The sequence below is a fragment of the Rhinichthys klamathensis genome, unplaced genomic scaffold, assembly GCF_029890125.1.
Source record: "Rhinichthys klamathensis goyatoka isolate OS25496 unplaced genomic scaffold, OSU_Roscu_1.1 h1tg000060l_1, whole genome shotgun sequence".
Taxonomy (NCBI): Eukaryota; Metazoa; Chordata; class Actinopteri; order Cypriniformes; family Leuciscidae; genus Rhinichthys; species Rhinichthys klamathensis.
The window spans coordinates 2,270,001-2,328,311 of record NW_026606605.1 but is presented as its reverse complement, the minus strand read 5'-3'; the positions used below and the strand labels follow the sequence as shown (position 1 = coordinate 2,328,311).

The 58,311-nt window shown below is 37.8% G+C and overlaps 2 protein-coding genes across 11 annotated transcripts in view; one reads left to right on the top strand and one right to left on the bottom strand.

The window, feature by feature from the left end:
* The first annotated feature begins 15,465 nt into the window (after window positions 1-15,465).
* On the top strand, window positions 15,466-48,622 carry tinagl1 (tubulointerstitial nephritis antigen-like 1). The gene is made up of 12 exons (XM_056249650.1): window positions 15,466-15,602; window positions 20,070-20,386; window positions 27,155-27,221; window positions 34,947-35,039; window positions 35,134-35,248; window positions 39,648-39,771; window positions 39,901-40,051; window positions 40,620-40,806; window positions 42,370-42,415; window positions 43,380-43,503; window positions 47,499-47,544; window positions 47,628-48,622. Exons 2-12 carry the CDS (start codon window positions 20,077-20,079, stop codon window positions 47,790-47,792), a joined length of 1,428 nt encoding a protein of 475 aa, XP_056105625.1. The 5' UTR covers window positions 15,466-15,602; window positions 20,070-20,076; the 3' UTR covers window positions 47,793-48,622.
* A 6,311-nt stretch (window positions 48,623-54,933) lies between these two features.
* trioa (trio Rho guanine nucleotide exchange factor a) overlaps window positions 54,934-58,311 on the bottom strand; it is a 134,269-nt gene continuing 130,891 nt past the window's right edge. For all 10 annotated transcript variants that reach the window (XM_056249624.1, XM_056249626.1, XM_056249625.1 and 7 more), the window contains one exon: window positions 54,934-56,062. In XM_056249624.1, coding sequence (XP_056105599.1) covers window positions 55,517-56,062 — 546 coding nt within the window. In that variant the 3' untranslated portion in view covers window positions 54,934-55,516. The remainder of the gene's footprint in view (window positions 56,063-58,311) is intronic.

Here is a 58,311-nt window from a genome sequence, read left to right as displayed (position 1 = left end):
AGCGAGGGCGGGTCTGTGTTGAAACGCGCCTGTCAATCAACAATCGCGGGAGGGGCGTCCGACCATGTGACGTCAAACGGCTTGAAAACACTGGATGGATTTTTATCATTTTATGATGGTTGTGTACAGGCACTGCCAACACACATTTCAGTACAATCAACTTGAAAAAGTGCATGTACCATTATATGACCCCTTTAAATAATACATTCAATTTCGGTTTGTTTTCCACCAAACCCTTTCGTATACCCCTAGAACACACACAACTTTTGTTGTCCATAAAAAAACACCAGGATGAGTCAATTATAGGGTGAACTATCCCTTTAAAATAGTAGAAATAGAAGAAACTGAAATGTCCACAGCTTGCGGGGTTGTTACTATGCAGTTTAGGTGTTGAGAGTGGTTATTAACGCATTAGCCTACTATGTGGTTGCTAGGGTGATCTTAGAGTTTGCTAGGTTTTTACAAACTTGTCCAAGTCAAAAGAGTCTTTTTTCATATAATTTTCACTTTGATGATTTTAGAGTTATATTGAAGGAGGAACCTGAGAGACTATTGAGTGCTCTCAGGTTCCTCCTTCAATATAACTCTAATATTGTTTTAGTATGTTTTATTATCATCATCAAAGTGAAAATTATATGAAAAAAAGACTAAAAGTAAACCAATTTTGAGGTATTATTCATGTCTGCAGCACAAGTTTGATGGTCAGGGCAGGGTTTAAATAATCTAATAAGATGTTTTACATAATAATTACATGTTATTATTGTGCAATTAGACTGTGACATCAGCACTAATGTAAAGTGATCATGTTGTCTAGCTAATGACCCATCCTCCAAAACATAACCGACTCTGTAAAAGATTCTCACCAGACTCATCCACTCACTAAATTTGTATAATTTACCGTAATTTAATCAAATGTAGTCATTTAAATCAGTAATGTGACATGCATGACACATTAAATGACCTATGAAAATAGTTCACTATTTCTCAGTAGACAGAACAGCTTCAGCTGAGATAATAGTGAAAAGAGTGTCCGACGTCAGTCCAGGGGGTGGATAAGGTCTTCATTCGGCCTTATCCTCTGGCCTTGAGAGGGTTATGAGACATTAGTGAGCGCACAGGTGCCAGCTGTAGCACAAACCGGTCTCTTCACTGTCAGCATTCTCACTTCCAGCTCTTCTCCTGGTGTCAACATACATCTGGTGTGAGTCTTTTTCTCTTACAACCCTCACATTCCTCAAAGCGAGAGGCTGGGAATGAAGGGAATGATGTGTTATTAAACAAACAGCCCATCATCCTCAGTTACAGCTTCAATGCGGCTTGCTGTGAATGTCAAGGGAAACGCATGAAGGATTTGCCAAGGTGAACCATCACATGCTGTTGTCATTAGCTTAGAAACATTGCTGTTAATGAAAGAGAAAATATCTGTATTTAACACTATTACATTTTCTGAAGATTTGTCTCCGTGCAAAGGTCACTACAATGATGCTAGGTTGTTGTGGGTGGTTGCTATGTGGTTGCTAAATAGGTATAAGTGGTTTTTAGCACATTCCTGTGCAGTTGCTAGGCTGTTTAGGGTGTTGCCAAGGGGTTGCTATGCAGTTGCAAGGGGTTCCGGGTGGTTGCTAGAGGGTTGCTCACCGGCCCAAGTCAAAATAGCCCACTATTTTATTGATATAGACCACTCATAATCATGATTATGTTATTTTACCCACATCTATGTTTTGCAGATCTTAGGCCCTGTTTACACCTGGTATTAAGATGCGTTTTGGTCGATTGGATCACAAGTAGACGAGGGAGACACATACCCGTTTACACCTGGGACCAGTTGCATAAACATTATGGTAAGAGTACTTAAGAACTAGTGGGTTATAACTAGTAGTTAGTTAGGGGTAATCAGTCTTACTTTTCGGTATCAAATTAGACCAATCTACGTTTTTATGTAAAAGACATGACCAGTCTTAAAGAAAAAAATGTATGACTTAACTTGTAAGACTAGTCTTAGCAGTTTATGCAACCGGCCCCAGGTGTTTTAATCCGTCTCTTTTGTCCACTTTCAAACACTTCTGTCCTGATTTCTTCAAGGGGAGGGAATATGGGCAGGTAAATGTGTGTTTTTTCAGATCTTTCGATCTTTCTCACGCAATTAACATATGAACGCGCCTGAAGACGACGGAAAAACACACGGAGAGGATCAGCTTTCGTTTCTGCTCTGACAGCCGCAAGACCAGCCGAACACTGAGTGTTAGAAATCAGGAAAGGTGAGAGAACATTGTGCTTGGTACGTTATTCGTCTTCAAACCAAACTTGGGTCTCCAGCCGACAAAGTTTAAATCCCGTCTGGCTGGCGCGCTTCCCATAATAAGCATTAGGTCAGTAGGCGAAGAGTTGCCGGTCTGTTTGAACGCATTCAACTACATGAGCGTTTACACTACAAAAGCAATCCGGTCAAATGTGTTTTCAACTACCTCTGGAAGGGTGTGAAAAGTGGACAAGCTCAAAATGTTTTAGACCCCATTTACACCTGTATTTAGCGTCGTCCACTTGTGATTCGATCGACCAAAACACATACCAGGTGTGAAGAGGACCTTTTTCTCTCCCGATTCAGATGAAATCACTAAAGAATCACATTTAAGGCTGAGTGCTTTGTATCTGTGGGGTTCAGGTGGAGCTCGATGTGTAATGACAGTTTTGATTGTTGTCTGGGGGTTTGAGGGCCTGAGCATCTGCTCAGGAGACTTTAAAGAGCCTCTCTATTGATTTCCTATCACTCCAATTAACAGGACACTTTGTATAGTGCAATAGAGCTTGTACACAATGTCCATGTGCTGTCCATTTGTGTTCCCTTAGTAAGATCCTCTTCGAAGATGACCAAATCAAAACGTACATTCATCACACAGTTTTAGCATTACATTTTCATAAAGCAGACAGTTGATTCAATCAGGAGCTTTTCTTCATGGTGTATATTTCCCTAAAATGAAATTTAGTTCTTTGTTTAGAATCTACCGCCATTTAAATCAAAGGAGTTTCAAACTTCTGAAGGAAAAATATGCAAATATCTACTGTAATGTAGATCACTATAACTTTCCACTAGAACTGATCTGTCAGTCAGATGCTCTGAAACTCAACTACATTTCCAATGAAGATTTATTTAGTTGAGATTGGAGAATGTGAACTCTTAGCCTTGAGTCTTATCTCCACACGGGTATGAAGCTCTACGCTGATTGTTTTACACAGTCATAGCAAAAATTTAGTGAGACTTTTTTTTCCACCTCATAAGCAAACCGGTCATGCCAAAATGTCAGCCCGTAATTTTCAGTAACAGTTTCTTTTCTTCTTTTTATTTATATACCATGTCAATTCATCATCAGGTGACTCGTAGGCACAGTATTGCAGTAGTTAATGTTGCTTGCAGTTTGCCTAAACTTCATCAATGTTTCCCAACTGCATACAGCATCTGAGTAATTGAACTTTTCATCTCATAAATGAGACTATGTCATAATTTCAATTTTTCATCTCATAAATGACTTAGAATGTCATAATTATGATTTACAAAACACGTTTTTTTTCTAATTTGGAAATGAGCTTCCATGTAAACATCATTAAATGTTGTTAAACTTAAAACAGTACAACTATTTACTGTATAACTATTTACTAAGGAAAACACACTTCAAGATTTAAGATGTTTTAAGGATTGTTAGATGTGGTGTATTCAATTGATATTTCTATTTTATAGGCTGCATATCTGACCATGATTCTAAACTGAAATAAATGGATTTTTCATTACTTGTAAAGTCAAATTAAAATTGAATGTATCTGTCAGTGGGGTCAGAAAAATTAAACTTAACTCAAAGGAAAAACAAGATTATTTTTCTTAGCCCACTGACAGATTTTTTCTTTTCTTGTTTTAAGCACAAACTCACTTAATTTTGATGATTTTTTCTATCAGAAAACAATACTCTCATCTTGCTTCTCAAGGAAATGTATCTTGATTTAAGAATGTGAAATATTTTTGCATTGAACCATTAGGACATGTCCTGCTAAGTCGAGCTGTCTCAGGTCCAGGTATGCTGTGATGATGGTCCCTCAGAGAAATAACATGACCCATGACACCCCTTCTGAAGGGATGTGCCCACAGGACATCTCTGAACTCTCTCTCTGTCCATTCACTATCATAGACCATCAACTTTTTGTCGCCATTTTGATGAGAAGTCATCCTCAAAGCTGATTTATTATTAACACTGCATCTAAAAAATAGTTCATTTAAATTTATTATAATGTTCCTACCAACGTCTTATATTAAGAATTGGCTTTTTATGTCTGTTTAACATACGCTTTAATTTTTTCCTCTCTTGTGTGGTGAAGTTCTCAGGAGGGATCCAAAGTAAATTGTTGCCTCCCACCTCACAACTCTGACATTGTTGTGTCTTTGTCTTGGCTCCCTGCTTTCTATTGTTTTCCCCTGTTGCTTTATTTTTCATTAAGCGTGAAGATAACACATCTGAGGAATTCTGAATGTTTGAGCTGGGAAGGTCATGTGAAAACTTGTCCTGGTGGGTCTGTGGCTGTGGAAGGTGAGCGCTTGTAGTTGATGTTCTTAACATTTGTCATGCTGACGTAGACCTTAATTCTATTTCACTGTATTATATTCAGAATTAGGGTGTGTTCACACTTGGCAGGTTTGGTCAGATTAAAGTGAATGATGGTTAGTGCTATTCATTGGAATAAGTGTGAACGCTGCCATCTGAACCCTGGTGCCACCAAACAAGGGGTCTCGGTCCAAAGACAACACGGACCAATGACATCTAAAACAGGACATGATGTCACCCTAAAAAGGACAGAATGCTCCAGCGTATACCTGGTTCTTCTCGTCATAGTCACGATGTTGTCCGTTACTGTTCGATACTGGTGTCGGAGGAATTCCTGGTGATGTTTTGACTCCTTTACACATTTTATAAGCTCTTTGTGAGTTCTCAAATACCATCATATGTACGCACATACGACGAGCACATTTAGTCCAGCACACATCATTGTTGTGGATGCTCAGTAAGTTCCGTCGGACAATATACGTCATAAAAGCTGTTTTTGTTGTTTTGTATCTTTAGGTTCGGTGTTAAAAATGACAGTGTGAACGCTTAGCGAACCAGGGCTAAAAGAATCATTTTCTTTTTTGGTCTGGACCAAAATAACCAAGAGAACCGAACTACAAGTGTGAACTAAGTGTATAATATATTGAGGCTGCATTTCCCAAATGTATATGTATATAAAGTAGATGTTGCAATAAAGCAGCAAGAACATGTCTTGTTTGCAGTGAAAGTGCATGCAGTGGTACTGAAGTACATGGAAACGGTCAAAGGTCAGTAGTGATGATTTATGGGAGTTGTATACACTCTTAAAAAAAGGTTCAATAGGGTTCTATATAGAACTTTAGGGTTCTTAAATAGAATTTTAAAGAACACGGTCACAGATTAGTGTCCAATTCTCACTATTAACTAACTATTAAACTATAACTTTTGCCTCAATAAACTCCTTATTACTGCTTATTTATAGTTGTTAAGTTTAGATATTGGGTACGTTTAAGGGATGTAGAGTGTGGTCATGCAGAATAACACATTAATATGTGCTTTATAAGTACTATTAAACAGCAAATATCCTAGTAACCGTGAGAATTGGACTCTAAACGAATACGTTACCAAGAACCCTTAAGGAGAAATGTCCTAAATTATTGCATAATACTTTCATGTTTAACAAGTTGTTTACATTTTTTCTAGTGATAAGTATGTTTATGAGCTGTTTAATTCATAAAATGAAATAAAAATGTAATTAAAAATAAATTCATAAAATGATGGCATGAGTGAACCTTTTCTTCTAAGAGTGAGATTACACTGTTTCTGAATGTACTGCTTATGTGTCTTTATATAAGGGAAGAAATGGTCATTGAGATGGGTTTGACATCTGATGATGAAGAGCGGAAGTGCAGCTGTCAAACAGCAGGTCAGGATTAGACTGACCAGACGCCCCGGTGTTCCTGGGATAGTCTGCTATTTTAGACTCTTTTATGTGTTCCTACTTATTTCAGATGTGTCCTGTGCTTTATAACAGTACTAACTTTTTGTCTACTCATTAGTTATTTCAGGCATATTTTTAATCGTGTTTGCATTGATAGTGGGTATAAAACACACTGTCGTACTTTACTCTGAACAAGTTAACGTCAGGAGGGTAGAGTAATTACATAATCACACCAGAGTTTGTGCAAATTGTTCTCATTGGTATTTTATCCAGTTTGTCTTCTCTCATGTATGTCATAGAACTGCTTTACAACTGTAGGCCTTCTTTTTACAGTAAATAGTGTCAGTGATTTCATCATGACTAAAGACTTCTACTGTTTCTAAATTACTCATTATTAAAAACATATTTTTAAATGATTTATTAAAACCAATCCAAAATATTTTTAGAAGTATCTTATGCTCACCAAGACTACATTTATTTAATCAAAAATCAATAAAAAGCATGATATTTTGAAATATTATTACAATTTAAAAGAACTGAATTTGAATTTTTTTTTCAAAGCTGAATTTTCAGTGTCACATGATCCTTCAGAAATCATTCTAATATGCTGATTTGCTGCTCAAGAAACATGTCTTATCATCGCTATGCTGCACTGTGATACATTTTATCTAGGATTCTTTGATGAATAGAAAGTAAAAAAAGAAGATGTACTTAAAATATAAGTGGTTTGTGACATCAGAAATGTCTTTACTCTCATTTTTGATCAATTTATATCTTTGCTTAATGTAGATATTTCTGAGCCCAAACCTTGAATGGTACTGTATATTAGCTGAGCTATTAAAAAAAACTAAATCTATGATACCATTCACTCTAAAAAATGCTGGGTTGTTTTAACCCAATTTTCGGTCAAATATGGACAAACCCAGCCGTTGGGTTACATTTTTAAATTGCATTTTTAATCCAACGTTTGGGTTTGTCCATATTTGACCCAAAATTTAGTTAAACAACCCAGCATTTTTAGAGTGTTGTTATATTTTTAGCTGATTTAAACAAAAAGACAATAAAATGTAATACAAACAGTTTGGGGAGATTTTGGTCTTTCCCAGTGCAAGATAAGTGCTGTACTTCACAGAAAAGAGCTTCCTATGGGTGTTACCAAGATGGCCACTAATAACTAAATTTCCTTAAAGGAACTTTGACTTGGCTGGGGTTAACTTAGTTGAAATGACTCTGTAACTTCTTCCTACGAAGTAGGAATTATCTCTCTGGAACTTTTCATTCCATCTCCATGGTGACAATAAACAGGGAGCATTGATGCTGTTTATTCCACAGGAGAATGTAGTCCCAGATATAACAAGGCCTAACTGACAATTGCCTCTCTGTAACGGCTCTGGCTCTGAGACAAAACTGAATGAACCACCCACATTTTCGCATCACTTCCTGTCATCCACCAGTATCAAAAGATTCCCCTCTGTGTAGAAACACAAACACAACAGAAAAACCAAAAGAACACATGCATAAATGTGCTGATATGAGGCCAGAGACATCCGAGCTTTACAGAAGTGTGCTTGGGACGTTACATTTATTGCATCTTTCTTTATAATCTGCTGTTATTTCAGCAGTCCTGATATAAATAGAATGATTCCTTATAGATATTAACCCTTACAATGAGACTGGTTGACATCTGAGACTGTTCCATCCGCCCCCACAGGGTCAACTTGGCCTTGTAAAAGTTCTCTGTTTTTGTTCTTTTGATTCCTCTTGGTGATTCTCAGTACTTAAACAGGTCACTGAGTGTCCAAAAGCAGTTTTAAAAAATATGGAACTAATGGACTTTAAGGGATACTCTACTGGTTTTTTATATTAAACTATGTTATTCCCTTGATACATACCGTTGAATTGATACATGCTTTTCTAAGCGTGTAAAATGGATAACTATATTGTATGGCAGAATACCATAGCAAGTGCTTGGGAGCACTTCGACTCGGCGCAGTAATATCATCTCTCGTGAAAAGTCCGCTCCCGTTGAAATGAGAAGGAGGAGGAGAGGGAGCGGGGGGAGAGGATTTTTCACGAGAAATGATATTACTGCGCCAAGTCGAAGTGCTCCCAAGCACTTGCAATGGTATTCTGCCATACAATATAGTTATCCATTTTACACGCTTAGAAAAGCGCAACGTTTTATTTTGTGTCACCGTTCTTGGTCGAGTTACACTCCTCTAGTAACTGTATTTAAATAGGGAAAACGTGGAGGTGTTTGGTCGCTTCTCTTCTTGGCACGTATTGAATGAACAGGGCTGAGATAAGATCTAACAAAGTTTCGCCACAGCGATGTAGTGCACGCACTGAGACGAGAGAGGTATACCAACTCGTCTTAGTTTAGGGAATAACATAGTTTAATATGAAAAACCAGTAGAGTATCCCTTTAACTGGAAGTTTTGATAAAACGTAAACCATTATTTCAGCTTAAAAGAATATTAGCTATGCTTAAAATGGAAGTAAATGTTAAAACTCTCACTGTTTCAACCACAAGATGTAAACAAGACGGACTAACCTTTTCTGTGTAAAATGATATCCGATCCATGACAACGGAACGCCTAAAAGACCATAAAGATTACAAGAACAACTTTACAGCTCAGTTCTTATATGCAAGTTTTAATGTATGTGCTTTTATAAAATTGTAAGCTTTGCATTTCTGCTTTTAAATATGAAACTGAAACGTTGTATTACTTGGACTTCTCGTGTTCATTACCTTCTTAAGATGGATCACTTGTGTTCCTCAACTGGATAAAAACGTCTGCTAAATGAATAAATATAAATATAAAATGCAATGTAAATCCTTCAAAAAGGGCCACATTATAAGAAAACAGACTAGTTGCAGTTTTTTTCGTGGCAGTCAGCAGAATGTGACAGTTAAGCTAAACTTGAATTAAACCCAGTATATTCCTCTAATGATCACCTCTAGGCCAGCATACAGTACTTTCTCTGATCTTGTGTCTCATTTATCTAGTGTTTGCACTTGTGAGCACATGAATTAGTCATCAGTCAGAGCATCTGAACAGTGTGTCGGGCAGGGTGGGGGATGTTTGGACTGGGGTGACAGACATTGATCACACGCTGATGGACAACAGGAGTTGGGACAGTCCCCGAGGGCCCCTCTGACCACCTGAGACCCCAACTCTCCAAATCTAATACTAATATGATTGGACTGTAAAAGCAGCAGCATTGAGGGAGATGTGAAGTCATTCGGGGGCCTGCGCTTTGCTTGCTTTGGCTAAAAAGTGATTTGTTTTTGTGGTCAGCGAGATTCTGCTTTGGTCTCCTCAGGAGACATTTGGCCCTCAGAGGGAGATCTGCTTTCCGGATTTCATCTCTCATTTCAGTTGACTTAAAAGGAATTGTGTCCACCTATAGTGCTTTCGAACTTTGTGATTTTTTTGGGATCAGCCGCAGGGAGAATGTTCACAATTAGATTTCCTGTTATGAGGAAGTTTGCTGGTTTTCCACTAGCTCTTTTGAAAACAACCCTTTTAAACCAGCCAAAGTTACTTAAGATGCCAAGCTGGCGAAAACAGCCGAAACACCAGCCAATAGGCTATTCTGACCAGGCTATGCGACTAAGGCCCGGTTTCACAAACAGGGCTTAGATTAAGCCAGGATTAGGCCTTGGTTAAATTATGATATTTAAGTAGCTTTTATACACGTGCCACTGGTTTGCATCTTGAGACAAAACAATGGCACTGACATATTTTAAGATATGTCAGTGCAATTTGCTTTCAGTTAAAACATCTCAAACATGCATTTTAGTCTGGGACTAGACTTAAGCCTTGTCTGTGAAACTGGTCATAAGACCAGCAAAGCAGCTTAGAGTTTCATACATGTCATATGGGTGAGTAAACTACATTTTTTGCTGAACTATCCCTTTAAATGAGAAAGAGACGATGGTTAAGCTTACAGAAGTAATGAGATAAACCTAGAGTTTGCACACATTCAGCTGACGCTGGAAAGGGCAGCATGTCTCAGCATGTGTTAATTACAGTGCCATAATACTTTGATCATCAACCTTGTTGAACCAACGCATAAAAATGAAAACAACTTGTTGTTTTCTTGTTGTGCAATGCTTGAATGTTGAGTAACCATCAACAAAGATGACAACTGAGGGTACAAGAGTGCAGAGCCCGTGATGAACCAGCTTGATGAAGCCTTATCCGCTATAGAAATAAAAGAAAACAAGTGGGATGAGAGCAGGTACAGGCCTGTTGAAAGTGTGTAAAAATAATCATACTTTTATAAACAAAGGGAAAAACGAGGGGAAAGGGAAAAGCTTAACATTAACTAGTCAGACAATTATATAAAAAGAAAGTCTGCAGACTGACTTGCTGAATGATGGGCTAAGGAGAAAATTACTCTGAGTAGGTCATGGGACACTTTTTTTCTGCTGAAATAGAACAGATATTCCTGTAAATCTTTTGCACGTTGTCAGCTCTTTAATAAAAAGATTTCTCAATCAAGCCGGAATCATGAAATTCTCAATTGTGGAGTTCAAACTCAAATTCACATTGTCCACAAAGTATCCAAAAGGAACATGGAACCATTTAAGAATCAAACAATCACCAAAAAAGATTATAATCAATAGCATTTGTTCATTCACTTAATTTAAGTCTGATCTTATTTAATTCTAAAAGGACTCGTTTGTATGATCCATTAGGATTGGTTCCAAATTGTGATATAATTCCAGCAGCATCTCTAAAGTATTTTGTATGTTTGTTTTTTGGGCAAGGGGTCTTTTTTTTCCGGGGAGTTTTATAAAATCCTTGAATGTTAAAACCAGACTTTTAGTTTAATTTTGGAACAGAAAGTCTTTAGACTGGGTGTTCAGGAAGCAGCTGTAAATGTCAAAACCCAGAATAGTAGTAAGGTAAATAGAAACTGAGAGTCATACGTAATCTCTTATCTTAGTCGTGACTCTGAAGTAATAAAAGCCACACATCATGAGTAAGCCACAAATAGTATGTCTTTCCGAACAAAGGACGCTCTGAGATAGGTGTGCACTTTGTGCTGTTTAGCTTTTTTATTAAGTTGTTAGCATAGCTGTGATAGCAGAACCTCGGCTAATGCATATTCTGGTGATTTTGTCATAGTTAAAGGGGAAGTCTGTGCCATTAGGGATTGTAGTAATGACTGTTTTCAAACAGGTTTCCCTAAAAACTCCCATAAGTGGTCAGGCAAATGGATACTCTTGTCCCCAAACTCACATTATTGGTTGAGTCAATGTTGTTATGTTGGATTAATCGACTAACAAAGAGAGAAATGATTTGATAGCGACCCAGAGCCTTAGTCTTTCATAGGAAAACAACCAAAAAACTGTGTACATATAGGTCACAGTGATTTTGGCAAGTAAGACGGATTCCTGGATCAACATATTTTGTTGATCCTGGAACAACAGTCCTGTCCGAAAATTTAGTCCTACCCCTGTCCCTACCCCTAAACCTAACCCAACCATAACTTATCCCTAAAACCAGAGGGAAATCCTAGGTGAATAACACAGCTGTAGAAGCACCTAACCCTGGTTGTAAGCCTAAACTTGACATAAACTTGTCCCTTCAATTTGGGGTGCGTTTCCCGTACAACAACGTAACTCGCTACTTAACTACCATAGTATGATGCATCGTTGAAGAAATCAACTAGCTAGTCACGACTGTTTCCCGAAACCATATTGTCGGAATGTGGTCGTTCAACCACGTTGGTTTATGACGTCACGCATGTCACGTGGTGGAGTAATCATAGACATATACACTAGACGTCACCTTGGGGTTCTAAGCATGCGTCAAAACCGCCGCCATCTTTGAACAGGGGTCTTGTCATAGGAAGTAGCTAGGTAACGCTGCTATCTCTGCCTTTGCTTCTAATTAATTGATGGTGGCGGACTTTTGTGCTGTGTATGATGTTCACACGAATGAAATCTGAACTAGGAAGAATGTTTTTAAAAAAAAAATTTTTTTTTTTTTTTCTGGAATCAATGATAAATACATGTCTGACCGTGGGAACGAACCAAAAAAAATGAGAAAATCACATTCATGATGATTTATGGTGATTTTATTTCCGTTAGACCTTTGTCTACATTGACGGTGATGCATTAAAGTGGAGGGGCTCCCCTGTTCCAAGATGGCGGCTCTATTGACGCATTTGTTCTAATGAACTGCCGTAGCCAAGGCGACATCTAGTGTATATATTTTCTATGGTGGCGTAATCACTTATTTTAATGAAACTGTTTGAGATCGAATTAATGCTAGATGTTTTGATATAAATTACAGACATGGCATCTGAGGAATATTTCTCATTTTTCTCAGTTATTTCACTTTATTTCCAGATTCAATCATAGGCTCGTTCTTACAGCACGTTCGCACATGTGCACTCTTCAAAAACGCTGCTTTAAATCTCTTGACAAACCCAAAGACGTAAATGACATTTGTATGTATTCTAAACAAAAGACACCCTGAATGTCAGCTTGCTTATTTTGCTCAAGATAAGGATTTATTAAGTCCACATGTCATGTAATCTAGAAACTCTGCTTCTCACCACAGCTCTAGAGCTGTCGTTCCAAACACACAACTTTGCGATGCTGTTTGCGAATGTTCGTTGGAACGATGGTTTCGGGAAACATCGACTCATTGAACTGCTGATAACGACGGAACTTGCGACCATAGTTGGCTAACGATGCTTTCGGGAAACGCACCCCTGAGCGGTTGATTGGAATGTTGTTGATGTTGATCCTGGAACATGTCTCACGTTCACCCTACTTATAAGATGGCTTACATTGAGCTGGGATAGGAGAAAGTATTATTTTGAAGATCAGGCACCGATAACAAACAGCATATTGTGTTATTTTCTTTTCTATTTAAATCTAGAACATTATGGGTACAGTATTTATAGGGACACATGAAATAAAGCCAAATTCCTTTGGATATTTCCATGAGAAAGTTTCAGGACAATTTGCCCATTTGATAAGCATCCGAGTTCGAGTTAGTTGAAACCGTGTCATGAGCTTCTGTCATTTCTGACTCATCTACGGCTCATAGGCTACCGAACACTTGCACATGCCAACAAACACACACACACACACACACACACACACACACGAGCAGTTGTTAAAGGGGAGTATTGAGAGCCTGTTGTCATGCTGACACATCGCATCTGTTCTGAGGGTCTAATGTGGGTTTCTTCTTCTGAAGGAGACATATTGTCCCAGAATGACTTTACGATGGGCCACATGTCAGACACTTCACCAACTTTCTTTGACACGTGCACTATCAGCACAGTTTTTGGGAACTGATTTTTCAGTCTTGATGGAAAACCGACACACAGGTCTTGCATACCCACACACACTTGTCATGTGTATTATGTGAATCATCATGCATGATCTCTGAATCACACATCCATGTCACTCATAGCAAAGGCTAATGAAAGGGTGCCAGTAGTGACCCTCAGGGTTATCTCGCCACAGGCGGACACATGCTTCTTTGCTCACATCTGTGGCTAAACGTAAATATGTGGTGGGCTCCCAAACTGACTCATTCACTCAATCAGCTTTACAGAAATATGTAGGAGGTTACTGTATATGACTCACATGAACAAGTCAAACAATACCCCCAGTTTAGGTCAATGCAAGTAGTCACAAGAGTAATGTGCATTCAAATTTGTGAAGTTTTTCTTTTAATCTTTTGTTAATGTGGTGTTTAAACTTCTATTAATATGTTTGTTTGTTTGCCAATAGTCAGTGAAAGAGGGTGCTGATGTTGTTTGTCATTCTCAAAAGGTCAAACTAACTTTATTTGAGCTGTTTGATTTTCAGTTTCATCTTAAACATTATACTGAATATACATATACATATAAAACCATATATGTATGTCAACCCTATATGACCACCTATTTTAAAACTATATTTATATAACCATATTTAGTTTTGAAAATAAATATTTTGTTTTAGGGGTAGCACAAATTGAATAAGCCTTACACTAATAAAAAAATGTAATTAAAAGTGGGGAGAAATTTTTCAGTAACAATCTTGCATGCACAATGTGCAACTTTTTTTCAAAATTAAATTGAGTTATATTTCAAAATGAGTTGACCGTCAGTTCAATAGATCATCGAAAGTATGAGATTGTATTGTTCAGTTCAGTCAAAAAGGCCACGACTTCTGAGGTGGGACATGACAAAGACATCATTTTTGTGGGGCGGGGTGTTGTGGATTTGAGGTACTGATGTTTGATGTGTTTAAAACAAGTTATGTTCTAAGCAAGGTTCATTCTTATGTTATAGTTTATCTAACATGTTCATTATTATAGTGTTTTTTGTTGTTGTTGTTGTTGTGATAAAGCAATGAAACATGCCAAATAGTGCAGATATAATTTTTGGCCGGGCTATCAGATAAATTATAAACACATGTAAAAACAAGAGAGAACCAACGAAATATTAATAACTGATTATGCTGTAGTCAATGCTTAATTTTTGCTTTTATTTGCAATATTATTTGGTCAGGTAAATACCTTAACCAAGTTTAGTGGTTTGTTCTATATTTAAAAAATATAACATATTTTCCTTATACAGTATTTTGATGGTTTCATCAAACTTGTAGGGTCATTAAAAGAAATATCCCCTCCAGACATCACTTTTGGCTTCTCCTGTATATTAATTTTATGTCTAATTTTGGAAAGACACTTCTGATAAACACATTGCAAGAACACTATACAGGAAACAAAAGTTTTCAGCTGATTATTGCTGGACCAGCGAGGCCATGTACTAATGTATCCTCTTGTCAAAGCTGTAAAGGGCATGTCAGCTCGTGTTGTAAAGTGAATTGCAACATTTGCAGAAATGAGTGTCAAATTGTGTAATCAAGATCAGTTGCCAGGAGATATCAGCATGTATATGTGCCTCACAACTCCTGATATTGAGTATTATAAACACAGAAATTCCCCCAGTTCTGAGCAATGTTAATATTTTATGGAGGTTTTTCCCCACGTTTTTATTTTTATTTTATTTATTTTTTACTCCTGAAAACTTTATTTGAGGTATAATCCATCAATTAGTTGCTTGAATTGTAAATGTAGTTGTCCGACTGGCCAGCAGGTGGTGAGGGAAATAAGTACCTCAGAGATGAATGACCTTTGTGTATACAGAAATAAAGAAAGAGAGGTTGTATGGTGTTAGATGAATAAAACAATGATCTGTGATGAATTAACCATCAGGAAAAGTGTGACATGGAAAGATAAGTGACACAAGCACTCAAAAACCTCCAGGAAAGGGGTTTAACCTGAAGTAGCTCAGTGTGTGTGTGTGTGTGTGTGTGTGTGTGTTGTGTCTGGGTGTGTGGGAGGGAGAAAGAGGGACAGAAAGTAAAAGAAGGAGGGGAAAGCAGGAGGGGTGGGTCGGAGGGCTTGTCCTGCCTCTATATAGAGAGTGAATAGAGGCCAGACAGGAGGCTGAAGAGAGTGTGTGTGCGACTGTTCACTACTTTAACCTGTAGCTGAAACAGACCTGCTCACATTTTGTTCACTGGATATAACCAGAAGAAGGATTTTATTTCACTAAACAAGGTGGGGGATTTTTTGTTTCTCCGGCTATTTAAATCCTGTGCTTTTCTGTGTAACCTCCTCCCTCCCTTTCTAATGTGTCAGACAGGTGCGTAGTTACAGTACGATTACAGTACGGCTCTATACAGCACTCATTATTCTCTTTACGTGTTCCAGTGATGTCGTTTCATAAAGTAAAAGTAGTTAAAGTTATGAAATTAAAAGCATTTTTACTCATTTTACTTCTACTGCTATTGAATCTAGAATATTCTACATCAGTCTTTAACCTTTTTCAAGCCAATTAAGTGTTGCATTGAAAGCCTAGCCTATAATTATAAAAAAAGTTTTCTTTAGTGTTTGTAGCCTAGCATATTAATGTGTTTACTTTATACTTTATTGTGATCCTAACATTGCAAAGCCATAAAAGAATAATTTTTGATGTACAAAACCATATATTTTTTCATATAATGCTAACACTTTATTTCGATGGTTCACTTTAGACATTCTACTAGCTATAAGTAACTTTGCAACTACGTCACCTAAGTATTAGTAGACTGTACGGTTTAGTAGAATAAGTTGATATGTAGTTGTAAAGTTACTTATAATTAGTAAAGTGGACCATCAAAATAAAGCGTACCAGTGTCTGTATTCAGTACAATACATGTAAATCAGACGTGGGTCTACTGTATACTGTAGACTACTGTTTTTATTTTTAAAACGGTGTGAAAAGTAAAAATTATCATCAAATATTCATCTTTGACTTGTCAAAGCACACCTTTCCTTAGTAACTGAAACTTTCAGTTATTCTTGTTCAGCTGGCTGACCGTACAAATGTTCATATGGTAGTTAGCATTTTTTTAAAGGGAAATTATATTATAACACATGAAAATTTACCTTTTGTTAAAAAAAAAAACTGAGTCTGCACATGCGCATAACCAGTAAGTAGCCAATCTCGATGGGTAGGTAGCATGAATCGTCAGAACACCGGCGCTATGCAACACGCATCGCCGAACATGCAAACTATCGCAAATCAAAATGAAAGTCGCAAACGCTTAACACACGAACAACTTAATTAAAAGTAAAGAAACGAAATGTTCCTACCAGTGCTGTTGCCGCTCTCTCCTATATTGCGGTCTTTGATATTGAAGTTAGCGTATGATCATGCTTTCGGTGACGTGACTCCATTAAATCTGCATATATAGCGCGGGAATTGAAGATCGGATTTATATCCGTAAATTGAATCGTTTTGATAAATCAGATATCTATCTATCGGATCTGTAAAAACACATGAAAATGACCAGGTGTAAACTGGCCCTCTGACAGCTCATGAACCTGTGTCATATCTGATAGCCTATGCATGGAAACCTCTAGAAGCTCTCCTCCGTCTGCTATCTGTCTGTTATTTAATCCTGCTGTGAAAGCTTCTTGACCTGCTCTCAAAGTCCACGACGTGTCATTCTACAATCACAATGCTATAAACTTTAAATATAAACTATAAATGGAGCTTAATATTTGTTAGTCAAGCTTTAATTTTTCAAAGGTAAACCTAATAATGTGAAGATCCAGCAGAAGAGACTGAGAGGTAATAATGGCTGTATTTGTAGGCTAGTTTAAAGTTTGCTCTGTTTGTTGTGTTGAACCACCTGTACATGCATGTGAGGTTGGAGATATGACTATAATACAGCGTTTATCAGCTCATTGGTTGAATAGTGTGATCAAAAGCACTGATGTAAGTCATTTGTCAGACAGCAGACTCTAGCAGTGTTTTCTGTCTGCTCTGCTGCACATCAGATCGTCCTACGGGCTCTTAGTGATGTAAAGTCAACACGTCTCTACATGCTACACTCCTGTTGGGAGGAAACAGGCGAGCATCAGCCAGCTTTCGAAAGCTGAAATATCCACATCACTGTAGATGCATGCATCATTACTGATGTTTACTGGACTGATCGCCATGACAGCGGGGTCAAACATTTCTTGCACTCAATGAGAGTGTCTTAGAAATGCCCCTGCGACACTGCTGCCATATGCTTCAGTGTTGAGGCTCTGGTCCACTAAAGGCACAGTCATGCAGAAAACTGCACAGCAGTGGACTTTGTTTCCGGGGCTGTTCTTTGTCTATGGGGGACATTGTGCCCTGTGGGATGATTGGGTAATTAATGATGATTTTTCTGTAATTTGCTCGCCGCCTCCTCGTCTTTGTCAAGGCTCTCCTCTTTTTAACCCGAGACCACAATGGCAGCTTGAGCGCAATTATGTGTGATCTCAAGATATTGTTCTCCGGGAGGAGGATCAGTGAAAGTGAGGAGCTATTTAACTCTACAGCCATTTATTATGTTTGTGAATGAAGTCTCTTATGCTCACCAAGGCTGGATTAATTTGATTAAAAATACAGTAAAAACAGAAATATTGTGAAATATTTTTTTTACAATTTTAAATAACTTTTCTATATTAATAAATGGGAAAAAATCTAATGTATTCCTGTGATCAAAGCTGAATTTTCAGCATCATTACTCCAGTCTCCAGTGGTATGATCCTTCAGAAATCATTCTAATAAGTCAAATTTATAATATTACAAAATAAATTCAAATAAATGCTGTTCATTGAACTTTTCTTCATCAAAGAATCCTGAATTTTTTTTTTTTTTACAAAAATTAACCAGCAAAAACTGCGTTGACAGTAATAAGAACCATTATTAATAATTATGCACCAATAATAATTGAGTTGCAAATAATCATATTAAAATAATTTCTGAAGGTTCATGTCACACTGAAGACTGGAGTAATGATGGTAAAATATCAGCTTTGCCATTACAGGAATACATTTTATTTGAATATAGAAAACAGTTATTTAAATTTGTAATAATATTTCACAATATTACCTTTTTTCTGTGTTTTGAATCAAATGATTGCAGTCTTGGTGAGCAGAAGAGACTTCATTCAAAAACATAACAAATGGCTTTAGAGTTAAATAGCCTTTTTTAAAGGTCATTTTTGGGGTGGCCTTCTCTGTCTCATTAATTTATCTATCTATCTATCTATCTATCTATCTATCTATCTATCTATCTATCTATCTATCTATCTATCTATCTATCTATCTATCTATCGGCAAATTCCTCATGAGGCCCATTTTGTGTATAAATAAACATCAAAATGCTATTTTATTAAAATATTTTAAAAAGGACAGCCTTAAAAAGACAGCCTTACCCTGTTTTTGTGACTGCCTTGGTTTTGACTACAGGAAGCTGCTGTTTCCGTAACAATGATAAGTTTTGACTCCATTAGTTTGATAGTAACATTTTTCCACCATGTCAGCTACTGTGTCCTTTCTTGCCCTATGAAGATAAATGGGTCCATTTTCCTTTTAAAACTGTTGAACTCGTCTTTAAAGTGACATTCATACAAGCACAACTTAAAAGGGAAAAGTTATAGCTTCCATCGGCCTTTTATAGTTTAATCCTCATTTCTCCAAAATAATTTCAAAGAGAAGCAGGTAACTTAACGGATTAGCATCATGAACACAAAATATAAATTATTCTGCCACAATAAATAAGCAATTACATCCAGCTTTAGAACATGTTGAATCAAATATGAAGCACATTTCTAGATTTCTGTTTAAATGTAAACACTCCAAGTGGATTATGTAATGTTTTGGTTAATATTTGGTTTCCACAGACATTTTTTTGTTCTGTACTGCTCAGTATGTGATCCGTGGTGGTGCCAAGTATGTTGACATGATAACTGTGCTGCAAATATCTGTTCACGGATAGCTCAAATATTATAAACGTGACAAAATGTCTCAAGTGAGATCCAATATATAGACAATGCAGTTAGTGGGCAATGACCTGTGTGCTCTGCATGGAAAGGATGAGTTTAGCGTAAGACAATATTTACATTGCAGTAGTCACTGCTGTGAGTCTTTTCTGGACAATTTAGCAAGTAAATAAAGACTGATGGACGTCTACAGTAACTTGAGGCCTGAGTCACATGACCGCACCCTTCCTACACACCTCAACATATGGATCATCCCACAGAAACTCAAGTAGAAGTTTCAATTGAAGCTTCAAGTCATGGACAAAAGTGGAAAATAGTTTCTCAACTTCTGTCTGTGCTCACCTACTGCTGTGCTGTTATTGTGTTTGCAGGATGAGTGCATTATTAAAATAAGAACAAGAGGAACGTCTGTTTATCAGTGTTGTTTATATTGCAGATTGTTGGCTCATGGCCTCGAGTTCAGTGTGTTTCAGGAAAGTAGAAAACAAATGATCGCCGTTAGGAATCGCATTGCCTTGCCTAACACTCCATCAAAGCTCTGTTTCCAGGATCTGTCATTTCTGTTTTCACTCAAATGTTATTTCTGCTCTAATCATATCTACATCGTTGCTGTTTGGTTTTTTTGCAGCATGATGGAGCATAATGTTGCTTTGAATTCAATTTTGATTTGCAAGTTGACCCTAATGGCTGATGTTTTGCTCTATTGATTTCTTTATAGCAGATAAGCAATGTTGAAGCTCTTGATGCTGGCCGCTGTTGCAGCGCTCCTCCTGCTGTCAGAAGAGGGAATGCCAGCGAGGACTTTCTCCCGCTCTAAGAGAGAACTGGCCGGCCCGCTGCACCTCAGGGGGATCCGGGACCCCTTCGGTTCCTACTGCCAGAGGAGAGGAGGCTGCTGCCCCGGCCGAAACGACCAGTGCACTGTCCCGTACCTGGACACCATCTGTTACTGCGACCTGTTCTGCAACCGCACCGTGTCCGACTGTTGTCCTGACTTCTGGAGCCACTGCCTGGGAACAAATCCTCCATACCCTCCCAGTAAGCTGAGTGAGAACATACATTCTGAAGACTGTGCTGTTTGTTCTTTTCCATGCAACAAAGACCGAGACTTTTTCAAACTTCAAAAAGAAATATGCATATCGACTGCTTACGCCTATGTATAGCTTCCAGTATAGTATTCTCCCATAGCAGTTACTACTCCCATGGTTGGAGCTAGGGATGTGCCCAAAGCCGAATATACTACGGAGCCCCTAAAGGGACAATGCTTTTTGCATTCTCTTATAATTATAGTTGGGTAATTATATCATCAGGGAGCCGTTATCAATATGCGGGGTATTGAAATCGCTTTTGAAATGAGATGGTCCTCACTGCAGAACACGAAATCCAGGGGGAGGAGTTGTATCCAGATCCAACTCCTCCCACCTTACATATACCTAATCCTAGGGCTGGGCGATATGGAGCAAAAAATATATCTCGATATATTTCGCTATATCTCGATATTCGATATATATCTCGATATCTTTACAGGAAAATGGATGTGAATACAACTCAAAATATAGGCCTACAATCAATAGAAAATTAATTTTCCATAACAGAATGTAACCAAATGAGAAAAATTAAACACAGGGCCTGAATTTCGTCATCATTATTAATCACGTGATTCATATACAGAAACTGAATAAAGTAATCAAATGGAAAATAACACTGAGTAGTATTTTAGTCCTGAATAAATTAAATACAGGTTATTAATCCTGATTCCTTTAACTTAAAGCTATCTTTTGTTGTATTGACAACAAAATGAATGACACATATGGCTGCCGTCACTTTAAGAGGTAGTGCACGGATCCTGTGTTCATTATACTGGCATGCGTTTTATGCTTATTAAAGACAAAACCGACTATGTTTAGAGTATACTCACGACGACCGAAATTGACAATTTTGTGTGTTAAAGCAATATAATCCGCGAAAAATAACTTTTGTTACTGGCCAGCTGTTCTTAAGGCGGATTTTCTATGAATGTGCGCATAGAAAATAATCTCAGAGAGCGCGCGAGCACTGATTAGTTTAAAATCGGTTGAATGTTTAAACTGGTAAGACTTAAAAAGACGTGCAAATGGTAAACTTCAGTCACGATGCACTGCTGGCCCGATTGTGCGAGTGAATATCCATCATGTCCCGACTCCTAAACGCGAGTGTGTTTTATCGCCGCAGCTCTTGATGCTTGCCTTGCACAACACATTATGAGAGACGAGAAAGAAGCGGCACCGCTGAACACTCACGCTGTTTGTGAAATTGCGTCTGGCAGATAGTTGTTAAAAGAATGATTTGATTTTATAATCTGTGTGGATTACGATTGCGGGAATTTCCCGCATTATAAATGGGAGACCTGCGGGAATGATTAGAATTATGCGCAATACTCGTGCCGAAATTCGAGCCCTGCAATAGTTTAAAACAAGACGTTTGTAGTATTACTGATTACTGGAGTCCATTAATCGAACTTCCATGCCTCTTATTTAGTAATTATATATTGTAGTATGTAGGCTACCAATTTACTAATGCAATTAATGCTCACACTCGGTTTCTCTCGTGCTCTGTCGCTCGCGCGCAGACACACTCGGAGTTCTGTAGCCTCCGGGCTGGTTGCGGATGCAACATGACATCATGACTTTGCGTAAACATACACGCCACTTTCAATTCAAGTGGCGTGTTATCTATACGCATTTTGAGCTATCCGCGTGTATGTCCACGCCGAAATCTTTTGCGTGTATGTCTACGCCATTAAATGTCCGAGTGATTCCGCGTGTTTGCGTACGCCGTTAAATGTCCGAGCGAAACGAAGCAAAATCTATATCTACATCTGTGGAGCGATATTTCTTTTCCTAGGATGGTAGGAGAAGACTCATAAATGGTATTAACCCCAGTGACGGGTAGGTTTAGGGACGGGGTTGGGGTAGGTCATATATTTATATACATAATACAGTAATATAACGTTAAGTCAAAGGCGTTGATAAACACGCTGAAAAGCGATTATGCGTGTTGATAGCACGCCAAAAATGGAAATACGAATTGGCGTGTCATACATACGCCATTGAGACAATTGTTGAATGAGACAACACGCGAGGTGAGGGGGAACAAAAGCAAGGAGGCGGGGGCGAGCACAGAGAAGGCAAACAAGCAAAGTGGCGAAATCAGGATTAAATATAAACAATATATCGATATTTACGATATGTCAAAATCCATATCGTGTTTAAAAAATATCTCGATATATTTTAAATATCGAGATATCGCCCACCCCTACCTAATCCTACCCATCTCCGCCCCCTGATCCCTAACCCCACCCCTAATCCTACCCATCTCCGCCCCCTGATCCCTAACCCCACCCCTAATCCTACCCATCTCCGCCCCCTGATCCCTAACCCCACCCCTAATCCTACCCATCTCCGCCCCTGATCCCTAACCCCACCCCTAATCCTACCCATCTCCGCCCCCTTATCCCTAACCCCACCCCTAATCCTACCCATCTCCACCCCCTGATCCCTAACCCCACCCCTAATCCTACCCATCTCCGCCCCCTGATCCCTAATCCCACCCCTAATCCTACCCATCTCCGCCCCCTTATCCCTAACCCCACCCCTAATCCTACCCATCTCCACCCCCTGATCCCTAACCCCACCCCTAATCCTACCCATCTCCGCCCCCTGATCCCTAACTCCACCCCTAATCCTACCCATCTCCACCCCTTAGATCTGGATCCAAGTCCGCCCCCTGGATCTCGTGTACTGCAATGAGGTGCTACTGTTTGAAATGCACATTCACTTTTTACTTTCACTTTCCAATTCGTGATCACGCATACTCTGTATAGGGAGCAGCGACATCGTCCTGTCAGTCATCCCTGCTTATCTTCCCTATCTCGCAGTCATCCCTCCGTATCTTCAAGTGATAAGTGAAATCTGATGTAATCTACTGTAATGTAAACGGCTAGCACAGCAAGCCTAACCGTGTCCCTTTAGGTGCTCTCTAGAATGCGTTATTCCTTTTCTCTGCCTTTCCGAATTCGGATCTAGGCTTCGGGAAGATCCCAATAGTAGCAAAGTCTTTGTCATATTTCTAATCACAACTTATTATATTATTATAGTATCAATGTAAAAAAAAAACATCCCCTAATTAAATTTAAAAATTCAAAGGGTTAGTTCACACGAAAATTTTTATTATCCCATAAATTACTCACCCTCAAGCGTGTATATGACTTTCTTCTTTCAGCCAAACACAATCAAAGTTATATTAAATAATATCCTGGCTCTTCCAAGCTTTATAGTAGGAGTGAATAGTACCTGAGATTTTATATGCAAAAAAGCACATCCATCCATCATAAAAATAATCCATATGGGTCCAGGGTTTTAATAAAGGCCTTCTGAAGCAAAACACAGCGTTTTTGTAAGAAAAATATCCATATTCATAACTTAAACTATAATCACTGGCTTCCGGTAATGGCCGTACACAAGTGGAGTTTCGGGTCATAAGTCACTCTTCCGCTGGAACCGTACCCATTCAGACAGACTGCCCAGAGACGTTACAAATAGGCTATGGCCTTCTGAGTAAATTGACTTTCTTTGAAAGCGATTTTGGTAGAACTTGAGAGCCAGACAAATCGAATTCATGAGCAAAACATCACACCACTTCTGTGAACTAGATGAATTGATTCATTGAAGAGTTTTGACTCGAAAGAATGATTTGTTCATCATGTTCATGCTGCTTCTCTCATGAGCATATCTAGAGCCAATGTCAAGATTTCCAGGCAATAACAACTTAAATTTTTGTATGTTCCTCAAACAAAGCTATCATATCGTATCCTGAAGATTTGAAATATGGTGTGTGAGTCACACAGACTACTTGTGACAATTTTTTGGTGTTTCAGATTTTTAGACAATCAGTCAGAAGCAACAATGACAATTTTTAAGTGAACTATCCCTTAAAAGTCCTTGACAAAAGACATACAATCATGTTCTCCTATAGAAAGGATATGTAGTTGGCTTAGTCATGTTGATCAAAATGAGAAGCCAAATCAAATCCATCGGTATGCAAAGAGAAATTTTTTGGGCCCCCAGCCAATGTGTGAAGTCTACGCCGTTAAGAAAAGGTTAGTTGTTTTCTAGAAACATGATGGAAAACCAAGTCCACATTCTTCCCTGTTAATGTTTTCCTGCCGTTCTTGCTTCATGGTCCTCACTGTGGGTCAGGTGTTAAATATTCAGTCATGAACCTAATGATGGGAAGAGAACAGTGGCATTCCCATGAAATGGGGAGCGGAAGGCAGGGAGCAGTGAATGGAGGTCGGCAGAAAGAATGCCTGTAATGTACGAGGAGGGAAGGGTGGGATCACAACAGGTATGTGTGTTTGCCAAAGGAGCGACGGTCATGTCTATAGGGCAGGTATGACTTCACGGATCACAGCTCAGCATTACTCAGACTGAGACTGTTGCTAAATCTCAGTAAATGTTTTCTCTGGAAAGCCACTTTCATTTAGTTAAAATAACATCCGATAGTTCATGCTTCCTATTCTTTGAAGAACTTCAGGCTAAAGCGTAACCTTTTAAATCTTTTAAACTTGAAACATTTAAAAACTTTTACAGATGAACAAAAAATAAACCAAATAAACGCAAGTGATTTTTGTTAGTAATTTTTTATAGTAAATTGTGTGTGGACTACAGAATTGTAAAATTAATAAGAAGAACATGCATAAACATGCTACAAGAACACACAGTCCCAAACTCTTCCCTAGTGTCTTCCTGAACTTTGCTGTTAAAGGAAGCAAACAGGAAATGTCACGTATCACACTTTTGTGAGGACCTTCTAAAAAATTTTTTATTTATGAGTTATGAATTCACGGCCACGATTTATGAATTCTCTGCCTGTGTTTCCAGATCAATTGTGACCATGTTTTATTAACTATTTATTAGCTATTGTGGACACATGAATTAAGAATTTGTTCATATGGCTTATTCATTTGTTCCCAGACAACGATTTAACTAAATCAAAGGGACGAATTCGTTCAACGTGGCCATGATTTACCTACAACGTGGGAATGACTTTGACATGTTTGAGCCAGTGTTGTTATTTAACTCTATTTTGGTGCTGCTAATGGTGCAGAAATCACACACTTCACTTCAAGAGGTTGTAACCACTATAGACATTGAGAGGGACAAGTGTATTAAAGCGTATTAAAGATGGAAGTGTGTGTGGTAAGATGTGAGTAGCTAAACCAGAGATGGTCTTATTATTGGGAGATACGAGCATCTGTGGCTATATCATTGGAGAAAGTGTAACGTTGTCTGTGACTTGGTCAATCCAAGGTCCAGGTCAATCCAAAACGAATGTTTTAGAGCAAACATGTTAAAGGTTTTTTTTTCAGCGTAGTGAAGCCTTCATTGACATCCATTAAAAATACAGCCTCTGGTTTCATTCTCTGCGTATCGCAGTGTTAGCTGACGTTGCGGTTATGTTTTTGCTAGGCTCGCAGGCTTTCCTTCGAGTGGCTTTGGCTAAATGTTTATCTGACAACACTTTCACAACAGAAATGTTAAATGACTGACTAATATCCAGTGATGCAAACTCCTCAACTTTTTATCAAATCTCGCCGTTTTGAATTGAAAATATTCTGTCATTTTCTTGATTCATGTCATTTATAACTTAAGGTCGGCATGAAACGGAAGTTGAGATTGTCCTTTTTTCCTTGTTGTGACGTATATCCGAGTGAAACGGCTTCTGAAATTAGAAAAAAATTAGGGCGGGGCTTGATTTCGTCCTTCGGGAATTGATTGGATCGTTGGAGGTCGGGCGTTGCAAACCAAATGGAGGCAGATTTGAATGTATCTTCTCTGAGAGGCGGTGCACCGATAGCCGCACCCTCATCGGCTCTGGCCGCACCCTTTCGCCATTGCACGTGACCGAAAGAGAAGAGAGGTCGTTTCGAGGGGGGAGGGAAGGGTAATGTATTTTATTAAAGATTGTAAGGGTACATGAATTAAAAAAAAACAATGAAGTGCACAGATAAATCATTTATAATAAACACTACAATATTACATATAAAAAGAAGATTTGTCAAATTTGATTTCATGCCGACTTTAATGTGACGAGACAAGAAACGTTTTGCGTTTTCAACATATAAGACACACAAATAAGAGTGAATGTATGCATTATAAAAAAAAAAGTGCAAATAGTTTCATTGATTAGGGCTAATTCACAACTACAATTAGGCCTAGTTCTAGAAATTATTTTACCATTCTTATTCCCTTTTCTTTATTCCTTTAAATCCTTTAATCAGTTAATTCTTTTAAATAAAAGACCCCCGCCAACACAAGACTTGGTTAAAGCTTTGCTTCTACATGAGTTTTACTGACACTGAGATTGTATGCGCGTGTCTGTGTCAAAAGGTGATCGTTGGATATAGCCGTCCGGCATATGAATACACTCCTCTTAAGTGTATACATTTTACAACTACATTTGTAATTGTACGTGGTGTATTAGGAGGAGAGGAAAGATGGCCTGCCCACTTCCAGACAGGCAATGTGGAAACCTCTGATTAAACTGGTCAAGGCATGACGACAGCAGAGTCTCTGGGAAAGCCAAGGAAACATTCCTCTGCGCGCTCCAAAGTCCATCAGACATAAATGAAAGAAAGAACTTTTAATCCAAATGTTTAGTATGTAGTACATACTATGTACATAGTATGTGTGTTGTAGTCATCCACTCTTCTTCCTCTTATTACCTGCAGATTGATTCATAATCATGGTTGTTTGTTGATTTCAGGCTCTTGTGAAAGGAATGGCCAAAGGTTTCACTCAGGAGCAACATACAAAGAGAACTGTAATTTATGGTGAGTTTAAAATCTGCATATCATCTCTCTCTCTCTCTCTCTCTCTCTCTCTCTCTCTCTCTCTCTCTCTCTCTCTCTCTCTCTGTTTCTTTCTTTCTTTCTCCAGCCAGTATTTTAGTAGCACAGACAACACAGCCTTTCCAAGGGCACTGTGGATCTCTCAATCCAAGGCCGTTGTTGGCTGCATCGACACACGTGTTGGCAGGATTTATCAGTCTTGACTGGTCTTCAGAGGCCAGGACAGTGGGACCCCTCGGGTCCTGAAAAGATTACACACATTCCTGAGCTTCCACAGATCCATACATGTGCTTCACCTTCAGCGACCTTGTGATCCCGACAGTGTGAACAGTACAAACACACCGCCAGGATCATGTACAGCACATATACATCCATAATATTTACCGCGTGTCTCTCTCCCTACAATGAGACCCTTCGCTAATAGGATTATCTCTCCTCATAGAGTCTAATCCCTCGCACCAGCCACAGTCGAAGCACATTCCCTTTCACTGTTTGAGGAGTCAGTGGACACATACACCTTGGTTAATGACCAATATGTAGGAATACATAATTTTGTTTGCTACCAATATAAATTAGTAAACAATCTGCTTTGGCTGTAAAATAACACTTCTTTTATGGGTGATTAATTGATTGTTTTGTGTGAAGAGGCAGTTGTAGCTGTTGTATAAGTGCTATACAAATAAACTGAGCTTATTCGCACTAAAGCTGACGGACTGAACTCTTCATGCGTGCTACAAAACCTCCAGCTGAGATCTGCTGTGAAAATTACAGTCAACAAGCTGCTCACATTTAAAACACTCGCGTGTCAGCTACCCATACATGCAAAGCAGAGCAAAGCAAAATAAAAAATAAAGAAATAAAAAAGAATAGGCACAGTTGTAAATATGGAAAAATGGAGATTATTGGAGTACATTTGTCAAGAAAATACAATTTCAGTCTTTCTACTTCAACATTTGATGTTTAATTTATTGTGCTGCTTGCCATTTTTGTTTATTATTTGTGAAATTTACTTGCAATTTCTGAGTGAAATAAAAATTATTTTATTTTGCATGAAGCATTTCTATTAAATCACAATTATGAAGTCACATTTGCAAGAATCAAAATAATTTTATTTTGCATAAAACATTTCTATAAAGTCACATTTGCAAGAAATAAAAATCACCTTATTTTTCAGCCTTATTTTTAAGCAATGAATGTTGTCATCTGCTTCAGTTATTTCATGTGTTGTTATGCTTCATAATACTGCATTTCTTACCATATTATTTTAATGTATCATAATTATACAGTATACAACGATCACTGCACTTTCTTATTTTTCTAGTTATTTACCAATAGCAGCTAAAGTCTCAGAAGTCCTGAAAATAGCTGACTTAAGATGGATAGTATTTATTGGTTTAAAAACGTCTTACCTTCCATTGCCATTTGTGCTGTTGCACTATATTTTGTGAGAAACTAGTGATGGTTAGACAAAACAGAAAAGCAGGAATTCCTTACCCCAATGCCAAAGCTTTTTCACACAGCAGTGATATGAGTATTGTCTCTGGGAATATGTGGTGTGGCGTCGTCTCCAGTTTGGCTTGTTTTCAGTGTGGCGTGTGCACGTGGTCGTCACATATTGCATATGTCTGTTTGTGGCAGGGGTGAAGTTTACCTGGGGTTACAAGTAACTCATTACAAGTAACTTGAGTTACGTAATCAGATTACTTTTCAGATTAAAGTATAACGAGCAAAATAATCCATTACTTTTAAATTTACAACAAAATATCTGAGTTACTTTTTCAAATAAATAACGCAAGTTATTTTGTTTTCTCATATATTGACCTCTACTGTTCAGACGTGAATTTGCTTTCCTTCTGCATTAGGCGTATTCATTTCTCGTTTGGTGTGAAAAGGCCTTTACACTTGCAAAAAATTGAGCTTTTTTTTGTTGTTATTAAAAAACAAACAAGCAAGCCCAGCCCAGGTGAGAACAAGTAACGTTAGTTAGTTACTTTTTTTTAGAAAGTAGTGCAATATTGTAATGCAATACTTTTAAAAGTTACTCCCTAACACTGTATATTTTAGTATATATTACGACATAAATATGGGAGCCGTCAATCCTTGCAATGCCCTGGTGCTATCCTACTTACTACAGTACATACAGGTTGATAAAACATAATCTTCATAAAATTTGAAAATGTAATCTTTAGTTAATAATTGTACCTTGATGTTTTAATAGGTTTTTTGGGCAACAAGACAAACAAATCCTTTTTTTTTCCTTTTTTTTTTTTGGCATGAAGGAATTTTAATGTGAGGATTTTTTCACAGCCTCAGCCTGTAAAAAAGTACTCCAGAATGCTCATGTTTTCCGTTCTGCTTGTAGATGTGTGTTTGTTTGTATGTCTGACTCAGTCTGTTGTTGATTTTATCTGGTAGTTTGGCGTGACGGTGCTTTCACACCGACCACAGACCTCTTAGCATTGCCACGTTATCTCGCCTCTATTCAGTTCTTATTTTATCAGGATCTTTTTCACGTTCTCCTGCTTCCTGTGGTGGCAGAGATGGATGAAACACTGGCTGCTGTCCCAGTGTTGTTCCCTCTGGTTCACATTCACCTCTGTAATCCTGAGATTTCCTGAGTTCAAGCCTCACTGGACTGTGCCGTAGGTTTAGCATGTATCGGCCGCAGACCCAGCGGCTCCTGTAGGATCTGTCCTTCAGTCAGTGATGGTGTCGCAGCATAACCACATCTCTCTCGCTCTCTCTCGCTCACAAACACCTGGATGTAATGTCCCATTAGTCTCTTGGCACTATCAGTGTTAATGTTACAGCCATACGCATTGCAATCTTTGTAGTTACTACTGTAGAGTTATGAGAGGAACGTGAAATATTTATAATTTGTCAGTAATCCAAAGCCAAAGGTAACCAGCTCGCAACCTCACAATTCTTTTGTAGATTTATTTTAGAAATGTATATGCTATGATAGAGGGTTAGTTCACCCAAAAATGAAAATTCTGTCATTAATTATTCACCCTCATGTCGTTCCAAACCCGTAAGACTTTTGTTCATCTTTGGAACACAAATAAAGATCATTTTGATGAAATCTGAGAGCTTTCTGTCCCTCCATTGACATCAACGCAACTAACTTTGACGCTTAAAATCCATATGAATTGAGCGGTTTAGTCCAAATTGAAGAGACACGATCGCTTTATATGATTCTTAAGTTTGAATTTAGGCTTTTATTCACATTTAATCTGATCAACTCACACATCAGTTGTGATAAACTGAAGCTCAAGCATGTTCACTTGACGTGTGAGAACCAATGAGGTTCATTCTCGTGTTACGCATCACGTTTGAGCTTCTGCAAGAACCAATGAGGTTTGTTCTTGTGTTACGCATCACGTTTGAGCTTCTGCAAGAACCAATGAGGTTTGTTCTTGTGTTGCGCATCACGTTTGAGCTTCTGCAAGAACCAATGAGGTTTGTTCTCTCGTGTTGTAAGGGGTATACAGTCAAAGACCCAGAACCAGATATGAAGAATGAAGACCCGGAGTCAGAATTATAAAAAATTAAAGAAAAGTTTTACTGAAGATAGTTTGCATTTTCATCAGCAGAAGTCAGCTTCAAGACTCACACAGGAGTTCGTAGGCCGCCTCGCTTACAGTTACAAAGATCACAGCAGTTATACCATTTCCAAGGTCTAAGCTACGTCATTGCTTACAGGTTGAATGATTCTCATTGGCTAAGAAACATTAAAGCCTAAACAATTTAACACATGTGAGGAGATAGGGGTGCCTATCGCCATTAGTAAAGATAGTTGTCGTCCACTCATTGGATTTAGGCCTGTGGTGGCCTCGCAGGTTAGAGAAGGGCGCCGGGGTGTCTGGTCCGACCGTCCAGAACCTACATAGAATGTCATACACACACACACACAAATAACAGACACTAGCAAATAACAGCTCCCATCAAGGCTGAAGAGAGTCTGAGCTCCTTATTATCAGTTAAGTATACCAAAACATACTGCTAAAACATTCACTCGTTTGGGAGAAAAGAATACCAGATCACTGGTATTTACTCCCAAGGAAGGAAATATACTGGAAAGAATACATTTTAATACAACAATTAAAGTTTGATAGTAACGCTCAATATAGCTTGACCATATGTCCAGCGAAGAATCATATGTGCCCACGCTGCCTTTAGGACCCTCTAACCTTTCTACTGATCCCAGAGAAAGAGACAAACGGCCTTGTGGGTTCCGTGGCCTTCGTGTCCTGCGTGTACTAAGTGCAATCTCAAAGTAAGATTGGAATGCACCTAAAAGAAACTGGTTACTTGCATCCATGCATTTAAGAAAATATAATTTCACAAGCACAAGAATATAAAAATTATTATGTGATAATGAATATATTTGATTATTGATTTTTATAAAGGAAGTATATAACCATTCAAAATGATATATGATTATATATGTATTTGAAGAGGCAAGGGATTTTGACCAACCCTTCAGTGTCAAGCAGGTTCGGTTGAGCTTCTGTTTATATTCGCTGATCAATGTTTAAATGTGATCAATAAATCTCTTCAGAAAATTCATTTAGTTTTACGATCTCTTTATGAGCTTTTAGAAGCGTCAAAGTGGTAGTTGCGTAGCTGTCAATGGAGGAACAGAAATCTCTCAGATTTCATCAAAAAGATCTTCATTTGTGTTCTGAAGATGAAGTAACTAATGACAGAATTTTCATTTTTGGGTGAACTACCCCTTTAAGTTATTTTGCTTTAAGGATTTACATATTTTTACTGGATGTATTTGTAGCCTACATTTATTTTTTTGCAGACAGTTTTATCAATCTAAATCTCTTTATCTATAAAGAGTATCTATATGAGCCACCTGCTGGAACCCATACAGTCAACCTGCTGTCATCTTTTAGAGATTATGAAATGTAAACACAGAGAAAGCACATAAATATGTTTGCTGTGCACCGGAGGGCATGTCAGAGACCGCCAGGCTTGTATCAGGATGCTGATTTGAGCATTACAGTGAAGCGTGACAGAATGGGAAACTCGGCTTCCTGATGACAACAGGTCACTTGACACTTTTGCACTCTGAAGACCTTTTGTAACTTTCAACCAACATGTGTGTGCTGGTGTGTGAATTTATGTCTCAATCTGAAGTACTGCGTGAAGCTTTAGCGCAAGGACTTTCAGTTTGTGTCACCTGACAGAAAGAAGAAAAAGAATCTGCTATGTGCAACTAGAATTTTACTGAGGAAGAATGAGATTGTGAAACTCATAACTACATTGCTAGGGTGTTCGATATGTTTGAGGGAATATTTTTTCCCAATATTTTATTGTCTGCAAGGCAAAATAATAGCAAACCTTTGCATGCCACACACACGATTTGAGGCTTTATTCATGTGCATATTTGGACAGATGCTCAAATAAAATAAAATAAAGCTTTTTTAAAGGCTTCTAATTTTCTCCTACAATAGGTTTACATGCATCCAAGGTCAAAAAACACTTTCATTTTCTCATAATATACATTGCAGCGTCAGCTCTTTTCTCACAGTGTCTGAAACTTTTCGATAAAGGATTCATGCTCTCTAAACTCGGCTTTTCGAAAGCCTGCTCTGCTCTGATTGGTCAGATGGCCCAGTCTGTTGTGATTGGTCGATCGCTTACAGCGCAAATTTCAGCTCTTCCTCAGCACTTGATACACACAGTGATACGAACTGTAAAGATGGCATCGGTTTTACCGTATCAATTCGAGCTGGAGTCTTCAACCTTTGGTAGTGGATGCGTCATCTTGACATGTCGACAACACGCTACAACTACAGTGTTTGAGGGCGGGGCAAATTAGACGTTGTTTGCGAGCAGCCAATGAAGACCATAGGCTGGCATTATGCAAATTTGTTGATCTTTGCAACTTTGCAGACCTTTTACATTCCCAAACAGCTATATCACACACTACATGAAAGGAAATATCTGAAAAAGGCATAATAGGGGCACTTTAATTCTACTCTCCTCCTCGTGACTCTCTAGTAAAGCCTCAGCAGCAGCTCTGCTCTTCCTCTTTTAATCCATGGTCCTCTCATACGTCAAGCCTATTGAACCTCCTCTCCTCACTCAGACTGACTAAAAATGGATATTTCTTCAGGAGCTGCAGCCTTAAAAGGCTCACAGGCTCTCTCGCTCATTTCATTCCTCTTGTTTTGTGTCTCAAATGTAGAATATGTCTGAACAACTTCATTGTTTCTCTCAATGGTTTGGTCTGACGTCTGTCTACATTTCCCTTCTCTGTTTTAAAACACTTATATAAACACACCATGTTGTTTATTATTCTAAAAGTTAATCTACACGTTACTTCAGTCCTTACAAATGCCACTGTCAGTGGAAGGAACAATGAGGGGTTTTAAAGTCAGGGACTGTCACTTTCCACAAATACGGTCCCATGACTTGTCATAAAATTAATCATGTTTTAAACAGTTTGCATCCTGTAACAAATCCTTCCTAAAATGTATTTATTTATTTACTTTTTCTCCAGAAAGCTTATATATATATATAATTTTATGTTGATGATATAAAAAAAAAAAAAAAAAATTGTACCTTTAAATTACTAGATTTTATCAATAAATTATATAATTTAAGCACATTCTTCACATTCTTTTAACTTAAATTCAAAATAACTCTATAGCTCTATATGGAGCAAATGAGCTGTTCCACTGGGTCCTAAAGTCAGTTCTTGAGTTTATCTCATCAGTATGCACTCAGATATGCATGTAGATATTATAAAACCCTTTTTTGGTAAAGTCCCGTTTTATTTTTAAGTATTTTTTAGGTTTTTCTATGTATACTGAAGCATTCCTCGCATTCCATTCATTCCTAAGGGGGTCAAATTGACCCACGAGGGAAAGGATTTGTTACTTTTTTTTATTACACCCACATAAACAAGGGAAGGATGAGGGAACACATAACATGTTTGTATCCCACACTTAAAAATGTGACCTCCAAAGACATCTTAACCTTCTTGACTATTCGATAGATAATGTCAAAATGATGACGTTGTAAGAGTTTAATTGTTAAATAAAGGATTTTAAAAGTAATATTTAAAAGTTAAGGGCCAGATTTACTTGCTCCAGCACAAACCCTCTGTGGTGTTAAACTACTGTCAGGATTTACTAAAGACATGCAGTGAAAAATGAGTCTGAAAAGCCGTGGAGAGTTTGACCTTATTGAATATGCTTATAGGAGTTTCCCTTTCAGAAAATGTACAGGAGGAGAGTATTTAAATCAATCACGCAACATTGTTTGTGGAAGTTCATTTACTGGTACCTGCGCCGTTATTTAATGCCTTTAAAAAGCACGTCTTACCAAATTTGCGCTTGAAGTGCTTCAATAGTTGTGCTTCTCTTGGTGAATTGTGTTGGTCATTATAGAAATGAGCTGTTCTTGAATTTGCAGTAGATCAGCCTCTCCCAGCGCATGCTTTTATATGATTGCTGTCTCACGCTAATTTGCCCTGTTTAATAAATCTGACCCTTAAAATGGTAATCCTCTTATCAAATGAATAGAAAATGATATAATATTTACTCTTTCATTCTGAGATTGACAAGAAACATTTTATGAAGATCATCCTGTCACCGACTGTTTGGGAAAAAAAAGCTTTTTATGTACCCTATTTGTATGGAAAGTTTACAGATCTGTTCACTAACAGTTTTTATTTGTCTCCCACAGTACATGTGGTCAAAATGGGCGCTGGGAATGTGAGGATCACTCCTGTCTGATAGAGGATGACATGATCCAAGAAATCAACAGGAGAAGTTACGGGTGAGCATCACTGGATCCCATCTAGTGTGTTATTACATAACTAGTGCACACATTTTCCTCTCTCCTACTCACTCTCTATCTTTTATCTCTCCAGTTGGAGGGCAGCAAACTACAGTCAGTTCTGGGGAATGACCCTGGACGAGGGTCTGCGGTATCGTCTGGGCACACAACGCCCCTCACGGACCATTATGAACATGAATGAGATGCAGGTGAGAGTCATCAGTATCAAGACATCTTCTATTAGTGTGAAAGAGACCGTTAGGGAAAGGGTTAATGTGTAGTCAGGCGGTCAGATGCAAAGCAGGAACGTCATGTGTTATCCTGAAAGAGTTCACTTGCTCTTATTTTCCCCTAAAAATAACTCCACATTCTTAAAACAAGATGCATTTGCTTGATTTCTGAGACTATTTCTTGAATTAGGTTTTTGTTATTGTTGTTTTACACACAAATATACAGAAATTTTGTGAGATTTACACAATCAAAAGTTTGGGTCAGTAAGATTTTTTTTTAAAAGAAGCTTCTTTCTCACCATGCCTGCATTTATTTAATCAAAAATACAGTAAAAACTGTAATATTGGGAAATATTATTACTGTTTTCTATTTTACTACATTGTAACATTTTTCATGTGATCAAAGCTGAATTTTCAGCATCATTACTCCAGTCTTCAGTGTCACATGATCCTTCAGAAATCATTCTAATATGCTCTGTTCAAGAAACATTGCTTATTATTATCAATGTTGAAAACAGTTTAGCAGTTTAATATATTTGTATATATATATATTTCTTTCAAAGAATTTTTTTTACTGACCCCAAACTTTTGAACAGTAGTATGTGCTTACATTTTTTTTTTGGCCAGATAACAAAATTAAATTTCAAAATGTGTTCTCTTATTATTTTAGACCAAAAAAAATGTTTAGATAAAAATGCTGATAAAGTATTTGATTTGCTATGTTAAATATCTATTTATTTCATGGCTACTTACTAAATAAATGAACATAGAACATTAATTTGCGTTGAATGAGAAATGAAGCTAGCCCAGAATGCCACGACTGACCAGCCATAATCAAGTATGTAGATAATCTCTTTATTCTTCTGCTTATGCCCATCGACGGCTCTCTGATTATCGCTCTCACGCTCTGTGTAACGGTCTTCTGTGTAATGCAGTGTGCTGTTAGGAATCAGCAAAGCAAGAATAAGAGAAGGATTCAGAAATCAGACTGTTGTTTGATCTTTACTGTGCATCAGCGGGTGTCAGTGTAGTTTGGTACAGTGGATGTCTGTGAATTTGATGTGGCTCACTGAGGCTTTCAGTTTCTCTCTGCGTATTAATGCTCCCGTTACGTGCTATCGGAAGTGTACTTCCCACTTCTGAAGTTGTGATTACGAGCTCGTTGCTCGGTGCTTTGTTGTCTGAAAGAACGGGAATACTGGAGGACACCGTTTTTATTCTTGCCTATTTTTCGTGGAAATTTTTATTAAAGCCAAAATGATATTTAGAGTCCCATTCATTGACAACCATATAAACATTCACTGTAATATCTAGATTCAATATCTAGAATTCTGGAATTTCTGTCAAATACAGGCTATTTCCATTAAAAAAATCATTTATATGTAAATATGCACTACTTTAACAATTTTGTGACAAGACGATGTAAAGAATACCAGTCACACACAGTAGCAGTCGTTCTCCCCTCCGCCATGTTTAAAGTTTATAGCTCGCTTGTGGCGGTCGTGACCAAGAACAGGCAGGACAGGTAGTGGACAGATGAAAAGAAGGTTTATTTTGTTCCAACAAAAGAACAAAAAAATTAAATAATATACAGGGGCAGATGTAACAAAGATCATTTCCAAACAAAGTCCATACAAAGATCAAAGACTTAAGATGGAAGTTAACTGAAACCAACAAAAATTAAACAGGCCACTGTGACCTTTTTACTGTGGCTGGACAACTCTGACTGACGCCCAGTCCACACGTACACGGGTATTCTTATAAACAGAGTTTTTCCTCCTTCGTTGAAAAAATAAATAAAAATCTCGTCCACACAAGCAAGTTTAAAAAAATGTCCGTCCACATGAAAACGCAAAAACACGCTAGGAAGCGCAGTCAAGAGCATGCCAAACCAACAGGTGGCGACATAACCCTAACCGTAAAGCCATGTTAAAGCCATAAATTAAACTTCAAAATGACCAATGTAAACCATGGTAGAGGCCAAATATGTGAGGTGGGCTATGCACCCGTCACACCGCTTAATTCGGGAGCTTAGGTATCAAGATTATCCCAGTGGTTAGTACGACTTGAGAGGGCGTTCATGTCCAATTTTTACCTAGGAAACTCGTATTTACGATAATCATCCAAAACAAGGGCCAGAGCAACTCTACATTGTGTAGATATTTATATATTCAAAAGCAAACTATATACGAAATCAGACACTAGTAACTCTTCAGCGGATATTCCTTATGATATCAACGAAAGCGTCCTCTACAACTATAGCCCTCTCAAGCGTCCACAGCTAGGCGTTTTCAGAAGAGCGGCTGGTTAAAAACACTTTTTTCACTTTATTCAAGACCCTCACCAAATAGGAGCCATACCCATATCTTCCTCCACTTCCCCTTTTCTCTTTACTCTCCATCCCACATTCTCCAACACGTCTCCACCTGTCGAGCCTGGGCCATTTATGAAGCCTCTATCTGCCTAAAACCCACTCGGCACGCACACTAATGAGTGGGCTGAGTGCCGCACACACTTTACTTTCTCATTGGTGTATTGTCTTTGCTCGGTGGGATTGCTCACGTTCCCCATCGGGTCAAGTGTTGCTGCGAGACGTGGCCCTTCAGGGGCCCTTTAACCACCACAATTCACCACTGCAGAGGCGGTCACTTGACAAGCATCTGCATTCCAGGGATCATATCTGCTAGTTGTCAGGGAGAATCATGACGATATCACAGGCTGGAATGTAGGAGGACGGCAACAAGCTGCTGTGCCTTACCAAAGAGGGAGAGGCACACAAGTGCTAATGCATTCCTCATCCAGGACATTCATAATCCTTGGGATGCAAACTATGACACAAGAATTCTGGGGTCTTATAGATTTGGGAGATGTAAGACAAGCATGAATATGTCTCTGCATTACAGAGGTAAAGTTAAGTTTAGGGTTATATGTTCCCTCCTGGTATTAACATCAGTTTTGGTCAGTTCGGTCATAAGTGGATGGCTAATCACAGGTGTAAACAGGGTCCAATACATTTGGGAGGAACAGTGACTTTTCTCAGCTTTTTATTTGTACTTGATCTACATCAATACACTGACTAGATGTAATAAATGCATAAAGTCATAAATTCAGAGACCCTCCCTTCGATGAAGTATGATCATAAGTGGTCATAAGTGGTATTTACCGTTCAAAAGTTTGGGGTCAGTACGATTTTATAAATACCTAGGACCACTATCGTCAAATACGATTGACAGTTAGCATACAGTTAGGATTGGCGGTATGGTAAACAGAACAGAATCAACATGAATGTATTGCTGATATCATTTTTTGTACAACATAATTAGAGGATTTTAGTCTGATTCAGGGGGAATCAATGCCAAATCCTGACTGAGGAGAGGAGGAGCTGGGGAGGGAGGAGGGAAGCGGCTCCTGAGAAACGCTAATAATCCTGAAGGAGCTTATATATGTATACAGTGATAGGCGATAGGTAGATATGGATCAGCTGATGCGTTGACTAACCTGACCTGCCAGAACTGATGCTACGCTTGATATTCAGCAAGCATGCATTAAATTGACCAAAAGTGACAGTAAAGACTTTTATAATGTCACAAAAGATTTATTTTTTCAAATAAAGGAACTTTCTATTCATCAAAGAATCCTGGAAAAAAAAATTATTACAGTTTCCACAAAAAAATATGACATTGATAACAATCAGAAATGTTTCTTGAGCAGCAAATCACCGTATCCGCATGATTTCTGAAGGATCATGTGACACTTAAGACTGGAGTAATGATGCTGAAAATTCACCTTTGATATCAGGATTAAATAAAAAAAAAATGTAATATTTTAAAATGGAAAACAGTAATTTAAAATTTTAATAATATTTCACAATGTTAATTGTGTGTAAATAAATGTAAATACCTTATGGAAATGGTAATGTGTGTCCGCTGACCACTTGTTATCGAATCACCTGAGACAGATATTAAAACCGGGTATAAAGTGAGCCTTTGTAATGATAAAGGATATTACCGGGATGTTTACTTTGACTTTTTTATTATTGATGGAACAGAGAAGAAAGTTATTTCCTAGAATTTCCATTGGGATAATTCCAAAAACCCACAAAATTAACAAATCATCGTTATATAACCACACAAAGGCTCAGTAGTATTTTGCTCCTGTAAACCTTGGACTTTGGAGACTCAGACAGCCTCATCCATCCACTGGCCTTGTGAAAGAGAACACATATGGAAATAATTATATTATGCCACCAAAATCACTCATAATCACACCATGGATGAATTTATGGAAATCTTTATTCTGTGTTATTCTGTGCCAAATTGTACCATTACTTTATGTGAAGGGAAAAAAAAAACATTCAATCTTGCTTTATGTTCTGCAGATGAATATGAATGGAAACGATCATCTGCCAAGTAACTTCAATGCAGTGACAAAATGGCCAGGGAAAATCCATGAGCCATTGGACCAGGGAAACTGCAATGCATCCTGGGCTTTCTCAACTGCAGGTGAGTCAGAGAAATCATGACACACAGACCACAGCAGAAGAACACTGCAGAGTCCAGTGTTGTGTGTATGTTATATAAACCTCTAATGCAGTTCATCTGTCCTGTCACTCATATGTGATTCACTCCTAGCTGTTGCATCAGACCGGATCTCGATTCAGTCAATGGGTCACATGACCCCTCAGCTCTCGCCTCAGAATCTGATCTCCTGTGACAAGCGTCATCAGGACGGGTGCGCCGGGGGGCGTATCGACGGGGCCTGGTGGTACCTGAGGAGAAGAGGGTAATTCACTGCATGTTTTACACACTACATCCAACCTAAGCAGTTCATCTTACAAATCAAATGGTGTGCATTTGACAAATAATACTTTAACTTTGACATATTCTGGTGTTTTCAACAGCGATAATTATAAGAAATATTTGTTGAGCAGCAAATCATCATATTAGAATGATTTCTGAAGGATCATGTGACACTGAAGACTGGAGTAATGATGCTGAAAATTCAGCTTTGATCACAGGAATTAATTATGTTTATTTGTTATCAAATAAATATAGCCTTGGTGAACATAAGACTATAGTATATAAGAAATAAGACTATTACTGTATTGTAATCAGCTTAATGCTGATGAATAAGTCAGAAAATTGCATATATCAATATTGGCTGACAAAAGCCCCTAAATGAAGAATTAAACATTTCATTATTACAAAAAGTGGCAGTATATTGAATGTTATATTTTCATTTCACAAACTTATTACTAACTTGAATTGCTCTAAAAAAAACTATTCATATTATTTGATGCCAGGCAATCTTTATGAAACCCATTAAGTATCTGTGTGTGTGTTTCTGTCAGGGTAGTGACTGAGGAGTGTTACCCCTTCTCTGCGGCCCAGCAAACCCCCGATGAAGTGGCTCGCTGTATGATGCAAACTCGAGCGGTGGGCCGGGGGAAGAGGCAGGCCACAGCGCACTGTCCCAACAGCCACACCTACCACAATGATGTCTATCAGTCGACCCCTCCATACAGACTGTCCTCCAATGTAAGTCACCTGACCCCTGGAATCAAGACACTACACTGCAGAAATGACAATAGTCTTATTATCTTACATAATACTGTAATCATTTTTATTTTAAAGAGGACCTATTATGCCCTTTTACAAAGTTGATTTTGTTGTTAGGGTCTACTAGAATAGGCTTCCATGTTTGAATGTTCAAAACACATTGTTTTGCTCATATTTTCATTGTTGCAGCTCCTCTTTTCCCAGTCCGTCAGTAACGCTCTATTTAGTTCCTGTCTCTATGAAGCCCCTCCTTCTGAAAAGCACAATGTGCTCTGATTGGTCAGCTGGATTAGTGTGTTGTGATTGGTCAACCCCTTCGAGCGTGTTTGGGAAATGTCCCGTTCCTTACCTTAACCACGAATTTCAACACACACTGTAAAAAATAAAATGCCATTTTTACGGTAAAATACCGGCAGCTGTGGTTGCCAGAACTTTACCGTCAAAAATATGGTACAAACGTTATTGGTTTTACAGACTTAACTTAAAATTTACAGTAATAAACCGTATTTCATTCAATTTACGGTTTTTCACTGTAAAATTTAAATTATACAATGAGTTGTTCTTTTTCACTTTCAAAAACTGTAAATTTAACGGTAGTTTACAGTAAAATTACATTAAATGTACTGTTAGATCTATCACAGTTATTTACCGCATATAGTAAGGAAACTTTCTGTTAACCAATTAACAGTTTTTCACTGTAGCATTTTTACAGTCTTTTACCGTTAAAATCACAATCACTTTTTACAGTGCACTACTAACTAAATCAACCAGTCCCCGCCGCTTTATTCTGCATATGGACGGGAATTATTTAAATGAGGAATATTGTGACGTGTTTGTTCCCGGAAGAAAACTCAAGACTACAAACTTTCAGGGAGTTTAGAAACAGTGACACTGATATAGAGAATAACTGCCTTTGAGTGACTTTGCAGAGCTTTTTCATGCTCAAACTGCAACATCACACTCTAAAGAAAGTTGACTATGTAAAAAAGCATAATAGGTCCTCTTTAAAACAAGGAAAACAAGTTTTATGACATCTAACATGTTCTGACATTACACTCTCAATTAAACACACAGACGTCTGCCTGCATAATACCAATGGTTAAAGCATCCGTGATTTACTGGTTTTTCACTCGCACCCAGTATCTGTGTCAAAGCCAAAGGGAAGAATAATTCACAACTGTCTGGAGAGGCATTACATTAGCAGTCATGTCATGGTTGAGAGTGTTCTCTCCCTGAGCTATATCTTACCACACATTTGTCTCTCTTTATGCATAGTTTTCATTATATATACATGTCTCCAGGCGTGTTTTGGATTGTATATCTTTCACAGATGTGACAAAGGAATGTGGTGAACAGTTAAACAATTCATCGTAATAATATGTGAAAGGATGACTGTTTATTATGTGCATTAAGATGTTTTACCCAAGCATCTTAATACTGCTCATATTTAAAACATTATTCACTGTCAGTTTATACAGTATGCAGCATTATTCTCACTAACTGAACTCACTTGACATGTTGATTCTGCTTTTTCACTCACAGGAGAATGAGATTATGAAAGAGATTATGGATAATGGCCCCGTGCAAGGTATGGATTTCTCCAGAAGTGTGTGTCTGTGTGTGTGCTTGTCCAATACTGTGAGCCAGAGGATAAGAATAGTAAAAAGCTCATGCCTAATAACTGTTAAAGCAGTCAGCAACGAACGATCAATCTATGTCGTATTAGTCACCATGGATGTTGTAGACGCCCAGAGAGCGCTTAGTTCGGACAAAAGGCCTAAACTCATCATATATGCAGTGAATTCTTAGAAAAGTCCCCTAGGGTAATATGACAAGGGTGTGTGTGTGTGTTCTTGTGTAGTTAGAGCTGTTCCATGATCCCGTGCCAGTGTTCTGTTGTATTGTTCCAGACAGGAGGGAACCCTGGATTTACGCCAGATTTCGCTTCTAATCTTGGTAAAAATTCTGCCTAACCTCTGGCTTATATTGAGAAACAGGAGATGAAAAGATCTTCATGTGCAGGAGTGTGTGTGTGTGTGATCATTAGGCTCTGTTTACTGCTGAGGATCTCCTAGTAATGTCTGGAAAAACCCAAAGTGTAAGGAGGTGCAGGTAGTTCCCATAATGCAGTGTCTTCCAGAACATTGAGCTTTACTGGTTTTACTTCTCACGCCACCAGGGTCGTCCTCGAGAGGGTTGCGGCAGGTACCCACCCATACAAGTTTTGTCCCAGGCCCTCTGAGTTTAAGCAATTGTCCTTTATGCCATATGAAGTTGAGCTCTTTTGAACTCCTATACAATTAGCAGGAGCAACTTTGATCTCACTTTTATCTGCTAGGGAACAAGATGTTTGGGTGAGCATGTGGAATATTACATAATTGGGCTTTTGAAAGGAACCATAGTGTTTCCTGACAGTGAGTGATAAGAATGAAGGATCAGCTTTTAAATATTGATTCAATGACGTATGAAGGTCTGTACTACTGTAATTTGCCTTGTATGAATAAAAACTGTGCATAATGGGTTTGTGTTATGTTTGTTTTCCCCCTTTCTAGCCATCATGGAGGTCCACGAGGATTTCTTTGTGTACAAGAGTGGAATTTACAGACATACAGATGTCAATTATCACAGACCGTCACAGTACCGCAAACATGCAACACACTCTGTCAGGATAACAGGGTAAGTCCCTGCATTGTGTAACTTTTCATATCTAATGGAAGCAAGAGGAATTCATTTTTGGCAGCGTATAAAAAAAAAATGTTTTTTTAGCGGTTATTATTTTCTGATACTGCTTTCAGTTGCTTCATGGGAAAAAAATTAAGAAACAATTTAACAATTAATACTATTTTTAGCATGATTGCAGCTAAAGACACATATTTATATATTTATACATTATACACTGAGCAGATTTTTACCGTGATTTCTTTTTGGGTGCGAGTTGAAAGTTCTCAGGAGTAAATATTCCAGTATAACATCCTTAAATTAAGTTAAATTTACATAAGAAGCTAAAAAAGTAAAATATTAAGACTTTTTTTTTTTTTAAATGTATCTTGAATTCAACTCATTTTTCTTCATCTGATTTATGCTAAAAGAGATAAAACAATGGGGTAAGAAAAATAAATAGCATATATATACACTACCGTTCAAAAGTTTGGGGTCGGTACGATTTTAAATACTTTTAAAAGAATTCTCTTCTGCTAACCATGGCTGCGCTTATTTGATTAAAAATACAACAAAAATCAGTTATAGTATTAAATATTATTCCAGTGTAAATCAGCTGTTTTCTGTGTGAATATATAGTAAAGTGTAATTTATTCCTGTGATCAAAGCTGAATTTTCAGCATCACCAGTGTCAGTGTCTTCAGTGTCAAATGATCCTTCACAAATCAGTATAATATGAGGATTTGATGCTCAAGAAACATTTATTATTATTATCAATGTTGAAACAGTTGTTGGTCTGTCAGTTGTACAGTTTTTTTTTTTTTTTTTAGGATTATTTGATGAATAGGAAGTTCAAAAGAACAGCATTTGTTTGAAATAGAATCTTTTGTAACATTATAAATGTCTTTACTGTCACTTTCGATCAAATTAAGTATTGATTTCTTTCCTCCAAAAAATAAAAATAAAATTCTCACTGACCCCAAACTTTTGAACGGTAGTGTATATGTTACGATGTAGGCAGGAATGAAGCAGAGAGTGAATCCAAATGCAAGCACTTTAATAAACCAACAAGCAGGTAATCCAGGGTAAACTCAGAACTCGGACTACAAGCAACATTAAACAACAACCGACAGCAAACAACTGGAACACAGGGGTTTAAATACACAGACAAACAAGCTAAACAAGATAACAAGGGAGGCGTGGTTAATAAGAGACACCTGGGGAGACTAATAAACCTAACGGGGAACAGCTGAACATGAAAAGACAGGGCAACACATGACAGACAACAAGAAGGAATAAAATCCCAAACCCACACCGTGACAATATATTTGTTTCTAACCCCATTGGCATATTGTTTAATACTATCTACTTTCCACATTCTTCACCATCATGGCCCTGAACTGACTTGCCTTGAAGGGACTTTGAAAATATTTGAGACAAACTATTTTAGAGAGACATCAAGGCCTTTCAGACATGTTTTTCTTTGTTGCTAGCAGACAAAACACCTGGATAACTGGCCTATTCCAGTCCCACCGCCAGACACTCGCACCTCAAACCTTTGTCTGGTTTTGCACATTCCTACGTAACACACCCTAATAGCACTGCGCAGTGATTCTCAACTAGCCTCTCCTCAACAGAGTCCACGAAAACAGCTTTCTCGTCAATTACCATTACCAATCATTTACTCTTGAAGGATGCAACTGGTTGAAGAACATGTTCATTCAACATTCACATCAGAGTAACATTCATTTTACTTTGTCATGACAAGTTTGTCATGAGGGCGAATAATAATAATCATTTATTTTGTATTGATTTGATTTAAATGCAGTCTTCAGAAAAGAAGCATTTCTCCGACAAATGTGCCTCTTGATGTGCATGAATGTGCTCTTGGTCTTTCCCACCAGACTGATAGTGCAGTTCCCGAGGGTCAGGTCATGTTCTCCAGGTACGTCTCTGGTAACCTGGTCTGACCTGCCGCTGGTGTCTGTGAGTGTGACACGCTTCACTGCTGACGGCGAGTCTGTCTGAACCCCGGCTTTTCTCCCGGCCTCCTGTCACTCGCTGACGCTGCGCTTCTCGCGCTGCTCTAGACGTTCAGAGGACGCTGTATAGGCCTGCGGAGTTAACATACGGGGGACGGCGGCAGTGTTTTTACGGGGAAATCCCACCGTGGTGCGTTCGGCTAAGCCCGGGGCCTGGGAAAGTTTGTGGAAAGCTCATTGATGTCCAGTGTAATGGAAATGGCATTGTTCAATGCAGACAGAGAGGCCTAAACCCAGCACAGGTCAGAAGCAGTGGTATGTCTGTTATTGTCCAAAGCCAAGGACAGAACACATGGTGACATAAGAGCGTATAGAGGTCCGAGCTGCATCAAACACAGTCATTGGTTCTGGCCCTTCAACTCTCCCATGTCTGTTGTATGAGGGCACTTTGCTTTTTTAGGTGATTTTGTTTGTTGTCTGAGTGTACTGAATGCCGATTCCCCTCTGTGGGCATGGAAGGCAGATAAGAATTATTTTGGAACAGAATGATATGTTCCCGGGTCTGATGGAAAACTTCCCTTAGAATAGATGAGGACTAAACTATTTATTCCAGACTTCCCACATGTACAAATAAAGGCCCCTTGATGCATGAGCTGAATATTCTCAACTCAGATGAAAGGATCCTGAAGGGTCAGCGGAGAAGCAAGAGGAAGTTCTTGGCATGGTGAAGGTTCAGCCCATCGGGTTGTTGTTGACTTGAGGAGATGTAAGGGTGTGTGTGTGTGTGTGTGTGCTGCTTCCTGATGCTCACGTCCTTCCTCTGTGAAGTGGACACAATTCACCTCATCAGGAGAACATGTCCACAGCACCGTGTGCTGGATGTATTTTGGTTTTCGAAGAATTTTGTAATTTTTTTATGTTTTTTGTTTCAAGTTGAAAGCTCTCAGATGTGATTATTCCTCGCTGCTAAAATATTCTCACCTTGTTTTCCAGTAAAAGCATCCTTAAATTAACATAACTTCACTATATATATTGTTAGATTTATAGGTAACACTTTACTTGAAGGGGTGTGCATAAGACTGACAGGACACCTTCATAACCATGACATGACTTATGTCATGAATATGAAGTAGGGTTTATGCATGTTTATGACAACTGTCATTAAGTGTCTTTCGCTCAATAATGACATTTTGAATGCAAATATGACATTGTTTAAGATGTCTTTGTTATGACATCTTGACATAAACCCTAACATCATAACCTGTCAGTGTCTTTGTCATGACAACTTGACATTAAATTAAGTTAAACTGTCATGTGGTTGGTATTGACATTGGCTGTCATAAGGCCATTATAACTGTGTCATGAATATTTTTCGTGACCTCAACTACAGTGGTACACATTAAATTTGTCATTAAAAAGTTATAATGGCTTCACGACAGCCAATGTCAAAACCAACCACCTGACAGTTTAATGTAATGTTAACCAATAAAGCTAAGTGGTTTCTTAAGTTTGATAATTAATCTGCTATGTCATGTTTATAACAGGTTGTGTTGTCTTAGTAATGTCAAGTTGTCATGACAAAGACACTGACAGGTTATGATGTATTTGTTTATGTCAAGGTGTCATAACAAAGACATCTCAAACAATGTCATATTTGCATTAAAAATGTCATAATTGAGCAAATGACACTTAATGACAGTTGTCATAAACATGCATAAAACTTCCTTCATATTCATAACATGTGTCATGTCATGATTATGAAGGTGTCATGTTAGTCTTATGCACACCCCTTCAAGTAAAGTGTTACCAAATATTATTATATTATATTTTTATAGAGTTGAAATATTCCCTAACTGCTAAAATCAGTTTTTTCACTTGTTTTGCGGTAAAAATATATTTAAAATCAGATAAATCTGCACTTTCTCTTCCCTTTCTCCAAAAAATTGATTCCCATTCTTAGACAGTTGATTTGAATACTAATGTTTAGTGAATGCCCAATAGCACATTGATTTTTATTGCACTTTTTTACAGATGGGGAGAGGAGAGCGACTACAATGGGAGGACACACAAATACTGGGTGAGAACTGACATCCATCTGATATGCTGATGTGAAGTTTTATTTTCAGTTCAACAGCAGCTTTTACCCATTTTTAACCACAGATTGGAGCAAATTCATGGGGGAAGAACTGGGGCGAGGACGGCTACTTCCGCATCGCTCGTGGTGTAAACGAGTGCGAGATTGAGACGTTTGTGATCGGCGTGTGGGGCAGAGTCACCATGGAAGACATGCACAACCATCATCATCATCACGGCCGGCGCAAGTAGAGATCTGGAGATCTGCAGAGGGCTCTCTATGCGCCTCACTGTATGATTTAAACCACAGTCCGTCAGGTCTTGTGAGGGTTTGTTAGAGTCTGATTTCCACCAAACTGACCAAACCCCAGTGCCTTCTGAATATCTCTTCACACCACATGCATACACAGTGGTGTCCACTGCCCCCCTCTGTCCAAATACACATCTCCACTAAAGGTTTGGTTCCTTTTGGTGACTAGTAGGACTCAAATTTGTGTATATGGCAAATATCGTCTTATTGGTGGAAACCGGCTTGTTACACTCCTTGACTGGACCTCAAATAACAGACAGCCACAGGTCTCAGACGCTCTCAGGACTCAGTATCCAAAGACACACTTCACAAGCACACACGCGCTCAGCATCATAATATAACTATCTCAAATGTCTAATGTAGTGATATTAGGATGAGTCTTATGTTTTGTGTTTTTCCGTACCTTTGGGGATCATCACACACTAAGGCAGCACTCCATACATCCTGCTAAAGGAATAGAGGGATGGAGGAACACCAGAATGGGGGAAGAAGAAGGTTTTTTAGGACCAATAATTTATTCTAAAAAAATTCCCTAGATTAGATTTAAGACAGTTCTCTGCATTCCATTGAGATTAAGGTTGTTTAAATATTACTTTTAAGTATTTTAAGATGTAAAGAACCACTCTTGTCTATGTGTTCAAAATCTGATTCTTTTAAGTTGGCTGAACAGATACAGGCCACTTTCTTCACAATTCAAAACTGTTAGTCACTCTCAGTTTAGAATATAACTAGAAGACACGGAATAAAAAAAAAAAGAAAGGTAATTGCGACTTTTTTTTCCACACAATTTTTAGAATTGTCCACATCTCACAATTCAGAGTTTATAATTCACAATTGCAACTGTGAGAAATTAAGTCAGAAGTGTGGGACTTATTATTTATTTCTCACAATTTTGAGTTTATATCTCACAATTGTGAGAAATATAGTCAGAATTGCAAGTTATAAACTTACAATTATGAAAAAAAAGTCACAATTTCCTTCACGTGAATCATGTGAATTTGTTCTCTCTTTTTAGTAAATTGTGGAAACTAATTAATTTGACCACGATATGCATATTTTTTCCCGGATATCATGTGCAGGGCTTCGTAGAAAACAAACCTAAAGAAATGTTTTTCTTTTTATCATGCTATTAGACCAAAAAATGACCACCAGTTACTGCAATTTTGAATGACTCTTTAATCCTCAAGAATTACGTTGTGGGTTTGGTCATGAAACCTGGAGCTTATAGTGACCTCAAGGTCAAATATGCAAAGGCACAACCAATTTTTATCACCAAGACCTTTGGTTGAAACGATTACAATGTGTTGGCTATATTGCGCTGGAAAAATATATATAAAATACCACAGATTCAGTGTAAGAATTGATCCTGCTCTCTTAAGTCTTAAGCTATTGTACTCTGTCAACTAAGATTGTACACAAACATTGACATAAACCTTATTTTTCGTTCTTGTGTCTGTTTTGTTGAATTATTTAATTGACTACTATGACCATTAGTATTTAAAGAAAAAAGAAAAATCTTAAATATGAGATTTTCGAAATGTAAAAGAGGGCAAAAGTGAACATGGGTTTGAGTAAAATTGTGAATTACTGTTTCGCTACTGTATGTAAATCAGGCAAAACCGCAATATTACAAGACATCATAGAGCATGTTTGCTTCTCAGTTATCCATCTCCTCATAAATGGAGATTATTTTGCGTTAATAAGCGTGAGACAGATATTGCTGCTTGGGCGTAAAACACAGCAGACTATATTATCATGCATGCGCCAGAGCTCCGAGCAAACCCATCTGCTGACTTTGATAATGATAATGTCATTATTATGGTGACATGACTAATTCAAAAGCCTTATGACAGGCATTTGATTCAGCAATACGCTCTCACAGACAGGAAGACTTTCAGGAAGTCTCAGTATAAATTCAGCAACAGATGCTATATTCTGCCCATTAGCATTCGCTTAAATGTGTTCTCTATTAGTCATGCAAGAAGTTCCCATTTAGATAAAGCATTTATAAACAGCCAGATGAGTCCATCATATGGATATGAATAATCAATGTCTTAATGTTGCCAGATTTTACATTACAGTTCACATTATAAGGCTACACTGATTCGAGCCCAAGCTGGATCGTTCTCATTTAGACATATTCTTCAGTTCGTTCTCAGTTCTGTAATTATGAATGAATACTGTGTTATTTAAGAACAAAGTCTGTCTGTAAATAAAGCATCGCTGGTTACTACTGTGCAATGTTACCATGTTCCTCGTATTGTCTGTACACAATGCAAACCACTGTAGTGTTCACCTGTGTGATGCAATAAAAGTCCTATACAGCTCATTTACATCCTCATGGTCTCTTCTCCGTAATATCATAACACTTTTTTTTTAACAAGAGTCTGAAGGTAAGTAGACATCGAAAGTGTGAGGGGAGTCATAATCATAAATCCGTTTTTAGTTGAAAACAGTTTGTTCGTTGATTCACTATGAAGAATAAGAAGCCGTTTACACAACGACATTTTCAACTCAAAATGTAATGTTTTTAACGGCTCTGGTAACAGCAGCTGCAGTGACGCAATGATGACATCACTGATCAGCGATTGGCTCTTTTATTTAGAAGGCGGGACTTATTCCACCATTCATATTAATCTCTGCATCCAATGTACCAAGCGTGGTATAAGCGTGGTATGTTGAAAAGAGTATGTCAAAAGTCCCCGGATGGTCTAATATTTCCGGTAGATTTTCAGTGTGGATCCGTTATATCTCATCTGCAATAACAATGTGGACTTTTATAGAGATCCATTTTATTAAGATTCAGCCATTAACTTTTAAATACATTAGTATGCATTAATATGAGGAGAGTTCACCTCATGAAAGACCCACGACTGCAGATCAACGTGCTACTGCATTTCTCTCCGATACGGTAGGACATCTATCTATAAATTACAGGAACGTCTGTCTGTCTGATAATCGAATATCTCTCGAACCGTTAGTTAATTGTGGTTTAAAAATAAACATTCTGTCAGCTAAACATTAAGTCAGCTACACTGTTTACTTATGAAGTAAAAAAGTAGCGATTCTTTTTGAAAAAATATCGATTCTTTTTGATAAAAAGTAGCATTCTTTTTGAAAAAGTAGCGATTCCTTTTGAAAGAATCGCTACTTTTTCAAAAAGAATCGCTACTTTTTTCATTACAATGTAATTATACGTTTATTACAATGTAATTATACATTTGTTACAGTGTTATACATTTATTACAATGTAATTATACATTTATTACAGTGTTATTATACGTTTAATACAATGTAATTATACATTTATTACAGTGTTATTATACATTTGTTACATTATTATTTTGATACATTATTCTTTTTTGAAAAAAGTAGCGATTCTTTTTTAAATTAGTGTAAAAAATGTAATTATACATTTGTTAGTCTTGTACATTACAATGTAATTATAAGTTTATTACAATGTAATTATAGGCTATATTTATTGCAATGCAATTGTACGTTTATTACAGTGTTATTATACATTTATTACACAATAATTATACGTTTATTACAATGAAATTATACATTAGTGTTATTATACGTTTATTTAAAAAAATCATTTTGTTACATTACGGAGAGTTGTGAGATTATGGTTTTCTAACACCTACTCCCGTGTAATGGAAATCATTATGAACATCAGCTATGCTAATTATTTCCCATCTGCCTTTCTGCTGTTATCTCGGGACGCTTGTCCCGAGAAAAATGGCGTTCGTAGGCTCCAGTTTGGTATCCTGCCTCTCACGGGGATTTCGGATGCCTCAACGCCTGTGATGAGAAGACCAACGCCTGTGAAGAGACGACTCAACGCCTGCGAAGAGACGACTCAACGCCGGCGATATGTTATCCCCTAAATATTACATGATTAACTAAATGTATTTTTTCCAGGTACTCTCTGATATGCACTTACTGTAAAGCTTCTTTAAAACCCTATGATTGTTAGCCAGAGGAGAACTGGCCCCTGACTAGCCTGGGTTCTCCCAAGGTTTTTTTCTCCATCCAATCTGATGGAGTTTTGGTTCCTTGCCACTGTCGCCTTGCTTTTGGCTTGCTTAGTTGGGGATATTTAATATTCAACAATATTATTGAACTGTGTTGTACTACTTTCATGTTATCACTGTGAAGCTGCTTTGATGCAATCTGTATTGTGAAAAGCGCTATATAAATAAATGTGACTTGACTTGACTTGACATTATCATTTTGTTACATCATTCTTTTTTTAAAAAGTAGCGATTCTTTTTTAAAAAGGAGCGATTCCTTTTGAAAAAAGTAGCGATTCTTTTTGAAAAAAGAATCACTACTTTTTCAAAAAGAATCGCTACTTTTTTCATTTATTACAATGTAATTGTACGTTTATTACAATGTAATTATACATTTATTACAGTGTTATTATACATTTGTTACATTATTATTTTAGATTCTTTAAAGTAGTGATTCTTTTTGAAAAAGTAGCGATTCTTTAAAGTAGTGATTCTTTTTGAAAAAGTAGCGATTCTTTTTGAAAAAAGTTGCGATTCTTTTTGAAAAAAGCTACTTTTTTCATTTATTCCAAAGTAATTATACGTTTATTACAATGTAATTATACATTGTTTTAGTGTTATTATACATTTATTACAATGTAATTATACTTTTTTACAATGTAATTATACATTAGATTGTTATTATACATTAATTACAATGTAATTGTACGTGTATTACAATGTAATTATACATTTAGTACAGTGTTATTATACATCACAATTTAATTATACGTTTATTACAATGTAATTATACATTACTGTTATTATACGTTTATTACAATGTAATTATACATTTATTAGTGTTATTATACATTCGTTACATTATTATTATAAATTTGTAACATTATTATTATACATTTGTTTGTTGATCTGATCTTATTACAATGTAATTATACGTTTATTACAATGTAACTATACATAGTTTAAAAACTATGTATAGAACTATGAAAAAGTAGCAATTCACTTTTGAAAAAGTAGCGATTCAATTTTGAAAAAGTAGCGACTTAACTGAATTTGTAAGTCAGCTACACTGATTAATTCTGAATATTATATTTTATTCTGGTGCGCTTAACGTTAGCGTTTTCTCAGAGTTTAGGCTCTTGTGTAATAGTAGCCAAGGCTATTAAGCAACTCAAACATACCAAACCAACAATTACTAGTAAAAACACACAAAAACTGATTTTGCACGGGCATTGCACTAGTGAAATTAAATGTGGAGGATAACTGTGACAAGATGATTGACAGGCCAGTTTACTGTGACAGGATGCGACAGAGCAATCGTTAAAGACGCAATTGTATGAGGTGACAGTTTGTCCCAAAGCTTGTGTACTCTTTTGCTTCACATTCAAAAGTATCTACTTTTTCTTCACAAAAAGAGTTCACACTTTTAGGGTGTAGAACAAGTAGACGAATTGGGACGTAGCAAAAGACTTTAGATATACAAAGACGGTGCACTCAAATAATCATGCGAATGAATGGGAGAAAGCATAATGCAATATGGCGGAATAAGTCCCGCCTTCTAAATAGAAGAGCCATTCGGTAAAGTAATTGCGTCACTGCAGTTAGAAAATTAATTTATATATAAATGGAAGCGATTCTCCCTTCCCAACCTGAACATTCAAAACTTTAAATAGTGTTTACAAATCTGCATTATTGTCAATCAGTCCGACAAACTAGAGAAAAAACCGAAACAGAATAAACCAAGCACAGCAGCCATGAGAATGTTCCATATGTTTAATTCCAAAATAATGATGACAAAACTGAAAATATTTACAGCACATATCGCGTAAACACTTATGGTTTCTGTACAAAGAAATATACACATGCAAACAGTATAAAATAATCCAAATAAAACAAGTCTAAAATGAAAATACATACATTAAAAATACAATGAGATCAGAACTAAAATTAGACATTCAATGAAACACTTTAAAAAAAAATGTATCCAGTCCAAGTTCCCACGCTGTAAAGGCATCTGTACAACTTTACAATGACAAATAAATTAGGGGACATTATATGGGTCTATACAGATGATTCAACAATGTTCCTTCCTACCGGGAAAGAGTCATTGCCCACCAATCAAACATTTCAATACGCTTCAAAATCTCAAAGATAACAGTTGACCGATAAATGATGCGAGGATCACTGGAAATGAGAACAACAGGCCAACGGCATTCCAGTGACAATTTCAATTGTTGAGACGACTAATCTGTCACCAAAAACTGAGGCCTTAAAACTAAAAGGACCTACAATCTGCATTAAAACGATCTATATGACGAGATAAATATCATAATTTAAAGGCTTCACATTTTTGTCCATGATATCTTGCTATGCGAAATTATATCAATGTCAAAGACTGCCTAGTCTAAATGGGAGGTGCATTTCAGAAACACTCCAAAAATGCGCAGAAAAGCAAAATAGATGAAGAAAAACTGTCGTAAAGCTATGAAAATCTCATGTAAACAACCAGTCACAGCTATGCAGCGTACAACTTAAAGGAGTCGAATGTGTGTAGGGGATCGATAAAAAAACCTAATTCTCATAAAGCATGGAGAGCTTTGGCATACCAACAGAAAAGTGACTAGCGTAAGTGCCATGTAGACAACAACCCTGTAGGATGACAGGGCTTTAATACTTACTGAAAAAGACCGGATTAAATAAACAACAGCACCAAATACGTGCTATTCTGCGTTTTCATTAAAGGTTTAACAGATGTCTTCATAAACAGTTGCATAAACCATCGAAGCTGCAACATTGCACGTGGTAAGAACCGGAAACAACGCGAGTGCATTTACAGTATTCAGTCACCGATGCGCTCAGACGCCGCCGCCGCGTATCTCCACGCATTTAAAAAGAAACTAACAAACAGGGCGGACACATAGTATAGAATAAGGCGCATACATCTGCAGATTGCACAACACAATTTGTTCTAGTCGTAGTAAATAAAAAAAAGAGGTTGAACTTGCAGCCTGTAAAAATCCCGCAGCTAAATGTGGCGCAATCATCATCGTTGAAATAAGCAACTAAGAGACCAAAACAAGTTTCCACTTACTACGATTTGAGTGTTGCGTTCATTCAGACTGAGTCGATGTAATGGTTTTTATTGAAAGATGTACCTGAAAATGTGTCGTACAAGTATAACGCGCTGTTCATTTTTCTCTAAAGGTTCGTTAAGAAAGGTTTCCGAACACTGTAAAAGCACGAAAGCCGCCGCTCGCTCTCTGGCTCGGGCTTAACAGAAAGAGAAAGACTTGTTCTCCTCGCTAAATTGCATTGGCATCGCTTTCTTCAAAAACCACGCTTGTGCGGGTCCGTTTGTTCTACACAAAATATCAGTCCACTTGTGTAGATTTGTTGATCATTCAGCAAATCAAAGAAGAAATCTTTTATATATATATATATATTTATATTCCATTGTTTTAATCTCTGCTTACAAGTCTTAATTGAATTGGAAACAAGGCAGCAGCAAACTGGGAACTATCAATCTTAAATCTCGTCTGCTGACGAAGGCTCTGATTGGCAGATATGGTTGTCAGCACACATTTTGATAGGCTCAGGACTGAAGTCTTCTTGATTGGCATTGGGAAAGAGGATGAGATCATGATTCTGGGTCAGATCCTGGGCTGAAGTCTGCTTTGCAGGAAGGCTCTTATGCCTCCGAGAGGCCGCAGGTCGTTCTGGTGTTTGCGCCGATCGATGAAGGAAATGAGTCTAGAGGTGTCGATGCACTCGGCTGAGCGACGCCCCCCCCCGGGTCTCAGCCAGGGGTCCTGCAGGCAGACGGCAGCCGGGGGACGCCTGGAAGATTCGGTCCTGAGAAGCAGACACACGAAATCCCGTGCCGCCTGGCTCACGCCCTGGAAGTAGTCGTCGGGGAAGCTGAAGTCCAGGCGGCAGATGTTGAGGCACGTCTCCTCCACGCTCTCGTCCAGGAACGGAGACGCCCCGCTCAGCATCACGTACGTCACCACCCCCAGACTCCACAGGTCAGAGGAGAGAGAGACGGGGTCCCCGAGAACCAGCTCAGGGGCCGCGAACTCTGGGCTTCCCAGCAGTGGGTGAACGTGAGGAGTCGAGTTGAGCTGCACCGCGTCACCGAAGTCTGTCAGCTTCACCATCAGCTGGGACACGCTCTGCTCCACCACCAGGTTCTCAGGCTGATCAGAGAACGGGAAATTAGCATTGCTTTGAAATTCTATTTTTATTAATATTATAATATTCATATTTAATTAGCATGCTTTTAGAATAAAAACAAATCAAATATGAATACCTAATTGGTAAATAAAATCATTTATTTAAGACATGCATATTTAATAGTAGTAATTCATAGTGCTTTACATAAAAATCATACAAAAATAGTAATCATAAAAAGGCTAATAAGAAATACTACATTTTCACACATATGTACAGTACCGGTCAAAAGTTTGGAAAAATTACGTTTTTTGAAAGAAGTCTCTTATGCTCATCAAGCCTGTATTTATTTGATCAAAAATACAGAAAAAAAACACGTATTTAAAAATATTGGTTTTCTATTTGAATATACTTTAAAATAGAATTTATTCCTGTGATCAAAGCTGAATTGTCAGCATCATTTCTCCAGTCTTCAGAGTCACATGATCCTTCAGAAATCATTCTAATATGCGGATTTATTATCAATGTTGGAAACAGTTGTGCTGCTTAATATTTTATAGCCTGTGATACTTTTTTCAGGATTCATTGATGAATAAAAAGTTAAAAAAGAACAGCATTTATTTAACCCTCTGGGGACCAGAAACGCGCCCGCGCGTTTTGCCGTTTTTTTTTCACATAGCAGAAAAATAGACTTAAAATACTCTGTTGATTTTGATCGTACATATAAGTGTTATACATCAATCGATCCTGTTAATTGTCTATTATTTTTCTGTATACTCACAATAAAAACAAAGTTTTGTGCTTTTTGTCAAATAAAGAAAAATAAACATGATGCGAGTTTTGCCTTCTCTCTGTCAGTGCAGTCCATTCTGAAACACGTCCGAAAAATTAACTCTAACTCTGCAAATACTTGTCATACAGGCACGAGAGGTTTTTCTTTATGAAGCTTGAATTCTCTTCTTTTTAATGATGTAATTTATATAAAAAACAAATATTCTCAGTTTATGTAATCTGTATGAAAAGAGAGTGCTGTCAGATTTTTTTTCCCCAGCTCATTACACTTCATTACGCGTTAATCTGACACGCCCACGGAGGACGCGCGCTATTCAAACGCAAATGTCGAGGCAAGCCATGACAATGCCCACATCAGCCGTTCCACCGCGGCGGTAAAATGTGGGGTGTATTTGCTGCCTTTTACCGCCAAGAGGCGCTACAATCATAGACTCTGAAAAGTGTTTGTTTATTCTCTCTAATGCGTAATCTGCTGCCGCACCGCACTGATTCAGAGCGTTTGAAAGCTGGTAGCAGATGAATTCAACAAGTGAAACGTAGTTAAAATAATTCATAATCACAATACTGAAATTAGGCTACTGAAATGAAATTGAATAAATAATGAAAAAGTAAAACATTGCAATAAAAACAGTCACAGACGTATAGACGATAGCTCAGTGGTTAACGCAACAACACGAGCTTCGAGGAGCTTCAATCGACTCGGATCGAATCTCAATGTAGCATACATGTTGTTAACCGATGTTGCCCTACAGCGTTTATGTTTAACCTTCTTGATGCTTAAATAGCTAACTGTTTATAACTGTTTACTTATTTAAAGTCAAGAGTTTTGTTTAATTATTATTACAACATAAATTTGCTACATTCCTGGAACCGCAGCCGCTGCACAAAGGACAAAAACTGATGAAGGAAGATTGTCAGCCGATTGCATCAGAAAATGAAAATGAAGAAGCACGTCTTTAGTCTGCTAAATTATTGTGTAATGTAAAAGAACACTAAAATTACTTAAGTTTGAAACCAAGTTCGAACATTTCAAGGTTTAAATAAAGTGTCGGGACAGTTTTTTTTATTTAAAACAGGGTTGCATCGGGTTTAGAGTTTATTTCTTTTGCGATGCAAAATAAGAAACACTAGGCTAATCTTATTCTTGCGACATTTTAAATTTGTATTGCCAAAGAAATGACAGCTATATTAAACAATTAAAACAGTAGGCCTACAAAACGAAAATTGTCCAAAGCAACATAATTAAATTAAAACATGCGTTTTTCTTTGCCTCTCTCGCGCTGAATCTCTTTTTAACAAGTTTATTTAGTCTCCCTCGCTCTCCATATGAAAGAGGAACATTAACACCTATGCCTATTGTCCTGCGCGCTCGATACAGCACTGAACTGTCCCTCCAACCCCCCACCGGCTATTGGAGTCTGAGGCTGATTTAACACAAAGAGAAGTCACAATTCACACTTAAATCGCTATTCTAGACAGTGTT

What these genes read in the sequence shown, in the direction of transcription:
- tinagl1 (XM_056249650.1), top strand. Translation starts at nt 20,077, where the DNA reads ATGTTGAAGCTCTTGATGCTGGCCGCTGTTGCAGCGCTCCTCCTGCTG. An exon ending in CACTCTGTCAGGATAACAGG is followed by an intron (nt 43,504 to 47,498) that starts GTAAGTCCCTGC and finishes ACTTTTTTACAG; the next exon opens with ATGGGGAGAGGAGAGCGACT. An exon ending in GGAGGACACACAAATACTGG is followed by an intron (nt 47,545 to 47,627) that starts GTGAGAACTGAC and finishes TTTTAACCACAG; the next exon opens with ATTGGAGCAAATTCATGGGG.